At 39.3% G+C, this 71,324-nt stretch overlaps 4 protein-coding genes across 6 annotated transcripts; 2 read left to right on the top strand and 2 right to left on the bottom strand.

Annotated features, from left to right (window-relative positions):
• Positions 1-15,057: 15,057 nt before the first annotated feature.
• Positions 15,058-27,153, top strand: LOC122006749 (protein ACTIVITY OF BC1 COMPLEX KINASE 8, chloroplastic). Of its 3 annotated transcripts, none has more exons than XM_042562357.1 (21): positions 15,058-15,668; positions 16,417-16,552; positions 17,314-17,480; positions 17,906-18,026; positions 18,123-18,223; positions 19,175-19,273; positions 20,675-20,785; positions 20,880-20,959; positions 21,061-21,130; positions 21,860-21,933; positions 22,029-22,098; positions 22,729-22,817; positions 22,898-23,022; positions 23,378-23,458; positions 23,539-23,599; positions 23,710-23,764; positions 23,890-23,988; positions 24,083-24,172; positions 24,393-24,452; positions 24,567-24,725; positions 26,875-27,153. In XM_042562357.1, the coding sequence occupies exons 1-20, from the start codon at positions 15,234-15,236 to the stop codon at positions 24,681-24,683; spliced, it is 2,241 nt and encodes a 746-aa protein (XP_042418291.1). In that variant the 5' UTR covers positions 15,058-15,233; the 3' UTR covers positions 24,684-24,725; positions 26,875-27,153. The 3 variants fall into 3 exon arrangements, with proteins under 3 accessions (XP_042418291.1, XP_042418292.1, XP_042418293.1); XM_042562358.1 differs by lacking the exon at positions 26,875-27,153 and adding an exon at positions 26,011-26,028; XM_042562359.1 differs by lacking the exons at positions 15,058-15,668; positions 16,417-16,552 and adding an exon at positions 16,582-16,618.
• LOC122006750 (protein CHLORORESPIRATORY REDUCTION 6, chloroplastic-like) lies at positions 26,736-29,456 on the bottom strand. Its single transcript, XM_042562360.1, has 4 exons — positions 29,184-29,456; positions 27,660-27,788; positions 27,374-27,582; positions 26,736-27,300 (listed from the first exon to the last, which is right to left on the bottom strand). Exons 1-4 carry the CDS (start codon positions 29,392-29,394, stop codon positions 27,094-27,096), a joined length of 756 nt encoding a protein of 251 aa, XP_042418294.1. The 5' UTR covers positions 29,395-29,456; the 3' UTR covers positions 26,736-27,093.
• Positions 29,457-50,334: 20,878 nt separating this feature from the next.
• Positions 50,335-53,188, top strand: LOC122006747. The gene is made up of 9 exons (XM_042562354.1): positions 50,335-50,605; positions 50,735-50,910; positions 51,006-51,187; positions 51,263-51,547; positions 51,636-51,694; positions 51,774-51,810; positions 51,910-51,981; positions 52,248-52,572; positions 52,649-53,188. The coding sequence occupies exons 1-9, from the start codon at positions 50,515-50,517 to the stop codon at positions 53,033-53,035; spliced, it is 1,614 nt and encodes a 537-aa protein (XP_042418288.1). The 5' UTR covers positions 50,335-50,514; the 3' UTR covers positions 53,036-53,188.
• A 49-nt stretch (positions 53,189-53,237) lies between these two features.
• On the bottom strand, positions 53,238-56,580 carry LOC122006748 (probable monogalactosyldiacylglycerol synthase 3, chloroplastic). Its single transcript, XM_042562356.1, has 8 exons — positions 56,095-56,580; positions 55,682-55,854; positions 55,013-55,174; positions 54,762-54,903; positions 54,462-54,686; positions 54,303-54,365; positions 54,137-54,211; positions 53,238-53,777 (listed from the first exon to the last, which is right to left on the bottom strand). The coding sequence occupies exons 1-8, from the start codon at positions 56,419-56,421 to the stop codon at positions 53,517-53,519; spliced, it is 1,428 nt and encodes a 475-aa protein (XP_042418290.1). The 5' UTR covers positions 56,422-56,580; the 3' UTR covers positions 53,238-53,516.
• Between the last annotated feature and the right edge of the window lie 14,744 nt (positions 56,581-71,324).

Raw genomic sequence — 71,324 nt, 5'->3', positions numbered from 1 at the left:
GGAGAGCAAGGCAAAGGTAGATTTTTAATTAAAACTTTAATTAATTATTTCAATTAATTTATAATTTAAATGAGATATATATATTTATTTTAAAATTATAAAATTATATAAAAAAATATTTATTGATTATATATATTTTTATATTATTATCATTAATATTATTTATATTAATTTGATTTAATTTATTCTAAATTATATCTACGATGATTTATTCGTTGGATAATTTTATATTTTATATGTTTAACCTTCCTTCTTTACCTTTCCTTTTAAATAAAATAACATGTTAATTAATTTTCACTCCCTTCCAAATAAGGAAAAACTAAATACTTTATGTGTTTTTCTCTTCCCTTCCGTTTACCTTTCAAGTCTTTAAAGAACCTCCCCTCGTCCATCCAAATATAAGGTTAGTAGGAAATTTTTGTACATGGTTATTTCAAATAAACTCAACGAGTCAACGTTACTCAAAAGCTAAAAGTTAATAAGATTACTCCAATGTTAAAGTTGGTGTTAACAATAAAAAAACTTCGTAGATTATTCATGATGGGAACTCTGTGTCAAATTGAACGACTTAATTTTATAGTGATAGAGAGTTTCTTTTTCTGAGACTTGCTATACTAGAGTTATGGATTAATTTGTAGACTTGCTAAGTAGAGTAAGAGATTAATTTTTGACCGGGTAAATTCTAGGGGGAAATCTTTCTCATTCCTTAATTAACTTGACGATTGACTATTAGGTAATCTTATGATTTATTTTCTTTCACATAACCTGAAGATGGACCATCGAAAAAAACTCTTTCTACCCTCTAATCAACTTAGTGGTCCTACCTCTTGATTTATCTTTTTTCGTATAACTTGAAGATAGACTACAAGGGATACTTGAAATGAGCATAATCAAATTATGGAGAGAATAATAAATTTTTATGCCCATTGTTCCTATCCGTGATTGGTGAAAATGGGCAGCTAATGAAGTGACCTCGAGAGGGAGTTTGAAGCCATGAGTTAACCTGCCAATATTGGTGCAATATCTCCTGAGTTAGGTTGACCAGGTTGACTAAGCTTGAGTTGGTTCAAGCTTGAGTCTTGATGTTTGAGTTTTGATATTTGACAATACATAGAGATTGCAGATACAATTGTCCGATTGGGGAGATTGTAATTACAATTCCCCTCTGATCAAGAACTGACCAGTTAAATGTAAAGAAGAGTCAAGTAGGTAAAAGGATTAACCGAATACTTGACTGAAAAAGTCCTAGCTAGAAGTTAGGCAAGAAAAAATCCTGATGAATGAAGTCAGGTGAAAGACCTAGTGAGTGAAGCTAGGCAGTTGAAAAATCATGGTGAGTGAAGCCAGGTGAAAGACCTAATGAGTGAAGCTAGACAGGTGAAAGTCCCAGTGAGTGAAGCCGGGCAGTGAAAAAATTCTGATGAGTGAAGTCATGTGAAAACCCTAGTGAGTGAAGCTAGGTGAAAGTCCTGGTGAGTGAAGCTAGACAGATAGAAAGCCCAAGTGAGTGAAGCTAGGCAGAAAGAAAGATCTAGTGAGTGAAACTAAGTAAAAGTTCTGGTGAGTGAAGCCAGGCAGATGGAAAGCTCTAGTGAGTGAAGCTATGTAGAAGGAAAGACTTGCTGAGTGAAACCAAACACGTGGAGATCCAGGTGGGTCAAGGTTGACCGGACACCTAATGTTGGGAACCCGAAGTAGGTCAAAGGATTTATCGGATACTGGCATAAGGAAATCCAGATGGGTCAAGGTTGATCAGACATCTGGTGGAAGTCCAAGTGAGTCATGGAGGACCGGACACTTGGCACGGGATGGTAAGTTCAAGTGGGTCAAGGTTGACCGGACACTTGACATGAGGAGAAAAGTCCAAGTGGGTCAAAGGGTTGACCGGACACTTGGCACGAAGAGAAAAGTCCAAGTGGGTCAAAGGGTTGATCGGATACTTGGCGAAGAAGTCTCGACAGATCAAGGTTGACCGGATGCTAGGCATGAGGAGTTCCAACAAGTTACGGTTGACCGGATGTTGGAATTGGGGACCCTAGACTTGAGTTAAGCAAGTCAAAGGGAAGTCAATCGATCAACTGATCAATTGAACTATGGTTCAATCGACCAACCGATCGATTGAAGGTGTGTTGCGAAGAAGGCTTGCCCAATCGATCGATCGATCGATTGGGAAGTGAAATCGCGAGCACAGAATGCTCCCCAATCTATCGGCTGATAGATTAGGGCAAGTTTTCTCGCGCATACACGAGAGCACAGAAGAAGGCTGAATTGATCAGCCGATCGATTTAGCCTCCCCAATCGATTAGCTGATCGATTGGAATGTGACCATTACACAGGTAACGAGCAATGGACGGCTGGGATGGCACGGATCTGACGTGACAATTGATTGGGAGCATGCCCAATCGATTGGGAGCCTTAGAAGTGTGAAGTATATAGCCGTTGGCGAGCTTCTTCTCCGTAACTCTTCTTCCCGATCTTACTGCGATTCTCTCCGACACTCACTGTCGGACTTCGAGCTTGGAAGAGAAGTGTTGTTGCACTTTCCAAAGGGTCCAGAGGCGATCTACATCAACAAGATTAAGCAAGAGAAGGTTTTTATTTACACACTTGTGTATTTTCTTCTTGTTTGAGTGTATCTTGTTGTGTGAGTCTTGTATGAGGTTTCTCCACCTCCGGTAGTTACCAAGAAGTGTTTTCTTAGTGGAGAGTGCTCGTGTATGTGGATCCTTGGATTAGTCATCTCATCTTGAGGTGGATACCAAGTAAATCCTAGTGTTAGCATTGCTTCAATTACATTCCACTGCATATCATCATCAAAGAGCAAGCAATGAAGCGCGATGAGCTATCCACCCCCTCTAGCTACAAATCAACTCTAACAGTCACGTCAAAGAAGACCAAGGAAGGAAACGTTGTTGGATCGAGACGCGCTAAAGGGGGGGGTGAATAGCGCTCGTGGCTAAATCGTTCAATTTTCGGAATCGTAAAACTATCGGAGTAATTAAATCGTCGTTCAAAAATTAACGCAGCGGAAATAAAATAGAGAAACACACACAGAAGAACACGGAGGATTTACTTCGTTCGGAGCCTAAGGCGACTCCTACTCGAAGGCCCGCGATCCTTGATCGCTTCCGGTGGGCAACAACTATAAGATCGTAAATTTACAAAAGATGATTTACAAGAAATGCAATAAATAAATTATACCGACAATAGGAAATTCTAAATTGAAGGTTCGAGTCGTCGGCGTCAAGTTGTAGCATTTCGAGATGAGTTCGTTAGCAGCTGAATGCAGAAGGAAGACTTGGAATTTGTTAATACAAGCTACTGGTCAAACCCCCTTTATAAATAGTGTTCAAGGCGCCTTGAATGCTACCCAAGGTGCCTTGAATAGGCTGAGTCAGTCGCAGAGATAAGGAGCGAACTGGTCGAATCTTATCACAGATTCAAGGCGTCTTCCACTGTTCACAGGGTGCCTTCATCTGTTCAAGGCACCTTCCACTGTTCATCAAGGCGCCTTGAACAGCTTCTCGCAGCCAGCTCCAGCCTTGCACCCGTGGCGCCTCCAAGCTCCATGAAGGCGCCTCGGACACTGTTCATCCGAGGCTTTAGGTTGCTCCTTTGCACCTGCAAGATACGTTAGTCCCAAACACTATCCTGCAACACAAAGTTAGCACAATAAATATGATAAATGAAGTATAGACAGTCTCCGGACTGTCCGAGTCTGACTTCGGGTTTCCGACCGGAAACCCTAGGTTGACCCGACGCCTATTGTTCCCTCTACGGGGAACACGTCCTCACCTACTCCCCTCAGGAGAGATTACCTTATGCCAGTTCGATCCTCCAGATCGACTGGACTTTTGCTCGGCACTCGAGGCTCCCGAACTTTCTGCTGGACTTCCGCTTCTCGGCTGATCCAGTCTTTCACCAGGATCGCGACACCAGGACTTTCCACCTAGGGTTACCACCCCCTAGGATTTTTGCCTAAAGTCATCGACCTGCCAAGACTTTCCGCATAGGGTTACCACCCCCTATGACCTAGGGTTACAACCCCCTAGTGTTTTTCCTTTGCCTAACCACAGCTAGGACTTTCCTGAAATCCTCAAGCAGACTTGTTAGATTACAAAACACCTTAACTTTGAATCCTTTGCCATTATCAAAACACGAGTTCAATCGTCGGATGCTTCCCGCACCAACAATCTCCCCCCTTTTTGATTATGGCAACTCAAATTCAAAGTTAAGCAAACAAACGAATAGATGAAATAGATGAATACTTTTAACACAGACAAATTTGCTAAAAATAGATGAACACATTTAACAAAGCAAATTTGCTAAAGTAAACCCTATGAATTTAAAGTTTAGCGCCAACTATAACAAAACAATTTTGCTAAAGTAAACCCTACGAATTTAAAGTTTAGCGCCCACTATATGCTCCCCCTTAACTGTTGCTCCCCCTTTTTATTTTAATTTTGAATTTTATTGCTATTCTCCCCCTTTGCCATATATAAAAAAAATAAGTAAAAATAGTCATTTTGACTTAACAAGGTTTCGAAAGAAATTTTTTTTAACATTTTAGCTAAGTGAAAAAATATTTTAGAAACTTAGAAAAAGTTTCTAGAAAGTGGATCTTTTTGATAGTTAAAAAGCTAGTAAAACACTAATCTTTATTTAGTAATCTTTGAAGTAGCTTTGAAATCTTTGCTCTACTTAAGAAAACAGGAATTTATAAAGTTAGATTTCAAAGTAAGCTCAGTTTTTAAATTTTGAAAATAAAACTAAGTTCTTTGCAAGTATTGGATTTGAAGACTATGGCTTAAAAAAAACTTAGCTTAATTTTAAACAATACTTATTAAATTTTGGGGCTAGGAGGGAGCAGAGTAGCTAATAATTTGGTTTAGGTTATTCATTCAAAGGCAGTTGGTCCTTAAGTCCAAGCATGAATCATGTTCAATAGATTAACTTACTAGGTATCAGAACCCTAAAGATCAAAACATCCTTAACTAGAAAATTGAGTATCCCTTACCAACTATCTAACCTTTAGCTACTTGTTGATTGCCTATAGGGCAACAACTTTCACATGGTTAGTCAAGTTAAGTCAATTTGGTCCAGTTAGATTTGACTAGAGCTGGAAGACTTGACTTGATTAATGTATATTGTGTATTTAACGCCCAGACTCATATCGATGCACAGATATAAGCATTCTTGAGTCCAGGCTATACCCTATGCATCTCACGTCATTCTATGTTTTTCAATCACAATCAAGGTATACCTAGGTGTTTGTGAGATGCTCTGGTTTGAGTCTAGGGGAACAAGATTTCTAGGGGGTAAGCTTAGGCTAAGTCCAACTTTTTGAAAAGTCTAATAAAGTGGAATTTTGAAAACTATTTTTCCTAGATTTTGAAAGATGATAAGTAAACCCAGAGTTTGTGAAACTGACTAAGCATGCAAATAAGTATATATCACTTCAAGGAAGTCTAACAAAAATAGGTAGTGAAGTGAGGGTGTCTATCGACAACAATCCATAGTACAATGCATAAAATAGTCATATCAAATGGCAGGATCATCTACTCGAGGAGCATCAGCTGGAGGGTCATCAGCGGAAGGTGGTGCATAGGGCTGCTTGGGTGCTGGCTGACCTAGACGTCGTATCTCGTCACTAAGAGACGTAAATCCGACAGCCATCTCGGACCGAATAGAGAGAACTATCCGTCGTGTCTGGATGGACTCGACCTCGAGTCGAGCAAGTCTGTCCTTGACGGAAAGTGATGTAGAGGTCGAAGGTCCAGCTGAGGTGGATGGTCTGACAGACGGGGAAGGATCCGCGAAAAGATCCTCAGCTAAGAAATCAGCCCACTCCTCTCCCTCGCCTGGTATATCCTCGGCTGCTGGAGCGATAGGGGCAGCTGCTGGCTGTGGTCGTCCTGTCCAAGCTAGAACTCCATCAGCTGTGATATCAGCACCGGTTAGTCTACAACTACGGGATCCTAGCTCGTCATATATAGTAAGAGGAATGACTGTCCCCCTGGACACATCTATACCCTCTATGGTAGAAAAGAAGCGTGTCAAAATATGACAATAGGGCATGTGTACTATCTTGGAAGTGACTGTGCCAGATGCACAGATAATGTTCTGGAATATATGCAAGGCTATATCGATATCTAATCGATGACACAGGGCGTATAGGAAAAATGAGTGGGAAGTCCTCATCTTCGGGACATCCCGAGATGAGATCGGCAGAATACATGCTGTCAGGACCCTATACATCACGTAGTCTTGAACCCGAAGAAAGACTGACCTGAACTCGGTCAGGCCAGCAGGTCTCTCTTCCCAGAAGAAATACGTATAGATAGTATCTAACGTAATATGGGAGTAAGGATCGCCAAATGGTAGGTCCCTATTGGGGTAGCATAAGAAGGTAGACTCTGAAACCCTATGTCCTAGAGTGGTGCGTAACAAAGTGGGAGTAAGCTCAATGTCGACGCCAGCAACTCTGGTGGAGTACCTATTATCATCAACCCTCTCAAGGTTGTGATAAAACTGTGCACATAACTCCTGGTTTACTGTATCAGTGCAGTAAACCAGTTGGTCCAGTTTATAGTGCTCTATCATTTGGATAGATGGCTGATAAAATTGGGTATAAAAGGTCCTATTTACATATCTAGGTTTGATAGGTTCAAAAGTGTAATTAGCAAAGGTATCCCTAAGATGTATAGTAGGGAATCTGATATCTGCTGATGGAAGTCGAGCTGGATTAGGATCAACGTGTCGGCGTTTCCTATTTTCAACGATTTTACCAAAAATTGACAGAAATAAGCAGAAATTTTACGTAAAATTTGATCGGGAAGGATTGGGATTATACCTAGGAGGCATTGCCAAGTGTTGAGGGGAGATTAAACGGGTTGAAGGCGCCTTGGTTGCTAGAATCCACACGCGAAAGACGTGCTCGGCGTCGGCAGAAAAAATGAACAGAAGGAATCTGTTCGTTTTCTAAAGCTGGGAATTGAAGGCGCCTTAAAGTGATGTTAAGGCACCTTGAGTAGGTTTAGGAGGCGCCTCGGATCGATCTGAGGCGCCTTAAGGTGATGCGGCGGGAACTTTCCCGCCGCTCTTGGAGGCACCTTCTAGTGTGGGAGGCGCCTCCATGAGACGCCTTTTTTTTTTTTTTTTTTTTAATAATTTTGAATTTTAAGTTTTAAAATAATTTTGAAATTGAGTTTTAAAATAATTTTGAAATTTAAGTTTTTAAAATAATCTTGAAATTTAAGTTTTTTTTTAAAACAATTTTGAAATTTAAGTTTTTAAAACAATTTTGAAATTTAAGTTTTTTAAAACAATTTTTAAATTTACGTTTTTAAAACAATTTTGAAATTTATGTTTTTAAAACAATTTTGAAATTTAAGTTTTTAAAACAATTTTGAAATTTAAGTTTTTTTTTTAAACAATTTTGAAATTTAAGTTTTTTTTTTAAACAATTTTGAAATTTAAGTTTTTTAAAACAATTTTGAAATTTAAGTTTTTTAAAACAATTTTGAAATTTAAGTTTTTAAAACAATTTTGAAATTTAAGTTTTTTAAAACAATTTTGAAATTTAAGTTTTTTAAAACAATTTTGAAATTTAAGTTTTTAAAACAATTTTGAAATTTAAGTTTTTAAAAAAAATTTGAAATTAAAACAATTTTGAAATTTAAGTTTTTAAAACAATTTTGAAATTTAAGTTTTTTTTAAACAATTTTGAAATTTAAGTTTTTTAAAACAATTTTGAAATTTAAGTTTTTTTTAAACAATTTTGAAATTTAAGTTTTTTAAAACAATTTTGAAATTTAAGTTTTTTAAAACAATTTTGTTTCTTAGTCATCTCACCCGATTTAAATTGTCAATCAGGGAATCCTATAATTGCTGTGAGATGAATTATTGTTTAATTTAAGGGTCTGGTTTAACTTTGTGTTAGATTCAAGTTTAGCTTTGGGTTCAACAAGTAAGCATTCTTTGGATAAACTTCTGGGCTATGGTGAGTCACAAGGAGCTCATTAAAGTAACCATGCCTTCGAGGTTTTCCAAATAGTCTTACCCATTGAACTTAATACTAATTCTTGGTCTACTAGTTAGGATCCATTTAAGGGTAGCTTCAGTCAGTTTCACTTGGCCAAATGTACCAGGTCGAAGCCATATCTTCCTAGACATGCGATGCCCAAGCTTCCCTAACGTACTATCATCCAAAAACTTCACCAGTACTGTGGTTCAAGTTAAACTTAGCCCGTTTTAATCTAACATTAATTACCCTGCTGGGTTATCTACTCTTGTTTTACCCATTTCGGGTAAATTAGGTTCAGTTACCCTGTCGGGTAGTTTAGTTGGAGGTGCCAGCTAGTTTGGATCCTCCAGCTATTTTTTTTTTTGAATTTTGAATTCATAATTTAATTTCGAATTTTTTATTTTGAATTTTGAATTTATAATTTAATTTTTAATTTTTAATTTGATTTTGAGTTTTGAATTTATAAGTTAATTTTGAATTTTTAATTTGATTTTGAATTTTGAATTTATAAGTTAATTTCGAATTTTTAATTTGATTTTGAATTTTAAATTTATAAGTTAATTTCGAATTTTTTAATTTGATTTTGAATTTTGAATTTAGAATTTATAAGTTAATTTTATATTTTTAATTTGATTTTGAATTTAGAATTTAGAATTTATAAGTTAATTTCAAATTTTTAATTTGATTTTGAATTTTGAATTTTAAATTTATAAGTTAATTTCAAGTTTTTTAATTTGATTTTGAATTTTGAATTTAGAATTTATAAGTTAATTTTAAATTTTTAATTTGATTTTGAATTTAGAATTTAGAATTTAGAATTTATAAGTTAATTTCGAATTTTTAATTTGATTTTGAATTTTGAATTTTGAATTTTGAATTTTGAATTTATAAGTTAATTTTATATTTTTAAGATCGTTTTTCTTTTAGCTCTCCCTGGATCATAGCCTCGATATGGTCTATCGAGGTAGTGTATTTGATCTTTCGGAACCCAGTATTGGCCAAGTCCAACTTGATTGATCAATTTGGACTTTGGGACCCATGCTTGGACTGATTTACTACTTTGTTTGTTTATTAAGGATATATAAGATCTATATTTCTTTTTACTTTTATATCCTAGCCCAGTTCTGTTGTAGACGGCTCTTTGTGTCCCAAGAATTATGTCCAAATTCTTGGAGCCCAGAGAAAACCGTTCTAAGGTATTTTTTAGATCTTTTACCTGATTTTTCAAACTAGAATTTTCTTCCTCAAGTTTTTGAACTTGAGTTGAATTTCCAGTCTGAACTTGATCAGGTAAGAAATTAGTGTTAGTCACTTCTTTAAGGACAGCTACTTCCTTTAGAAGTGATTTAATCCTAATGTTTGACTTAGCTAACTTGCGTAATAAGTAATTAACTAAATTATTGAGCCTTGGAATACTTACAGTGGAATCTGGCCCTTCTGAAACGGATACGGATCCGTGGTTTTACTCGGACTCGGCCTCTGACTCGCTCTCGCTCTCGATGATCTGGTCCTGGGCCATCAGTGCGAGTAGACTAGTCTGATCGAGTTCGTCGTCGTCGTCCTCCGAGGAAGATTCGTCCCACGTTGCCTTTAGGGCCTTCTTTCTTCTTTGCTTCTTGGCTTCCTTTTGGTTGGGGCAGTTTGCTTTGATGTGCCCCTTCTGGTTACACCCGTAGCAGGTGACTTCAAACTTTACCTTCGAGTTCGGTTGGGCCTCCTTGGATTGAACTGCCTTCTTCAGATCTTTCTTGTTGAAGCCCTTCTTCTTCTTGTAGAGCTTCTTCACGAGATTCACTAATTCGCTGGTAAGTTCATCTTCTGAACCTTCTGAGTCGGGTTCGTTTTCTGATTCCGATTCAATTTTTCGCCGTACTCTTGATTCCCGTGTTCGACTCGTACCTGCAACCAAAGCAATACCCTTCTCGAATGGTTGTGCATTAGTTTATTCATAAAGTTCAAATTCACTAAACAATTCATCTAATTTTAAAGAAGACAAATCCTTGGAGACTTTGTAGGCATCTACCATCGATGCCCACAATGTACTCCTAGGAAACGAGTTAAGAGCATACCTTATAATGTCCCTATTTTCTACCTTCTGCCCGATTCCATGAAGAGAATTCAGAATATCTTGAATTCTAGCGTGTAACGAACTTGCCGTCTCGCCTTCCTGTATTTTTAAATTGTATAGTTTATTAAGTAACAAATCACGCTTACTTACCTTGGTTTCCGAGGTGCCTTAGTGAAGTTCGATCAGTTTCTCCCACAGCTCCTTTGTGGAAGAGAACGGACCGACTCTGTTGAGCTCTTCCTTGGTAAGACCGCACTGGATGGTGAAGGTAGCTTTGGCGTCGGCTTCCACCTTTTTGATAAAGGCTGGCTCCCAGTTCTCACAGGATGTAGGCTTACCGTCTGTATCAGTTTGTAGTTGCAGTCCTGTCTTGACTATCATCCAGGTGTCGAACTAGATCTTCAGATATATCTCCATTCGCCCCTTCCAATATCCGAAGTCTTCTCCGGAAAATAGTGGGGGACGAACAGTGCTATATCCTTCTTGTTGGGCCATTTAGATCTAAGAAAAACACAAACAAGAAGATCTATTCCAAGACTGAGTCTTGGATTAGTAGTGCGGGTAGAAGAAGAAAAAATAATGAGCCCAAGTGGTATTGACCAACCTTGAACAACACCGATTTGAAAAGAATTAGAATTTTAGCTACTTAGCTAATTTCTAATTGACTCCGAAAAAAAATAAACAAAATACCACGAAAAAAAACTGTTTTGAATGATGGTTGCACCAATTCAAAACAACTCCGCTCTGATACCAATTGTTGGATCGAGACGCGCTAGAGGGGGGGTGAATAGCGCTCGTGGCTAAATCGTTCGATTTTCGGAATCGTAAAACTATCAGAGTAATTAAATCGTCGTTCAGAAATTAACGCAGCGGAAATAAAATAGAGAAACACACACAGAAGAACACGGAGGATTTACTTCGTTCGGAGCCTAAGGCGACTCCTACTCGAAGGCCCGCGATCTTTGATCGCTTCCGGTGGGCAACAACTATAAGATCGTAAATTTACAAAAGATGATTTACAAGAAATGCAATAAATAAATTATACCGACAATAGGAAATTCTAAATTGAAGGTTCGGGTCGTCGGCGTCAAGTTGCAGCACTTCGAGATGAGTTCGTTAGCAGCTGAATGCAGAAGGAAGACTTGGAATTTGTTAGTACAAGCTGTTGGTCAAACCCCCTTTATAAATAGTGTTCAAGGCGCCTTGAATGCTGCCCAAGGCGCCTTGAATAGGCCGAGTCAGCCGCGGAGATAAGGAGCGAACTGGTCGAATCTTATCACAGATTCAAGGCGTCTTCCACTGTTCACAGGGCGCCTTCATCTGTTCAAGGCGCCTTCCACTGTTCATCAAGGCGCCTTGAACAGCTTCTCGCAGCCAACTCCAGCCTTGCACCCGAGGCGCCTCCAAGCTCCATGAAGGCGCCTCGGACACTGTTCATCCGAGGCTTTAGGTTGCTCCTTTGCACCTGCAAGATACGTTAGTCCCAAACACTATCCTGCAACACAAAGTTAGCACAATAAATATGATAAATGAAGTATAGACAGCCTCTGGACTGTCCGAGTCTGACTTCGGGTTTTCGACCGGAAACCCTAGGTCGACCCGACGCCTACTGTTCCCTCTACGGGGAACGCGTCCTCACCTACTCCCCTCAGGAGAGATTACCTGATGCCAGTTCGATCCTCCAGATCGACTGGACTTTTGCTCGGCACTCGAGGCTCCCGGACTTTCTGCTGGACTTCCGCTTCCCGGCTGATCCAGTCTTTCACCTGGTTCGCGACACCAGGACTTTCCACCTAGGGTTACCACCCCCTAGGATTTTGCCTGAAGCCATCGACCTGCCAAGACTTTCCGCATAGGGTTACCACCCCCTATGACCTAGGGTTACAACCCCCTAGGATTTTTCCTTTGCCTAACCGCAGCTAGGACTTTCCTGAAATCCTCAAGCAGACTTGTTAGATTACAAAACACCTTAACTTTGAATCCTTTGCCATTATCAAAACACGAGTTCGATCGTCGGATGCTTCCCGCACCAACAGACGTCAGTAAACGGGCTAGGCCGGGGTCCCTAACACAGTCACTCCGACACTTGAGTTAGTGAGAGAACTAAGTGGTACTAGTCAAAAGATAGTGACGAAAAGTAGTGGAGAGCGATCGGAACGCTTACCTGCATGAGAAGAAGGAACCCCTTATTTATAAGATTATTTTTCCTTGCACGAATAATGAGGTATGTTACTAAAATAAAACCCATACACACCACCACCTTTCCTAAATTGTACCATCACCTCTGCATATGGAGGATGGAAGCCTCTATTGTATAGGTTGCACAGAGCATCTTTTGATGATTCCCTTACAATGGTTACATGTGACATTAAAAGAGTCATTAGGCTGGGGTTGTTGATGATTATTCTATAATGATGGGCCTTTCATAAATTCCAGGCCCCGGTGGGCCTCAGTAATGTTTCTACAACAGCCTTGTTATTTAATGACGTTCGATTATGTTAGTATTAACCCTAGTATCAGTTATGAGATGATTGACAAGAGTACTTTTTGTATCATATTTTATTTATTAATAAAAGACAAAGTTGGTTATTATATTTACTTCAGTCAGTGTTGAATGAATAAGTATAATAATGCCCTCAAGTAGAAGGTTCTAGTCTACAACATATCAATTAGTTGAATTGATAGTGAGATATTGTTGATATATAGAACGCTACTCTTAACTATTCCTAGTCAAGAATTAATATACAAGGACAATATTAATGCGTTGAGACTAGTATGTAGGTCAACAGATGACTTAATCTCACAAGTCATGGATATGAGATATCTGATTTACACATGAGTATATATTAGAGAATATGTACTGAATGACCGGCCACGAGATATTTCATGGATCATTATATGAGTGTCATAAACATTCTTATAATAACTATTAGTATGAATAGTCCTTAGACCTGAAGTCACTACGATTCCCTACATAAGGAGTTATGTACTTTGGTATCGACAAACATCACCTGTAACAAGGTAGACTATAAAGTTGATCACTGGGTATGCAATAAGTTATGTAGAGGGATGTAAGTAATGTAGATGAAATCTATCCCTTCCATATGACGGAAGCGATGTCTATGGCCTCTTGATTAGTAGGACACAAGAATGTATGACCATGTTCAAATGAGTCAATATGTGATATTGAACTTATTTAATTAAGTGTGTCTACTTAGAGATCAATAAACACAAAAATTGATAAGATGATGACACGGTCATTGTCTCATTGATCGATCTAGATATCAAGGATAGAAGGATTGAGTCATACAAGATAATAGACATGGAAAGGTTAAGTCGGATCTCGATATTTTCACCACTTGGGTAGTAATGATGCCTTGCTAGATGTCATTCATTGTTTATGTATTTAAAATAGTTTTAGTGACATTGCCAATGTTATGAGAACCTATTGGGTTATACACAAAGAACAAGTTGATTTGGAGATGAGTTCATATGATGAATCATTGGATTAAGTCTAATTAAAATTAGACTAATTGAGTTAAACTTAATTAAATCTAACTATTGGATTGAGTCCAGTTTGAATTGGACTTATTGAGTCAATTCGGATTTATGATGATTAATGAGTTAGATACATTGAGTGACTTGAAGAATTTGAATTCATCAAAGAAGAGGAGTGTTCAATTTAGAATTGATCATGTATTGGATAAAGAGCAAAAGATCAATTTTGAATTGATCATGCATTGGATGAAAACAAATATTAATACCAATTAAGGCAATTGACATTAAGACAATTTCATGAATGAGTATAAAAGGGGTTTTGATTCATTTCATGAAGTGTAATGTGTTCATGCTCTTCTTCTTCTTCTTCCACTCTTGGCCGAAATCTTCCTGGTGGTTGCTAGCACAACCTTTGGTTGATTTCTTCTCCACTTCATGAGTTCATGAGACAAACGGAAGACTTGTTCATGTGAATACTGAAAGAGGTATGGACATGCGATCATGTTGAAATCCTAGCTGTCGGGAGTGTTTATGTACCAAAGTTATAACTCCCTTCATGAAACTTAGTATTTAATTTTCCTTCACATGGATCTTTTGAAAAGGAACTAATTTTTTCGTTGCGCTTTCTACGTGTTTAGTGCTCTACTTCCCACAGACCAAACCACCGAGTCAAGTAGGTTTGATTAGATGCTTATGGGAGGCGTTGAATATTGGTGTCGTTGAGTCGATCCTTGTCGATTCAACCCATCTTTATGGCCATGGCGCTCGGATGAACTTTGAGTGTATTGGACTCAAGGGTCGGCCGATAGAGCTAGTTTATCTAAACTCATCGTTGGGGGGAAGTGTCCACTCAAAGCCTCCTAGGGGAGCCAACCAGAGATATCCGATTCGATCAAGCCTATGAGGACCACATCAGGTTGCTCAAGTTGATCGCCCTGTGACTCCAACCACCACGTCCTCAGGAAATCTGACCATCATATTCTTCGAGACCTTGACCACAACATCTTTCGAGACTTTGATACCTACGTCAGGGGGTTGGGGGTTCCATACCATTCGCCGTATCACCTATGATGTGTTATATAGGAATTATAAACAAAGTTCATTTAGCCTTCTAACTATAGGATATCTCAAGTAAAACAAAATGGATGAAGTGAAATAGAGTTTCTCCCGACCTGATTTTGCCAACTCAGCGGTGAGGTGGTCCTCCGCATATACTTTAAACTTTTTATGCCACGTCACCTGCCAACACGATCATCCACATCGACGATTAAAGCTTAAGCAGGCTAACGCTATACCAGTCGCTAAATAATCCATACTGTGGCCCCAAATCTTAGTCTGATACCATCCATATGCTCGGCCAGTTAGTCTTTAGGACGGTATGGTATTGTGTAACGGAATCGAGTCCTTGTTATCCCGATACAATGTTGTGGCCGTCGGAAGAAACAGCGACGTCACGCTCCAGGAAACTTTTACCGTCACACGTTCTGCTACGTAGCCATCTGTCGACCACTTCTCTCTCCTCGCTCTATCTCCCCTCCCCCGCTGCTTCACTCCTCCAATCTTCCATCGCCGCCGGCGGATATCCACCGAAACCCTAGCAAACGACACATCGATCGATCTGACGATCTCCAAGCCCTAACCATGTCCTCCGTTTTCTTCTCATCTCTTCTTCAGACGGAAATCCTCTTCCCCCGGCCCGCTGCCGCCGGCTGCCTCAGGCACCACCGCCCATCGCATCGCCTCCGCTTCCGGAGGACTCGTCTTCACCTCGTTCCGAGTTCGGCTTATAAAGATAGAGTTTCGGTCACTGACGTCTCTGGTGAGTTGGATCGGTACGTGGGAAATGGGAACGGCCGCGGCGGTGGACTAGAGTGCGCGGAGGTCACGAATGGGAGCGTTGAGGTGATGTTGAATGTGAATGATGCGAAGAATGGGAATTTGGTGAGGTACAGTGGTGGTAACGGAGCGGTGGCGGTGGAAGTGGACGAGGGTTCTGCGGAGACGGAGAGGAAAAAGAGAGTCGAGGAGATAGGGAAGGAGGATGCTTGGTTCAAGAAGGGAGGGGAGAAGCCCCAGGTACGAATCACTTTGCTCTTCTAGATCAAGTCTCACCTTCCCGGTTCTTTGGTTGTTCTATAGAAACATTGCCTTTCAGCTCTATTTGTGTTTGAGTTTCATCCGTACCCACTACTTAAGTTCTTCCCTTAGCATTTCTGCAAATGTTCATTACCATTTCTCCAATTCTATACTTGTGTTTCCTTTCAGTCTGCAATATGTTATCATTGGGTTGCCAATGGCCCATTTGCAGGATGTCTTATAGAGAAAGTCTAATTACTACTCTATGAAAAATACACTAAACATGCTAACTCATTTGCCAAATATCTAGCAATGTATCAAATTTAGATCAGGGAAGTAATTTTGATGATCAATTGTTGTTAGTTAGCGAACTTCTTTTTACAAAAAATTTGCCTACAACTGAATTAATAAAAGTGAATATAGGATGACTTATCATAGAAATTCTTATAAAGAAATTGCTAGAGTTGAAATGATCATGACCTAGTGGCACTATAAATTAGGTTAACAAGCTGATGGTAATTGTTTTGTGTGTATATTCTTATCTCCATTGGAATAGTCACAAATCTCATGCATTGGCAGGGACCTTATAAAGTCTTAAATCAAGCTTGTAGCTTCTCGTATTTGGTACTATTTGGTTTTTAACTTCCAAGAAAAAAATGTGCTTAACTATATTCTACATTATCAATCTTTTAGTTTTCATTGTTTTAAAATTCTTGCTGCTCTGTTGATGAGTTTCTCATTCTTGTAGGTCTCTGTCACTCCTGGAGGCCGTTGGAACAGATTTAAAACTTATTCTACAGTACAAAGAACTTTGGAGATATGGAGTTTTGTTTTTGCATTTATCTTTAAATATTGGCTTAACAACCAGAAATTCTCTTATCGAGGTGTGCTTCTTCAGAACTTTTATAGAAAATTATTTAAAAGATGATTACCAGCTTCACTGAGCCATGGTAGTCCCAATTCCAAATATTTGAGGCTGATTTCATTTATCTTATTACTCTACTGATGCAACTTGCATGTAATATTTTGATCCCTAGTAGAATTGATACCTCTTATTCTATGATTATCTTATAAATTATGGCTTGAAGTTTTTGCTAAAAGTGGTACTACCTAGGGTGATATGGTCCTGTCTCACTTAATGCTTTTGTGTGCTTGGTTCTTTTTAAACCATGTTGACGTATTTGAAGTTTGGAGTGTTAGACTTTATTTTAGTTATATGTGGAACTGCTTAAAATTCAAGTCATGCACAAGACAGATAGATATGTGGGCTTGGTTTTTCCAAACAAGGTTGATGTGTATGCAGGTTGGAGTTTTAGGCTGTATTCCAGTTTTACTAAGTTTAAACTATTAAGAACTGCTTGTATGTGATCCATATGTGCAATATATATATATATATTTATTTAATCATGTTTATGAATCTTCTGGAATGGACTTTTGATATACAACATCAGTTTTCCTGATTAACTAAAGGCCTGTTAAGATAATATGCAAGTGGCTCTTCCATGTAGTTACGAAAAATAGGCAGAAAAACATGGAACATTATCCTAAAATTGTGAGAGCATATGATTTCAACAGCGTTTAGGACTTTAGGTTGTTTAGTTTGGCCATCAATTTTTGTGTTAAAATAGTTGTTGACGATATGCAGGGGGAATGACAGAGGCAAAAAAAGCTCTAAGGCAAAAAGCCCTTGCTAAGTGGCTGAAGGAAGGTCTTTTGAGATTAGGTCCCACATTCATCAAAATAGGGCAGCAATTTTCTACACGGGTAGATATTCTTCCACAAGAGTATGTTGATCAATTGTCTGAACTTCAGGTAATATTTCTGATTTTCTGTTCAATGAAATTTTTAATGCACGTTTTCTTTTGACATACCTAAAGCTTGTCTCTAATACAACAATCTAAGCAGGATGAATTGTGAATTTCTTAGCATAGAATTTTCCCCCCTCTATTTTTCTTACAATATTATGCAATATCTCAGTTGTCTAGAACAGCAACTGCTAGCCTTCTTACTTTTCATAGATTTGCTTTTGTTTTGTGGCCATTGTGTATCTTTTTGATACACCAGCCTAACACTTTTTAAAAGATGAACCTAGTTAAGGATTTCAGAAAAAATATCTAAACTGCTTTCTTTGTGACTTCAACTGAGGAATTTGGATATTTTTATTATTTAAACAGATACTAAACTATGTTAAAGTTAAAGAAATCTCAATTCTTAATACCATGTACGCATTTTAACAGGACCAAGTTCCTCCATTCCCTACAGACATTGCTGTCTCAATTATTGAAGAGGAACTTGGAGCTCCTCTGGATGATGTATTTGACCAATTTGAGTATGAGCCAATAGCCGCTGCAAGTCTTGGTATCAGTTTCCATTTAATATATATATATATATGCTATATGCTTATAGATAGTTTGAAAAAATATGGTCTGACTATTCTTCCATTTGCATTGGTAGGTCAAGTGCACCGAGCAAAATTGAAGGGCCAAGAAGTTGCGATTAAAGTACAAAGGCCAGGTCTCAAGGATCTATTTGATATTGATCTGAAGAATCTGAGGGTTAGTAATTTCTAAGTTTTCAAATTTGAAAGTGCTTTTTCCTACTTATGAACAATTTTTAAGTAACTATTTAGTTAATTTAGTTAGAAATGTGCTTTCAACCTCTTCCATGGTAGGATCCCTGAATTTTAAGTGGCCAGAAGTAGGTGGAGCTGCAAACAACTTTGCTTCTGATTCATAACTGTATGAATTATATTTTTTTCCCTTCGATGTGTAAAATATCCTAGATCCAAGCTACACATGTCAATATATTCACTACATTTCTGTATATTTTTCTAAGTGGCTTCTAATTGGTCTGGCTTCAGAACTACACAGATAAAAAATAGAATGTAGTTGCAATTTACAACAGTGCATCTGGTAGACCTACATTTATCATGGCGTACTGCTTTTCTTGGTTCTTTTAAGGCCATGTTCTGTTTGTGCATCCATGTGTGTGAACATACACACCTGTCACACCCCTTAGATCCAATGATCTCATGTTCCTACTTAGATAGTTCGATCCCTTGTTATTAACCATACTCTCTTAGCCTCATTTTGTTGACTTAGTTTATGGGGTTCTTATCAAAATCAAAAGTTTCAATGAGGCTCTGGCCTTGTTATCAATAACCTTCTTTTTTGTCCTCTCAAAGTGGTTCTTTGTTCAAGTTGGACAGCATGAATTTCAATTTAGAATCTTGATTCTGACATCCAATAGTGAAATGGGTTTTCTTGTATTTGTATATGCTCTTACATCTATCGATTATGCTATTCCATAAATTGCAAGTTTGCTAGTGGTGATTTAGCAAATATGATTTCATATTTCTTGTCCCCGCAAAGGTTTTTGTTGTTTTCTCTCCAATACCTCCTTGTTACATACAACTCTAGGTATCTGTTAGGCTTTTCTTCTAACATTGATTGTCAGTTATGGATGTCCCCTGTTTTTTCATGTTAACATGCAAATTCAATTGTTAGGTCATAGCTGAATATCTTCAGAAGTTGGACCCAGCATCAGATGGTGCCAAGAGAGACTGGGTTGCTATCTATGATGAATGTGCCAGTGTCCTTTACCAGGTTACTCTTGTGTTATTTTCTTTTAATGGTTGACCAATGCTAAATTTCTTTACCTGAACTTTCTCACTTTCAATTTTAGGATGTGTGAGCAGAATCTTTTAAATCAATATAAAATGTACTCTCTTCTACTCTGAACAGAAATGTAGTGTTCCATGGAGAGGTAGAATGCTGGAGTAGTTTCTATTTTGATTTAGCTTAAAGCCCTACAAATCATCACTCAACTAACATCATGTGATCACCATAAGATCTTTGAGGACACTATTAAATTTATCGGAAGCACACACGGAATTATACAAAAATGGTTAAAGTATTGGAGAGAACCTTAAAATTATAATTTATTATCAAACATAAGGTATAAATGTGAAATTTATATTATTGTCAGTTATTATAAGTGAAATTATACTAAAATGCTCTCATACTTTTAAACTGTTACCTTTTCAACATATTCTCCAAAAAATTCAGTTTGCCTACTATGTCTTGACTTCACCACCACTTGGCTTCTATGTGGGTTTGATAGTTGGTCAAATGGAGCCTAACATGGGAGAAAAACTGAAAAGATTTTAGAAATTTTGGGAGGAAAAAGTGATAATTCTGAATTTTCAGAGGCCATTTTACACACACACAAAAGTAATAAACTGTGGTATGAACTGCACTTAGCATTATTTTAGCTCTATTGCAGTTCTTTTCCTTCAATGTGCTTTGCTATGATCATTTTGTTCATATTTGTCACCTATTCCTTGCTGATATTTGGCTGTCAGTTAGCTTCCATTTTGTTTTGTTGTGAAGTGTGCATAGGTACACTTCAGTTTAAAGTGTGGTTGGCCTAAAGTTAGGGTTCGCCTGACATGACTCCATTCTGTGCAAGACCGATTAGATAATGATTTCTATCTACTATACGTTAACAAAGAACAAGAGCAGTCTCTTTCCTATAAATGGTCAGGCTATGTAAAGTGAAAGATCTATTTATACTTGTCATTCCATGTACAAATGACCAGGCTCATTCCAGTCCTTGGTTTGTGGTAGCCTTGTGTGCACTGAGATCACCATTATTTATTTTTGGAAGGATATGCTTGACACAAACTTATACCATTTGGTTCAACTGGATAAGAACCACAGGATCTAAGATGAACCAGCATGATATTAGTGTATCCTGCACTAACTCTCAACCAACCTTTGGCCCATATTCTTTTCAGCTAATACAAATAAAAAATTGCAAAAAGAAAGAAACTGGCACTTGGGTTTGGATGCATCTGATGAGTAGTTGATATGCAAATCATGATGAATCGTTTATAAAATAAGAGTTACTCTTTACTTTTAATTGTAATTGTGCATCTTGTGCTATATCATACTTTCTATAAAACTAGCAACTAGCTCATTAATATAGCCTTGTGTTTTTTGTAGGAAATAGATTACACTAAAGAAGCAGAGAATGCTGAACAGTTCTCTGAAAACTTCAAGGATATGGATTATATTAAAGTTCCCAAAATATACTGGGAGTACACCACGCCACAGGTTATTAGATACACTTGTTTGTTGTTGCCATTGGAAATGTCAGAAATATTTATACTTGGTTTTTGTCAATCAAATTACATAAAATTTGTTGCAGGTACTCACAATGGAATTTGTTCCTGGAATAAAGATAAATAGAATAAAGCAATTAGATCAGTTGGGTGTTGACCGGAAAAGGTATTGCAATTTGAAGTCTTGTTTCTAAAAAGAGGCATAGAACACCTACCCTTGTATTTTTGAGATGATTTTCAATTGCTTAAAATTGGTCACTTTTACAGGTTGGGCCGATATGCTGTTGAGTCTTATCTTGAACAGATTTTGTCCCATGGTTTTTTTCATGCTGATCCGGTAGGCTTTGCTGAAATCACCATTTTCCACATAAATTGTTTGTTACTTCAGATTATGGATAATATGTTTAGATGTCATCTACCAGGCAGGACACCAGTTTGATGTTTGAAACAGGTCAATACCTCTTCGTTGCAGTTAACAGGGTTCAAACAAAATTCTACACTATAAACAATTTTTTTTCTTCTTTATTCACTGCCTTATTCTCCCCTTTTTCTGAGCCAGCTGGTACTACTCAGTCCTTCGACACTACCTCAGTGTAACTAAATCAAGTCAACCTGACTTAGTCCAGATAGAGTAATTACATCAAGTCCTTTGTTTAATATCACATATTAGTGATTGACTAGTGAATTAGTTAGAAGTGTATGCAGTATGGTATGTTTAAGGGAAGGATGGGCAGATTAACCTAGGTGATTCTTTCTAGTAGAGCAGTTAATCCTAAATGTCTCCAATATCTCAGTGTTGCACTAATCTCGTATATCTCGTTATTGCACTAATCTGAGAAAGCCTTATGCAGGAAATCATGATAAATGGAATTGTTAGAAATATGAGATATTTGTCTTTTAGTACACCTGCTGTATTTTTTACTCTTGAAAATGAGAGTCCAGTTGACATGAGCAGGGGATAACCAAAGAGTCTAACGGCGACTAGAATCTGTTGAACTTTTGTATTATTTTAACAAATTTCCATTATGGTTGGCCTATGCAATTTTTTTTTTTTTTCAAATTACAGCATCCTGGGAATATCGCTGTGGATGATGTGAATGGTGGGAGGCTCATATTTTATGACTTCGGAATGATGGGAAGGTTGTGCCTAAGTCCTGTTTCCTTGTTTAAAACGCCACATGACTTTTTTTTTTTTGCATCTAATTAATAATATTCTTAATCTGAAAATATTGCAGCATTAGTCCTAATATTAGGGAAGGGCTACTTGAAACATTCTATGGAGTTTATGAGAAAGATCCAGACCGGGTTAGTATATTTATGAACTTCTATCTTATTTATGCATCTACTGCTAATCTATTTCTGAATCTTAAAACCCAAAAGTAATTTGTATTTATGCTTAAAATGACTTTGGCTTCTTCTAACTGAAGATCTCTTGAAGAAGAGCATTGCAAGTTTTCTTATGGATAATGTATCAATATTTATCCAGTTGGATTTGCTTCTATATTGAGTATTTTCACAACATTTCTTGAACTTAGAAGTGATGCTAAAGAGAAAGAAGAATTTTCCTTAGGATACAAGTTTCTTATAAATATATTGTACAAGTACATATGTATGATATCAATTCTCAGCTTGAATTCCAATGATTTTGAGAAATAAATCCTTGTTTGTGACATGGAAAATTTCTGTTTGCAGATCATTATTCGATGTTGTTTTGTTTTTCTTTTTTCCTTTCTTGGAACATATTGAAAAAAATGATTTCCATCTCTGCATAATGACTTCCTTTGTTTTTCATTTTGTAAGAAGTGGAAGTACCAGAGTGAATTAGCTTGTGTTATATGATAGTGTGAATTTTTAGTCCCATCTCCTCTCTTTCCAGTATTTATTGTCCAATTAAATAGTAGCTTTATCCTGACTATACAAACGTGGTGCAAGCAGGTGCTTCAAGCAATGATTCAAATGGGTGTTCTTGTTCCCACAGGTGACATGACAGCTGTCAGGAGAACAGCTCAGTTCTTTCTTAATAGGTAAGTCAAGAGAAAATATCATGCAAGTTAAACTTTCTAACCTAATGTAGCTCATCCTTTTTATATTTTCGGTGCTGTAGTTTTGAGGAGCGCCTTGCAGCACAAAGGAAAGAGCGGGAGATGGCCATCACTGAACTTGGGTTCAAAAAACAATTGACCAAAGAAGAAAGATTTGAGAAGAAGAAACAGAGGCTAGCAGCAATAGGTGACCCAATAGATCTTTCAATTTATGTAACATTAATGTTGGTTTTTTCTATTTTAATCTATATTCCATAAAATGTGAATCTTCATTTATGATTGACTTCTTAGAATTAATTTTAATTGAAGGTGTAAAGGATGGGTGGAGATCAAAGAAAATCTAGTCAACTTAATTAAAGATTTGAGAGATTTGAATATTACTAGTAATAGCGATATAGCCTTTTCGAGAATTCTATGGAGGGATAGCATCCATGTAACCAATAGTAGGGAGTACATTGTTCGATAATGAAAATTTGTTTGGGTTCTTACATACTTCCTTGTGCACAAACATTTTTAAGCATTAATTTACTTTAAATTATCAGGTGAGGATCTTTTAGCGATTGCTGCTGATCAACCTTTCCGTTTTCCAGCCACTTTCACTTTCGTTGTTAGAGCATTTTCAGGTGTTGTATTCATGGAATATGATTTTATATGGTGTTGCTTGCATGCGAAACTTTCATTTAACTGTGACTCATTTCTGCAGTACTTGATGGGATAGGAAAGGGCCTTGACCCCAGATTTGACATTACTGAGATTGCCAAACCGTGAGTGTGATTGTAGTGTTTTTTTCCCCAGACATCTTCGTCTTCCTTACTAGATGTGGTCCATTGAGTTTGGCATCATCTTGATCTGATTTTTCCATTTTTATTATTAGATATGCCATGGAATTACTTAGGTTCCAAGACGTTGGCTTTGAAGTAATTCTCAAGGCAAGTGTTTCCAGTGTATATGTACAATTCTATGTTGTATATTGGTTCTTCAGAAACATTGGAATGCACTTCACAGTTGAGCAAATTCCTTTTTTTATTTTATTTTATTTTATTTATTTTTATAGGACATCAAGAAAAGATGGGACAGACAATCAAAAGCATTCTACAACTTGTTTAGACAAGCTGATAGAGTAGAGAAATTGGCTCAAATAGTTCAAAGATTGGTAACAATAATGTTCAACCGTACAATGTTCTCTCTCTTGTTGCTTTAGGTTAATTCTCTATCTAAAAGTTTTATGTCATTCCAACATCTAACAGGAGCAAGGCGACCTCAAGCTTCGTGTGAGAACTCTTGAATCTGAGAGAGCATTTCAGAGAGTTGCTGTTGTGCAGAAAACTATTGGAAATGTAAGTTTTCTTGTTCAATTCAATTTCCTAAATTGGATCTGGTTTTGTGTAGTTGTCAGAATAATGCTATATACAAGGTTAAATAGTATGTTCATGGGACTAATGAGAGATTATGGTTCCTCTTAATTTTATTTTGATTAGTATTGTTCCATTTCCACTCTTTTCTGTTTTGTTGCGCTCCGGTTTTCAAAATAGCTGAATCCCATTGTACTATTGACAGGGTATCGCCATGGGAAGTCTAGTAAACCTTGCAACAATTTTGCATTTCAATTCCGTCCGGGTAACCACCTCAATCGATCATTTTTTTCTCCTAGAAAACAACCAGTCAGCTCTACAAGTTTTGCTTTGTTGTTTCTTTCATCCATCATTCTAAAGAGAGATGTTCTGAGTACAGGTGCCGGCTATGATAGCATACATGCTGTTCGCCTTCTTTGGATTGCAAGTCCTTTTAGGCATCTTCAAAATAAAAAAATTGGACCAACAAGAGCGATTGATAACCGGCACTGCTTGACATATGAGTTCGACCCACTGCAACAACTTCCCTCGCATTCTTGTAAGTCCTATTTTTTCCTCTCTCTTCATTTTTCATTCCCTTATCTGTTTTCGTTCTAAATGCCCCACTCTAACTGTGGATATAAACATAGATAGCGTAGTTTTAGTTCATATAGAGCTGCTGAGCATGCTTACCTGCCATGAGATGATGTAGGCTTCTTTGTGTCAAATAAACAAAATAGTATTCAATCATTAATGATTACTTGATCAGTAGAAAATTGTTTGTTCGATACATGTTATGCATCTAACTAAACGTATCTATTGGTTTGATATCATTAAACTCTCTGAGAGGATGAATCCTCCGGTCAACATATGCATTGTGCATGAAAACTTGGGAGTTATGTACAATGTTAGAAGTACTCAACACTCGAAACATTTGTAATAGTCAGGAAGAACATCCCCATTTGTTAGGCCATGAAACTTGATCATGTTTAGTAGGATGGAATAGAATGAGATTGATTCAATTTCCTTCTTCTATTTACAATATCTAAATGGACAGAAGGAAACAGCTAGAGAAAATTTCCTTAGTTTTGATTTTCTTATAGGAAAGGAAAGGAGAGTTTTCTCTATTTTTTTTTGGAAGGAAAAAAGAGAAATTTAAGGCAGCATTTGGTTTGGTTATTATTATTTTTTTAATTTTTTTTTTTAGAAAAGGGAAAATATTGTTTGATTGATAATTTTCATATTTATTTTTTTTATAAAAAGAGATATGGGAAAATAAAGAATATCTAAAAGTCATGTTCTAAGAAAAGAAAAAATATATGTTTTTCAAAACATTAAAATAACACCAAACACACTCTCTCTTAGTTTTAAATAACAAATGTAAAAACAATAAAAAAAAACATAAATAAAAAATAGATTATATATATATATATATAAGGAGAAATAGCAGATTGTTTAAGGTAATTTAAAATTAATTCTAAATGATCGAGGATTTGGTAATGTAAGATAAAAACTATTAGATTCGACTGGATGAGCACCAGGTTGGGTGCTAAGTACAGTGTTATAACATAAAAATTATCTAAATTACCTCATTATTTTATTGTTTGTTTATAATATTTAAATTATATTATGGTACTTTAAAATTTAGATTTCAGTTAATATTAAATAGGAAGTTACGCTTCTTACATAAAAACTAATCTGGTTTGAACTCTTAAATCTAGATCATTTATTATTTGTTTAACTAGGTGGTCTGAAGTAACTCTTATTGATTCAGATTTAATTTAGATTTGTTGATTTTTATCTGGGTAAGTTAGTTTATTTTTTTATTCTTCTATTTGATTTAGGGTTTCACTATCTCCCCCTATCAGAGATAGAGCTGACAAAATCAATTGATTCAAATTAGGTTTGACTTTGGTATATATATCTATAAAAGGAGAAGTGACAGTTTCTGGCGGATTGTTTAAGGTAATTTAAAATTAATTCTAAATGATCGAGGATTAGATAATGTAAGATAAAAACTATTAGGTTCGGCTGGATGAACACCAGATCGGGTGCTAAGTTCAGCGTTGTAACATTAAATTATCTAAATTACCTACATTATTTTATTATTTATTTATAATATTTAAATTATATTATGGTACTTTAAAATTTAGATTTCAGTTAATATTAAATAGGAAGTTACGCTTCTTACGTGCACTTACTTCAAACGAAGTCAAAGATTGTTCTTGATTTTTAATTTTTTATCGCCAACTTAAACAGGTCACACATAGACAAAGTTACTTGAATATTTTACAAACAAAAATCAGATTTATTTTAGCTCCTAATTTAAGTTGGTCGAGTTGGGTTGTCTTATACTTTAATTTGGCATAGCTTTTAATTTTAATCGCATATATTATTTACAAAACAGCTTATAATCGCACAAAATAATCCACAAGTTGATTTAATGTGCTGGCAAGATTTATGAGACACCATAAATTAAGATACTTAAAAATTTATTTTTTCTCTATAAGATTTAATGTGCTGGCAAGATTTGCACAAAATAATCTGTTTCTCTCACTCAGGCATCAGATTATTGTTCAAAAAGAGGGTCCTAATGTACCCTACATGTCAGTAAAATATAAATACAGAAATTTGTGCCACAGAATTAATACTTTCATATTTCTTTCTTCTTGCTGCTGATACAATCATATTGAATGTTGATATGCCAGAAGGATACATTGATATATGAAGGTGGTAGTTGGAGGACTTCTGCATGGATTACCCCCTCGTGGCCATTGTTTGAGAAAGGTTGCTCACGTCCAACAGAGTTTCCAACGTTTCATGAGAAAGAGACACAACCCTAACCACCATTGAAGCCCCTCTACTGAAAATCTCATTCCATTTGTATTTTGAATCACTTACAGTGTCTTGATAGTTATATACTTAGCTCATGAAGGATGAAGCGGGCATTGATCGATCAAGTCGAATAATGCCTCGTCTAGACCAAATCCAAGCATTCTTGCCATGTCTTGCGTCTTCAATCGGGGTTTCGGTAACTCTTGCTGTTTTAGCCAGGGATACACATGGAAAGCCTTGTTTAGAACAAACAGCTCAAGAGCCTCAGGGTTGAAGACGATGCCCAATCTAGTACTTATCTGCTCAAACAAGTGATATTTTTCTTTCTTTTAGATTCAAAAGCAAGAATGACTTGAAATATGCCCATAGTACCTGATGAGGAACTAGCATTGCTGCGTATCGCGCAAGCTCCCCAGCTCGCCAATCAAGAACCACAGGGAACCATGGATAAGATGCATCGAGCCTCACAAACCAAAGCCTTATATCGGGGAACTCTGATAACTCCCGTGGATCATGAGGGTCTTCCCTTTCATAATTGATTGTGAAACCAACAGTTTGGTCCAAAAGCTTTCTTGATTCAACTGGATATTTAGTGGAGGCATTGAATCAGCTTAAATCTATGATATGATAACGTTGTTAGTGAGATGAACTATCATACCATTTGTAGGAGAGCTTGATCCTGCAATTGCTTCAACAGGCGATAGGTCCAAGCGACGTATGAGGTCATTGTTGATAACTATGTCAAAGCGTCCTTTAGTTGGTGGTAAAGGAGGTGCGACTTGCTGGTCTGGCAATAAAACCATGGGATTAAAACAACTACTACATGAAAACAATCGCTTTCTTTACATGGAACAAACACTTAAATCTAAAGCTATTAAACATCTCCAGAGTTTGGCAAATCACTCAGTGCCTTTTAAATTATTCTGGTGCTGAAGTATCCAAGTTGGAGGAGTTGAATTGAAAACTACTACATCCTAAAAGTCATGAAAAGCAAAGCACAGTGCCACCATCTTATTGTGCCAATTTTTAGTGGATGCTTATCCTTAACAAAGTAGAGATGCTCTTATCACAAAGCCGAAACTACTAACTTAAGAGTCACTGGTAGAATAGAACTTTGGGAGATGAAATTAAGTAGAACCAATATGTCACTAAGCAACACCAAATTGGGTTTCATTAATTCTGTCTTTTTGTACCTTTGAAGTAACCTTGTAGCATAATCAACCTTTAAAATTTCTTCACAAACATGAATTGTAAGCACAAGGACTTAGATATATGAATGCAGTAGTACCATATCACTCTGCCTTGTTCCTTCACTCCAAGTAAATCCTAGAAGATTTTCTAAGACGCAGGGCAGGGGAGGAAGGGGCACCTATCTCCGACTCATTGTTGAGGAATGAGAACCTCTCGGCTTCACATGGATTTGGGAAAGGGAATAACTCTCCATCTCATTCACCGCAACCGGCTAGTTCCCCCTCGTGCAGTGTTAGGAAGGGTAACTAACCTATCTGCCTCGTCCCCTTCTTTTGATAGGTGAGAATGAACACTCCATGAGTCCTCTGCACCACATGGCACACTGAGAGCACAAAGAGGAAACTGAAATTAAAGGAGTTTTTGTTGATTGGCTTTTCACTGAAGATGATGTTGCATCTTAGTTCTTGAGCCAAAGCAGAGGCATTCTAAACACTATGCAAATTGAAACCCTAAAACCATAACCCTTTGCCTTCTCCAACACCATCTTTATCATAAAGTATCAAAATTCGTTCATCTTTTTTAACAAGAAAAGGCATCCCCTGCTTACAAATTAGCTGTTCCATTCATATGCCAACCCAAACGAAGAGTAATGGCCAGATACTTGATGCTTCAGCTAATTTTCGTTTCCTATCACTCATTACAAAGCCCTTTGTCCTATTTTCTCCTCTCCGGCTAAAGAAGCTAATGTTCAAGCAAGTGATATGCAACAGCATCTAACAGTCCCACTAAGCTCAAAGCACATTCATATCCATATGGATCTAAATTTCCGATTTTTCAACCATCGGAAGTGGTATCATGAAATCTAACCTACTTTGAGAATTGGGGCGCAATTTATTTGTTTGTTGTCAGTGCAGTGCTAAGATAATCGCATCACGCAAAGCCACAAATTAATCGGACGTATAAGGATAAGAATGATTGATTGAGGCTGAACCTTGGTCCTCGCCGGTGAGGGTGAGGTCGAAGTTGCCGGAAGGGTTGAAGGCGACGGAGAGCGAGACGTCGAGCTTGGATCGGGCGACGGGCGGCGGTTTGTGAGAAAAGGGCGCGAAGAGTTGTGACTGAAGCAGAGAGGGCTTGGAAGGGAGAATGAGATGAGGATGGTGGTGGTGATGGATGGAGATGGAGGTAGAGGCGAGCGCCATTGGAGCTGGAGCCTGTAGAGTGGAGAGGCCGATCAGTTCGTGGCCTCTCTCCTCGTGTGGATGGATAGGGAGAGTGAAATAGAAAGGGATTTGGGCCTTTTGACACGGCCCGTACGAATTAGAAAAAAAATAAATTGTTTTAGAAATTAGATATGCTTTTTTCAGACTCAAGAAAATAAGATATACACTTCTAAACTTCAGGAATAATTGTACAGAGCTGGATAATATATTCGTTTTTGTTAACTAATTCCACTTTTACCGTCTGTGTCCTTAGACATCAATCTCTCTTACAGTCCATGTAGGGGTAATCGAATAGAGTCGAGTCAAATTTGTTGATGTTATAATTGAACTGAGCTCGAGCTTTATTTAATGAATATATTCATGGCTCAGGAGCTTATTCGAACTTTTATCGAGCCTAAACGAGTTTAATAAATATAAATTATAAATTTAAATATTTATTAAAAATTAAACTATATATTTTTAAAAAATTATAATATTCTTGTTAAATTTTATAATTTTATTCTAATAAATAAATTTAATATATTTGTCTATGTTTTTCATAATTGTAAAATCTATAAATTCAATATCAAAACTATTATTTTTTTATTTAAAAATTTATTCATGACCTTAACGAACATGTTCATGAGCTAACGAGTCAAATATTGTGAAGCTTAAGGTTGGTTTATTTATCTTAACGAGCCTAATTAAACGAGCTCAAACGAGCTTTTATCGAATCGAGCTTCGAATAACTCACGAGCGGCTTGGCTCATTTACACCCCTAAGTCCATGTCATATTTCACTCAGACGGATAAACTATTCAATTAATTCTCCTGATTATATTTATATTTTTAATTTAATATATTAAATATAATATTTTTTAAAATATAAATTAGATTGTTTTAAATACATTCGTGTTCAAAAAATTATTATTTTTAATATATTGAGTCAAATTGATGTTTTAGAACATATATATAATTAAAAAAAATTAGACAAATATATAAAAATTAATTTTATGTCAATCCGAGATTATTTGGTCCATCAGTCAGTTTTGACAAATCTACTAATAAATCAAACATCCTCGGATTGATATTAAACTAGTTTCTATATGTTATTCTAGTTTTTCTGATTATATTTATACTCTCAAGCGTTAATTTGATTCAATATATTGAGAATGATGATTTTTTTAATACAATTTAAAATTTTCAAATACATTTATGTTTAAAAAATTAATGGATATTGAGTTGATAACATGGATATAATCAAGAGAACTAGACGAACATATAAAAATTAATTTTATGTAAATCCGAGAGTGTTTGATCTATCAATCAATTTTACCTAAAATCAGCTTTGATATAATAACATTGTTGATATAAAAGTAAATTAGTAGAATAATAAAAAAATCAATCAACTGTTTTACGCAAAATTTTAAAAATTCATGAGAAATCAATTCGACTTGTAAAAAAAATCAGTCAATTGATTTCCAAATAAAAATCGAGTCGACTAATTTTTAATATCAGTTGACTGATTAGGGATAAAATGAGAAATGAATATATTATTTGATCATTTTGAAATTACCTTATGCTATTTGATAATTTTAAAATTTATTTATACAATTAGATAAAAAGTTGTTAAAAAAAATATCTATTAATTCACCAAAATTTAAACCTACTAATCTATTATCGCCCATTGATATTCCACTCGAAGTGATTCCATTTTATTCTAGTCCATTGAACATTTACGGATAAATGTTTGATGTTCAAAAGTCGACTAAATGCTAGTTTAATTGATTGATAGTTATTAAATTTGATAATAATATTTAATGATCTTATAACGGATTTTAAATAAAAAAAATTATTGAGAAACTCAGAAACATTAATTTGAGATTTGTAGAGCTATTAAATATTTCTGGAAACCTACTATTTAGTTAAACTTAATTACAAAATTAAAATTATTTATTTAACTACTAATTACCTTAAATACTTAAATTTATATTATTTAACAAATTATCTACCGCACTAAGAAAGTAATTTAATGCTTCGATATTGAAGTCACTAGATTAATAAATTAGCTCCCTCAAGAATTTAATTAATTTATTTAAATAATTACTAATTGATTAATTGTTTCAAATAGCCAGATATATGTTAGGACCAAAAGTAGCTAGAGGGGGGGGGGGGGGGGGGGGGAATAGCTCGTTGCTCCCTCGTTGCTCGGCGTTGCTTGTTTCTTCAAGGATATGCAGCGGAAAATAACAGAAACAATCACACAACGCTAACAAGGTTGGTTTACTTGGTATCCACCTCACAAGAGGTGACTAATCCAAGGATCCACACCACGCACGCACCCTCCACTATGAAAACACTCCTTTTCGGTAACTACCGAGGGCGGAGAAGCCCTACAAGACTCTCAGTACAAGAAGAAAGGAAAGGGAAACAAAACACAAGCGCAAAGCTTACAATGAGTACAGAAAATCCTAACCCTAGCTTCTCTTCTTGCCTTTGATCCGCCTCTTGACTTGGAAAGTTTCCAAGATCCTTCAAGAACTGGCGATCTGATCTTTGAGAGCGCTGTGGAGAAGTTGGCGAGAGATCTGGAGTGAATCGGTGAAGAGATGTCGCAGCCATCGCACGCCTGCAGCTTAAATCGACGCCAACGGTCGGAACCCGATCGATTCAAATGTTCCCAATCGATCGGGGAGGCTTTGGATCGATCCACAGATCGATCCAGAGCGCCTCTGTGCTCTAGGAAAAATGCCTGGATCGATCCACGGATCGATCCAGCGCTTATCGCGCGAAGCAGCCGCGTCCCAATCGATCCACTGATCGATTGGGACATCTGGATCGATCCACGGATCGATCCAGAGGCTCTCTGTTCGCTAGGAAAGGCTTGGATCGATCCACTGATCGATCCAGCTCCTGGATCGATCCACTGATCGATCCAGCTCCTGGATCGATCCACTGATCGATCCAGTACTTGGATTTTGCCCAAAACCAAGTCCCAAGCCTACCAAACCAACACCCGGTCAACCTTGACCCGTTGGTACATCATGCCTAGCATCTGGTCACTCCTTTGACCTGCTAGGACTTCCCACCAAGTTTGACCCACTTGGACTTTTCTAGTCGTGCCAAGTATCCGGTCACTCCCTTGACCTACTTGGACTTCCACCAGATGTCTGGTCAACCTTGACCCATCTGGATTTCCTCATGCCAAGTATCCAGTCAATCCTTTGACCTACTTGGACTTCCCAACACCAGATGTCCGATCATCCTTGATCCATCTGAATTTTCCTTGCTGGCTTCACTCACCAGGACTTTCACCTAGTTTCACTCACTAGGGTTTTCCATCTGCCTAGCTTCACTCACTAGGACTTTCCATCTGCCTAGCTTCACTCACTAGGACTTTCCATCTGCCTAGCTTCACTCACTAGGACTTCCCAGTCAAGTATCCGGTCACTCCCTTGACCTACTTGACTCTTCTTCAATCAATATCTTATTGTCAAACATCTAAACTCAAACCAAGACTCAGCTTGGTCAACCAGGTCAACCTTGACCTGAGGGATGTTGCACCAACAATCTCCCCCTTTTTGATGTTTGACAATACCACAATAACACTTACAATACCACATGTAAGTTAAGCTAATCCCATAGCCTCATTCTTCATGCCACTAGGTAATGAACACATAAGTTAGACTCTTCATTCTCCCCCTAAGAGGGCAAACTCCCTCTAGGTAATGAAAGCCTAACTTACTCCCATTCACAAGTCCTTTCATTCTCCCCCTATTGGCACACATCAAACCCCTACTGATAAAACACATCAACCCATCTTTGGGCACACATCAACCCATGCCCCAATTTTGGGTATACATCAACAAATCCATTTGTTGACAACTCTCCCCCTGAAGAGTTGCTCATCGTTGTTCACAACATCACTCGTTGTGATCAACACGACAATGAAGGTCCCATACCCTTCATTTATCCTTAACTTCTCCCTCAATGTAGACAAATACCCAACCTTGAGCATTTTCTAACCACTTGAGTTTCCACTTGAAATAATGAGGATATCCACTCCCCATTTCAAGTTCAAAAGCTCGTCCATGAGCATTTTCTTTAAAGAAGGTTAACCACCTTCCAAGGTTCATGAAAAATAATTTTCATGCCTTTAAAGAGTCCCTCCCCCTAAAGACATGGTGGTAACTTCTGTCATTGCACCAACAATGACTTGGAATCCCTAAACCTTTAGGAAACCCAGATTTAGAAGTTTTGAGGTTCAAATGTTCAAAATTTGAAACAAACCTCAACCTAAACTTCAATGAAGTCTTCCTTAACCATTCCATCCTTGTTTTCAACACGAAAACACCCTTTTTATGTAAACAAATATATTTTAAGGGTTTGGAATGGTTACCTAGACTAACATAGGTTTAGAGTGCTGAAATCAGACATTCCCAGCCAAAATCAGCGTCCTGGATCGATTGGAGTTGGGTTCCAATCGATTCAACCTATTTGAATCGATCCACTGATCGATTCAGGATGTGTGGATCGATCGGCTGATCGATCCAGCGAGCTTCTGCTCACAAGAGTTGCCTTCTGAATCGATCCACGGATCGATTCAGGCACTCCAATCGATCCATGGATCGATCGGAGCCTCTGATAGTTGCTGAATTTTAAATTCAGCCAACTTCAGAAACCCCTAGAAAATTCTACAAAAATCCAAAAATCATGAAATTTCGTGTAGACATTATTTAGGGCATACTTAATCATGGAAAAATAGTTTTCTATGAAAATACTTCATATTTTCAAAGATTGACACAAACTTGAAAACTTGCAAAAACTTTAGCGTTTTCTTCAAGTTTGTGTCTAACTATTCAATGGTGATTACTATCAAAAGATAGTCTTCACCAAGGTTTTCCAAAAAAATTTTAAAAACATTTTCAAAACCAATATCCCATCATATTCCTTGGGCATAATGCACATGACTTGTATATTAGCTTTCCCAATGATGGGAAAAACACATAATTATGTGTTTTGATGAACCTAAAAACTCAAAAGAATGCACTAAATCAACATCTTAAGCTTTGTTCATCATCCTAACATCTCACTTGTATCTAATGTGCACTAAACCACATACAAGTCACCTTATAGTCTTTGTGAGATGTAGATTTTGGTTTTGCCCTGAACTAGGGATCATGCATATCTATCTAGGTATTTTAGAGATATTAGACATCCACCTAGGATGTCACTCGTTAATAAGTGTTGTTAAATGCCATTTGTCCTTAATTACAAGGAATTAAACTAATGCATGATAATGTTATGGCATACATCAAAATAAAATAACTTTCAAAAGAAAGATTCCTATAACTACATGATGTATGAATGTCATGACATGGTATTTTTGGATTTTGCATAATAAAACATGAATGCAAAAATAGACATGATGTCATGGCATATGATAGGCAAACAATCATGGCAAGATTTAGCCTAAATAAAATATACCTAGATTAACTATCTAAGTATCCTTGAAATCTTAGCTAAACTTACAACTTAAACCTAGATTGCCCTAAAGTGCTTCATGAAAATGCCAAAGCCTAAATTGGCATTTCTACTTCCCTTGATTAATTTATGCCAATTGAAATTAAGCATATTCCTCAAATGTTGGCATATTTCATTTTTCCACAAGAGTAGCACAGTTAAATTAAGGGCCGGATTGCCTTAAATTTCCTAAGAGCATACCAAAATCCCAACTTGGTAGTTCTTATGAATTTCCCAATATGTGCCATTTAAGATTAAAATCAATTCTTCCACCATTAGGCACATTTTACTCTTTCAAGGAGTAAATAATAATTTCATTTCATTTTCAAAGGTTAACAAAAACCTTGAAAATGCTCCTTGAGTGTCAATTTCTTCAAAGTTGGGTTAACTACCCTTCTAATCGGAGTTGACACTCTCTAACCCATCTATGGGGTAGAGAAGATGCTCCTAGGAACCCAACACCTATTGGTGCTCCTTGGATGCTCTAAGTATTCACTAGGGATAACTTCCCTAGATACCTTCCTAGTGACCTTGTTTGGCTTCTTGGAGGCCTTGGTCACACTTTCTAGGTCAACTCTAGGGATAGCCTCCCTTGTGACCTTGTTTGTGACTTTCTTAGACTTCTTAGAAGCCTTAGTCACATTTATTGCAAAAATACTCTTAGGAATGACTTCCCTAGTATTTTTGGCTTGACCACTAGACCTAGGGTTTGTTCCATAAGTATATGGAACTCTATGGTAAGAGGGCACATCCTTCTTAGCCTTTGGTTTGTATCACAAACCTCTATGGCCATTGGATGGCTTTTGTACCCCTAAACCTAGGTTATGCTCTTTTTGCCCTAATAGGATATTTTCCATCCTTTTTAGGGTCTTTTCCATTTTATCAAGTCTTGACCTCAAGACTTGATTTTCCATCACTAAGTCCTTAGTTTTTGTTTTTCCATTAAGTTCATGAGCATTTTTGTTTCTAGGCTTGTAGCTACAATCCTTAGAGTTCTTGCCTAGACTTTTACCTACATTCCTAGCCTTAGGTGTAGTAGTTTTGGCATGTAGGGCCACAGGCTTTTCCTTAAAGCCCTTATGCTTCCTATTCTTATGGTAAATTGCATTAAAATGATAAAAGTTAGAACTATCATGCTTTTTACCATAATGTAAAGGGGTAGGCTCAATAAATGTTACCTTCTTCTTTACCTTGGAGGCTCCCTCTTGACTAATGCCTCCTTGAGCCTTGACCATCTTCTTCCCCTTGGGGCATTGACTTCGGTAATGCCCTTTTTGGTTGCAAGAAAAACACACAATGTGCTCCTTGCTCCTTTTTGTTCCGGGGATGGTCTCCTTGGGCTTCTCCTTGCCCTTTTTTGCCACTTGGTCCTTCTTCTTGGCCAAGTTGGGACACTTGCTCTTGTAGTGCCCACTTTCCCTACACTCAAAACATATTATATGATTTTTATTTTTAATTGAAACATTTATACCTTCTTGTGTAGGGATGGCACTTCCTCCTCCATTTGCTATTTCTTGAATTTCGGAGGTGGCACCACCTTCTTCTTCTTCACTTGACCCGGATGTCGAAGCTTCTCCTTCTTCTTGATCCGGCGTCACCAAGGATTGCTCCCCCTCAATCCTAGAGGTGGAGGCTTCATCATCTTGAACATGAAACAAGGAGTATGCTCCCTCCTTATTCCCTTCGTTGCATTCCCTTGAGGATGAAGCTTCTTGGATTTCCTCTTCTTTGGAGGTTGAGCATCTCTCAACCTCGGAGTCCTCCTCTTGGTCTTGCTCCAAAGAGTCACCCTCTCTGGATTCTTCATGATCTTGTACAGTGGAGGGGATATCTTCATGAAGCTTGTTCAATTTGCTCCATAATTCCTTTGCATCTTCAAATTCTACAATTTTGCAAAGGATGGTGCTTGGCAATAAATTGACCAAAAGCTTGGTCACTTTGTCATTAGCCTCGCACCTTTGGACTTGCTCTTGGCTCCACTTGCTCCTCTTGAGAACTTTACCCTTTGAATTTCTTAGAGCCTTGAAGCCTTCCATTAGAGCAAACCATTGCTCTATCTCCATCATAAGAAAATTTTCGATTCTTGATTTCCAAGAATCGAAACTCGTAGAAGTGTATGGAGGAGCCACCCTTGTGTCAAATCCAAGTCCATCTTGGAATTGCATCTTGAAGTTGAGCTTGATAAAGTCTTGAGCTTGAAGAATTTGCTCCAACTTCTTCACCCTCTAGCTTTTCTTGTTATGTTTGACCCTTCCGGCGATGATTCCGGTGAAGAGCGGCCTCGCTCTGATACCACTTGTTAGGACCAAAAGTAGCTAGAGGGGGGGGGGGGGGGGGAATAGCTCGTTGCTCCCTCGTTGCTCGGCGTTGCTTGTTTCTTCAAGGATATGCAGCGGAAAATAACAGAAACAATCACACAACGCTAACAAGGTTGGTTTACTTGGTATCCACCTCACAAGAGGTGACTAATCTAAGGATCCACACCACGCACGCACCCTCCACTATGAAAACACTCCTTTTCGGTAACTACCGAGGGCGGAGAAGCCCTACAAGACTCTCAGTACAAGAAGAAAGGAAAGGGAAACAAAACACAAGCGCAAAGCTTACAATGAGTACAGAAAACCCTAACCCTAGCTTCTCTTCTTGCCTTTGATCCGCCTCTTGACTTGGAAAGCTTCCAAGATCCTTCAAGAACTGGCGATCTGATCTTTGAGAGCGCTGTGGAGAAGTTGGCGAAAGATCTGGTGAAGAGATGCCGCAGCCATCGCACGCCTGCAGCTTAAATCGACGCCAACGGTCGGAACCCGATCGATTCAAATGTTCCCAATCGATCGGAGGCTTTGGATCGATCCACGATCGATCCAGCGCTTTCGATCGGCGGATCGATCCACGGATCGATCCAATGCTTATCGCGCCGAGTCTCCCCAATCGATCCATCGATCGATTGGGACATCCGGATCGATCCACGGATCGATCCGCAGGCTCTGTCGCTAGAAGGCTTGGATCGATCCACCGACGATCAGCCTCGGATCGATCCATCGATCGATCCAAGATTTGGTTTTGTCCAAAACCAAGTCCCAAGCCTACCAAACCAACACCCGGTCAACCTTGACCCGTTGGTACATCATGCCTAGCATCTGGTCACTCCTTTGACCTGCTAGGACTTCCCACCAAGTGTCTGGTCAATCCCTTTGACCCACTTGGACTTTTCTAGTCGTGCCAAGTATCCGGTCACTCCCTTGACCTACTTGGACTTCCACCAGATGTCTGGTCAACCTTGACCCATCTGGATTTCCTCATGCCAAGTATCCAGTCAATCCTTTGACCTACTTGGACTTCCCTGTTGGTGCAACATCCCTCAGGTCAAGGTTGACCTGGTTAACCAAGCTGAGTCTTGGTTTGGGTTTAGATGTTTGACAATAAGATATTTATCGAAGAAGAGTCAAGTAGGTCAAGGTTGACCGGATACTTGACTAGGAAGTCCTAACTGGCAAGTTAGGCAGAAGGAAATCCTAGTGAGTGAAGCTAGGTGAAAGTCCTGGTGAGTGAAGCCAGGTGAAAGTCCTAGTGAGTGAAGCTAGGCAGATGGAAAGTCCTAGTGAGTGAAGCTAGGCAGATGGAAAACCCTAGTGAGTGAAGCTAGGTGAAAGTCCTGGTGAGTGAAGCCAGGTGAAAGTCCTAGTGAGTGAAGCTAGGCAGATGGAAAGTCATAGTGAGTGAAGCTAAGCAGATGGAAAACCCTAGTGAGTGAAGCTAGGTGAAAGTCCTGGTGAGTGAAGCCAGGCAAGGAAGGAAATCCAGATGGATCAAGGATGATCGGACATCTGGTGTTGGGAAGTCCAAGTAGGTCAAAGGATTGACTGGATACTTGGCAAGGAAGGAAATCCAGATGGATCAAGGATGATCGGACATCTGGTGTTGGGAAGTCCAAGTAGGTCAAAGGATTGACTGGATACTTGGCAAGGAAGGAAGTCCAGATGGTTCAAGGTTCACCAGACATCTGGTGGAAGTCCAAGTAGGTCAATGGAGTGACCGGATACTTGGCACGACGAGTAAAAGTCCAAGTGGGTCAAAGGGATTGACCGGACACTTGGTGGGGAGTCCTAGCAGTCAAGGGTGACCGGATGGTAGGCATGATGTACCAACAGTCAAGGTTGACCGGATGTTGGTTAGAGGTTTGGGACTTGGTTTTGGGCAAAATCAAGTCCGGATCGATCCGTGGATCGATCAGGTGCTGGATCGCGGATCGATCAGTTTGGTCAATCAGAAGCTCGGATCGATCCGTGGATCGATCAGGTCCCGATCGCGGATCACCGATCGGTCTCGTCGCGCGATAAGCGCTGGATCGATCCGTGGATCGATCCAGCGCGCTTCTGAGCAAGCGCCGGATCGATCCGTGGATCGATCCAAAGCCTCCCCGATCGATTCGGAACATTCGAATCGATCGGGATCCGACCGTTGCGTCGGGTTTAAAGCCGCAGGCGAGCGTGGTCTTCGGCATTGCTTTACGAGCTCTTCTCAGATTCATTCCAGCTCCTCCACAGCTCTCTAAGCTCCTCACCGCCAGTTCTTGAAGGTTCTTGGAGGTTCATCCAAGTCAAGAGGCGAGTTGCAACGAGAAGAAGAAGAAGCTAGGGTTTTTACTGCATTTCTTGTAAGCTTTTGCTTATTCTTTACTACTTTTTCTTCTTCTTGTACTGAGAGTCTTGTAGGGCTTCTCCGCCCTCGGTAGTTACCGAAAAGGAGTGTTTTCATAGTGGAGGGTGCGTGCGTGGTGTGGATCCTTGGATTAGTCATCTCCGTTGGAGGTGGATACCAAGTAAACTCCTAGTGTTAGCGTGTTTGTGTTTGTTTATGTATTTTCCGCTGCGCATTCTTGAAGAAACAAGCAACACCGAGCAACGAGCACGCGACGAGCTATTCACCCCCCCCCCTCTAGCTACTTTTGGTCCTATCAGAGCGAGGCCGCTCTTCACCGGAATCATCGCCGGAAGGGTCAAGCATAAATAAGAAAAGCTAGAGGGTGAAGAAGTTGGAGCAAATTTTTCAAGTTCAAGACTTTATCAAGCTCAACTTCAAGATGCAATTCCAAGATGGGCTTGGATTTGACACAAGGGTGGCTCCACCATACACTTCTACGAGTTTCGATTCTTGGAAATCAAGAATCGAAAATTTTCTTATGATGGAGATAGAGCAATGGTTTGCTCTAATGGAAGGCTTCAAGGCTCCAAGAAATTCAAAGGGCAAAGTTCTAAAGAAAAGCAAATGGAGCCCGGAGCAAGTCCAAAGGTGCGAGGCAAATGACAAAGTGACCAAGCTTTTGGTCAATTTATTGCCAAGCACCATCCTTTGCAAAATTGGAGAGTTTGAAGATGCAAAGGAATTATGGAGCAAATTGAACAAGCTTCATGAAGAGATCCCCTCCACTGTACAAGATTATGAAGAATCCAGAGAGGGTGACTCTTTGGAGCAAGACCAAGAGGAGGACTCCGAGGTTGAGAGATGCTCAACCTCCGAAGAAGAGGAAATCCAAGAAGCTTCATCCTCAAGGGAATGCAACGAAGGGAACAAGGAGGGAGCATACTCCTTGTTTCATGTTCAAGATGATGAAGCCTCCACCTCTAGGATTGAGGGGGAGCAATCCTTGGTGACGCCGGATCAAGAAGAAGGAGAAGCTTCTACATCCGGGCCAAGTGAAGAAGAAGAAGATGGTGCCACCTCCGAAATTCAAGAAATATCAAATGGAGGAGCAAGTGCCATCCCTACACAAGAAGGTATAAACATTTCAATTAATAATAAAAATCATATCATATGCTTTGAATGTAGGGAACATGGGCATTACAAAAGTAAATGCCCTAAATTGGCCAAGAAGAAGGGCCAAGTGGCACAAAAGGGCAAGGTTAAGCCAAACGAGACCACTCCCGGAACAAAGAAGAGCAAGGAGCATATCATATGCTTCTCTTGCAAACAAAAGGGGCATTACCGGAGTCAATGCCTCAAGGGGAAGAAGATGGTCAAGGCTCAAGGAGGCACTAGTCAAGGGGGAGCCTCCAAGGTAAAGAAGAAGGTAACATTTATTGAGCCTACTCCTTTACATTATGGTAAAAAGCATGATAGGTCTAACTTTTATCATTTTAATGCAATTTACCATAAGAATAGAAAGCATGAGGGCTTTAAGGAAAAGCATGTGGCCCTACATGCTAAGACTATCACTCCTAGGGTTAGGAATGTAGGTAAAAGTCTAGGCAATAACTCTAAGGATTTTAGATACAAGCCTAGAAACCAAAATGCTCATGGACTTAATGAAAAACCAAATTCTAAGGATTTAATGATAGAAAATCAAGTCTTGAGATCAAGACTTGATAAAATGGAAAAGACCCTAAAAAGGATGGAAAATATCCTAAAAGGGCAAAGTGAGCAAAACCTAGGGCTAGGAAAGTCAAAGCCATCCAATAGCCATCGAGGTTTCGGATACAACCCAAAGCCTAAGAAGGATCTGCCTAGTTATCATAGGGTTCCATATAGTTATGGAACAAACCCTAGGTCTAGTGGTCAAGTCAAGAATACTAGGGAAGTCATCCCTAAGAGTATTTTTGCAACCAAAGTGACTAAGACTTCTAAGAAGTCTAAGAAAGTCACTAACAAGGTCACAAGGGAGGCTATCCCTAGGGTTGACCTAGAAAATGTGACCAAGGCTTCTAAGAAGCCCAACAAGGTCACTAGGAAGGTATCTAGGGAAGTTATCCCTAGTGAGTACCTAGAGCATCCAAGGAGCACCAATAGGTGTTGGGTTCCTAGGAGCATCTTCTCTACCCCATAAATGGGTTAGAGAGTGTCAACTCCAATTAGAAGGGTAGTTAACCCAACTTTGAGGAAATTGACACTCAAGGAGCATTTTCAAGGTTTTTGTTAACCTTTGAAAATGAAATGGAACTATTATTTACTCCTTGAAAGAGTAAAATGTGCCTAGTGGTGAAAATTTGATTTTAATCTTAAAAGGCACATATTGGGAAATTCATAAGAGCTACCAAGTTGGGATTTTGGTATGTTCTTAGGAAATTTAAGGCAATCCGGGCCTTAACTTTAAAGTGCTACTCTTGTGGAAAAATGAAATATGCCAACATTTGAGGAATATGCTTAATTTCAATTGGCATAAATTAATCAAGGGAATTAGAAATGCCAATTTAGGTTTTGGCGTTTTCGTGACGCACTTAAGGGCAATCTAGGATTAAGTTGTAAGTTTAGCTAAGGTTTTAAGGATACTTAGATAGTTAATCTAGGTATATTTTATTTATGCTAAATCTTGCCATGATTGTTTGCCCATCATATGCCATGACATCATGTCTACTTTTGCATTCATGACTTATTATGAAAAATACAAAAATACCATGTCATGACATTCATACATCATGTAGTTATAGGATATTTTCTTTTGAAAATTATTTCTTTTGATGTATGTCATAACATTATCATGCATTAAGTTTAATTCCTTGTAATTAAGGACAAAAGGCATTTAACAACACTTATTAACAAGTGACATCCTAGGTGGGTGTCTAATATCTCCAAAATGCCTAGATAGATATGCATGATCCCTAGATTAGGGCAAAACCAAAATCTACATCTCACAAAGACCTATAAGATGACTTGTATGTGTTTTAGTGCACATTAGATACAAGTGAGATGTTAGGATGATGAACAAAACTCAAGATGTTGATTTAGTGCATTCTTTTGAGTTTTAGTTTCATCAAAACACATAGATATGTGTTTTCCCATCATTGGGAAAGCTAATGTACAAGTCATGTGCATTATGCCCAAGGAACATGGTGGGATATTGGTTTTAAAAAAAAAAATTTTCAAAATGATTTTGGAAAACCTTGGTGAAGGCTATCTTTTGATAGTAATCACCATTGAATAGTTAGACACAAACTTGAAGAAAACACTAAAGTTTTTGCAAGTTTTCAAATTTGTGTTAATCTTTGAAAAGATGATGTATTTTCATAGAAAACTATTTTCCTTGATAATATATGCCCTAAACAATGTCTACACGAAATTTCATAATTTTGGATTTTGTAGAATTTTCTAGGGGTTTCGTTGACCGAAATGGAATTTCAGCAACTATCGAGCTCCGATCGATCCATGGATCGATTGAGTGCTCAATCGATCCATGGATCGATTCGTGCACTCCAAGAGAGCTTCTGGATCGATCACCGATCGATTCAGTATTCGAATCGATCGCTGGATCGATTCAGAAGGTTCAATCGATCGAACCCAACTCCAATCGATCCAAGTTGCCGATTTTGGTGGGAAAGCTCGATTTCAGCACTTTGAACCTATTTTAGTCTAGGTAACCATTCCAAACCCTTAAAATACATTTGTATACATGAAAAGGGTGTTTCGTGTTGAAAACAAGGATGGAATGGTTAAGGAAGACTTCATTGAAGTTTAGGTTGAGGTTTGTTTCAAATTTTGAACATTTGAACCTCAAAACTTCTAAATCTGGGTTTCCTAAAGGTTTAGGGATTCCAAGTCATTGTTGGTGCAATGACAGAAGTTACCACCATGTCTTTAGGGGGAGGGACTCTTTAAAGACATGAAAATTATTTTTCATAAACTTTGGAAGGTGATTAACCTTCTGTTAAGAGAATGCTCATGGATGAGCAGTTGAACTTGAAATGGGGAGTGGATATCCTCATTATTTCAAGTGGGAACTCAAGGGGGAACTCAAGTGGTTAGAAAATGCTCAAGGTTGGGTATTTGTCTACATTGAGGGAGAAGTTAAGGATAAATGAAGGGTATGGGACCTTCATTATTGTGTTGATCACAATAAGTGAAGTTGTGATCACGATGAGCAACTCTTCAGGGGGAGAGTCTTCAACAGATGAAGTTGTTGAAGTGTGCCCAAATTTGGAGCATAGGTTGATGTGTGTCCAAAGACGGGTTAATGTGTTTTATTAGTAGGGGGTTGATGTGTGCCAATAGGGGGAGAATGAAAGGAAGTAAGTTAGGTTTTCATTACCTAGAGGGAGTTTGCCCTCTTAGGGGGAGAATGAAAAGCTTAACTTATGTGTTCATTACCTAGTGGCATGAAGAAGGAGGCTATAGGATTAGCCTAACTTACATGTGGGATTGTAAGTGTTATTGTGGTATTGTCAAACATCAAAAAGGGGGAGATTGATTCCTCAGTCAAGGTTGACCTGTTAACCAAGCTGAGTCTTGGTTTGGGTTTAGATGTTTGACAATAAGATATTGATCGAAGAAGAGTCAAGTAGGTCAAGGTTGACCGGATACTTGACTGGGAAGTCCTAACTGGCAAGTTAGGCAGAAGGAAATCCTAGTGAGTGAAGCTAGGTGAAAGTCCTGGTGAGTGAAGCCAGGTGAAAGTCCTAGTGAGTGAAGCTAGGCAGATGGAAATTCCTAGTGAGTGAAGCTAGGCAGATGGAAAACCCTAGTGAGTGAAGCTAGGTGAAAGTCCTGGTGAGTGAAGCCAGGTGAAAGTCCTAGTGAGTGAAGCTAGGCAGATGGAAAGTCCTAGTGAGTGAAGCTAGGCAGATGGAAAACCCTAGTGAGTGAAGCTAGGTGAAAGTCCTGGTGAGTGAAGCCAGGCAAGGAAGGAAATCCAGATAGATCAAGGATGATCGGACATCTGGTGTTGGGAAGTCCAAGTAGGTCAAAGGATTGACTGGATACTTGGCAAGGAAGGAAATCCAGATGGATCAAGGATGATCGGACATCTGGTGTTGGGAAGTCCAAGTAGGTCAAAGGATTGACTGGATACTTGGCAAGGAAGGAAGTCCAGATGGTTCAAGGTTCACCAGACATCTGGTGGAAGTCCAAGTAGGTCAATGGAGTGACCGGATACTGGGCCATCTAGTAAAAGTCCAAGTGGGTCAAAGGGATTGACCGACACTTGGTGGGGAGTCCTAGCAGTCAAGGGAGTGACCAGATGCGAGGCATGATGTACCAACAGTCAAGGTTGACCGGATGTTGGTTAGGAGGTTTGGGATTTGGTTTTGGGCAAAAACCAAGTCGGATCGATCCGTGGATCGATCCAGCCGTGATCGATCGGATCGATCCGATTCTTCCCAACAGAAAGCTTCGGATCGATCCGATCAGAGGTCCCGATCGATCGCCGATCGACGGACGATGCGTCGCGATAGCGCCGGATCGATCCGTGGATCGATCCAGCGCGCTTCTGAGCACCAGGCGCTCGGATCGATCCGTGGATCGATCCAGCCTCCCGATCGATTCGGAACATTCGATCGATCGGGATCCGAGCGTCGGGTTTAAAGCCGCAGCGAGCGTGGTCTTCGGCATTGCTTTACGAGCTCTTCTCGATTCATTCCTCCTCCACAGCCCTCTACAAGCACGTGATCGCCAGTTCTTGAAGGTTCTTGGAGGCTTTCCAAGTCAAGAGGCGGATCTATTGCAAGAGGAAGAAGTTAGGGTTAGGGTTTTTACTGCACATCTTGTAAGCTTTTGCTTAACTTGTATTTCCCTTTCTTCTTCTTGTACTGAGAGTCTTGTAGGGCTTCTCCGCCCTCGGTAGTTACCGAAAAGGAGTGTTTCATAGTGGAGGGTGCGTGCGTGGTGTGGATCCTTGGACTAGTCACCTCTTGTGAGGTGGATACCAAGTAAACCAACATTGTTAGCGTTATGTGATTTGTTTCTGTATTTTCCGCTGCATATCCTTGAAGAAACAAGCAACGCCAAGCGACGAGCACGCGACGAGCTATTCACCCCCCCTCTAGCTATTTTTGGTCCTAACATTCCCAACACCAGATGTCCGATCATCCTTGATCCATCTGAATTTTCTCTTGCCTGGCTTCACTCACCAGGACTTTCACCTAGTTTCACTCACTAGGGTTTTCCATCTGCCTAGCTTCACTCACTAGGACTTTCCATCTGCCTAGCTTCACTCACTAGGACTTTCCATCTGCCTAGCTTCACTCACTAAGACTTTCCATCTGCCTAGCTTCACTCACTAGGACTTCCCAGTCAAGTATCCGGTCACTCCCTTGACCTACTTGACTCTTCTTCAATCAATATCTTATTGTCAAACATCTAAACTCAAACCAAGACTCAGCTTGGTCAACCAGGTCAACCTTGACCTGAGGGATGTTGCACCAACAATATAATCACAATGTACATTCAAAATTAATTAAATCCCCACGGGTATCCAGTTGATTAGAAGAATAACTGTAATTACTAATTTTGATCCACGGCAACATAATAATTAGTGATTAAATTTATTTTTAAATAATTAATGATTTTGATTATTGATTATTAAATAATCACTAACTATTTATTTAATAATTAAATAATAAATTTATTTTTTAATTAGCAACAAAGTAGAATACCATTAAATTTAGTTGTTAAATACTTCAACATTTTATATTTTCAGAAGGGTTAGATTCGTGAATTGGTATTATTATTATACTTTTATTATTCCTTTAAAAAAAATTTCCTAATTATTTTTCTAGCTTTTGGGTCTTAGCAAATATTTCTAAACGGAGTACTCGATGACCCTATAGGCTTCAATTTTGTATCAAATAAGCATTATTATATATTTTTTAAATTTTATTTTAAGTTGTATAGGTTTATCAAACGTTTTAACAAAAAATCATTTGACGATAACTACTTAACTAAAATCATATTTAATTGATTGCTATTTGATGCAAATAATGGATTAAGTAGGATAGTGGGATGATAAGATGAATAAAATAGGGCCCTAGAAATTGAGGTTGAAGTTAAGAAGATTAATTGATGTGATTGTCAAAGTCAAAGAGAGGTCAACACTCAGCACTAGCATCACATAGTTGTATGGCCGGTCGGGCACTCGAGTCGATCAAATCTTTTGTCTGATCGAACTCCGAGTTCTCCTGGCTCAATTGAAACTGGAGTCCTCTTGGCTTAATGGGGAATAGAGTCTTCTCGGCCTAATCATGTACGATCGGACAACAAAGGGGATTCTGCCAGCTCACCATTAAAGTATGGCATGTCATCCCAAAAGCCCAATATTCCTCTTTGGCGTCTTGTGCAACCATCATAAGAGAATCACGAGAATATTCCATGTGTAGTCCGTACGGTGGAAGTTTCTACACTGCATGGTGGTCCCAATTTAGAAAAGACGGTACAATGTCAAAAATGGTTAGTCCTATTTTAATAATGTATTGATATTCGTGCAGAAAGGAAAATAGCATTATATAAGGGGTCTCCTCAAGGTAAGCAACGCTATTAAAATTCACTCTTCGTCGTCATTGTTCTTCACTCTTTTCTTCAACTCTGTCTAAACTTAAGCGTTGGAGTGTCCGTGTAGGACTATAAATGAACCAAATATTTGTGAACAAGCTTGGTGTTCGGCTTGGTAAGAGATTGTTTATGTTCATTCAATATATACAAGATCAATTAAATAAACAACGTTGAACAGCTCGTTAAACTAAACAAACAAGCTTAAAACACATATGTGTTCAGCTCGTTAATGTTAATGAACATTCATAAATAATATTTGTGAACAATGTTCGTGAACAACGTTTGTGAATAATGTTTATTAATAAAACTCTTATCAATATGTTAAATAAACAAAATAAAATAAAATAAACAAATAAGTTTTAATTATCAAGATCAATAACTAATCATATAAGTAAAAGTTTTAAATAATCAAATAAACTTGAATTGAGAGCTTGATAACATCTAAATGAACGAACCTTAAACCAAGCTCAAGCCAAGTTTGAATTGAAAGCTCGATAACATCTGAATGAACCAAGCTCAAGTCAAGTTTAAAAGAAGCTCAAATTCATAAAAAATAAATCAAGACAAGCTTGAACAATCATTTTAAAAGCTTGGTTCATTTTAAGCTCGGCTCGGCATGACATGGCTCGGTTACCTTATCAAATAAGTTTGAACACCTCAAAACTCGATTCAACTCGACATGTTTATAGTCTTACTTGTGCTAGGACCTCTCCTTGATCTGATCGTTGACGTTCTTTTTTCTAGTTCTTCTCTTAGACACACAAGCTCGATCGTTGAACCAGGTTCTTCTTCCTCCAAGTCTTTTCATAATCAACCTCAACGTCATCTACACCATCTTCTCCGATTTCACACGGGGTTGTGGGATATTTTTAAAAAGAAATATATCCTTTAATAAATTCCAAAATAAAGTTGTACTAACAAAATTAATAGCCAGAAAAAAATTTGAAACCAGATTAATTTTTTTTTCTAAAACAAAATTGGAAAAGTAAGAATATTTTATGCCCGACATAAAGCATCACTTGTAGACAATTATTTTTAAAAAAAATCTAATTCCTTATCTGGCAAATCCAAAACCACTAACAAAACAGAGTTAATTAATTATTTTTCTTCGCTTTCAAGTAATTAATTAACAGATACCAACCCAAACGATTTAATTTGAGGCGTAAGAAACGCGACATTCCATTGCTACCCCTGATGACTTGAACCTCACATTAACTAGCAATTTGGGGTGCGCAAAAATATCTATAAGTTTTGACGGATAAAATAGTAGCAAATTACCATAAAATTCCTGGATTCAGGCTTAATTTTTTCCTCGGTCCCTGTATCAGAAAAAAAATTATTTTTACTTCCTGCATGTATTTCAAATTTCTTTCAACTCCCTAATACACATTCATATACTTAATTACCCTTCTATTTCAAATTTCTTTCAACTCCCTAATACACATACATTACATGTTCTACTTTCTATTTAGGTAAGTCAAAAAAAAAAAAATATATATATATATATATATATATATATATATATATATATATATATATATATATATAATTCATTCTAAATTCAGTACTATTTAACATGAATATAATATATTTTCTATCAATTGGGAATCAATCGACAATATTTGTCGTAAGGGAACAGAAGCTATCATTATTTTTTTTATAGGTAACAAAAGTTCAAAATGAGATATAATTATTCTTAAATTTAGCACATTTAATTAACATTAGGTATATTTTCTATCCAATTGAGCATGACTCTTTTTCTGCCTGCTAATAGAGCGAGAGTCATATCAATCGATTGACTTAAGCTGAATTGATTGAGAGCCTAAGTCAATCGAATGATATAAGCTTCCAATCGATTGGTCAGATCGACAAAGAGTAATACTCAATTTGATAGAAAATATATTAAATTCTAATTTGAATATGTTAAATTTATCAAGAATTATATCTTATTTTAGATTTTTTTATTATAGGATTAAATCCACATGAATGAACTAAATATAATTAAGTCTTCATAAGGTGAACTTACATTTGATTAACACACATAATTACTTGTCATTAAAGAAACTAATCCTAATTAAGTGATGTAATTTTAATTACATATAAAGAATGTTTGGATTAAATGAATATAGATTTAATGTGTAGATTCAATAACCCGATTCATTAACATTGATGAACTGTTAATGAGGGATGTACTTTATGATGCATACATAATCCATATAGGTTGGGTCAGGTATATAAAAGAAGAGATTGGTTCAATTAGGGCATACTGAATTTTATTCTTTTCCTCTTGTTTCTTCTCCCCCGTTGAGAAAGACCTTGGGTTGTTGGATTAATCTTGTGGAAGACTTCCACTGCGCTAGTAAGAAATCCGATAATAAGTAAGAAGCAATAACCTTGCGATGGATTTAGGTCAGTTGTTCGCTAGCTATTGTTTCGATTTCAATATTCCTTTAGAGATTGATGATAGATAGATCCTGTTATAGATGCATCCTTTAGTTTATTATTCTTGTATCACAATCTTTACATTTATACCTAAAAAATGAGGATAATTCGATAAATCAGTATACATTAGGAAGTTGAAGTAAATAAAAGTTTACATGCACAGAATAGAATAAATTTTTTTGACACATGGACTGAGGAAGAAGTTGAATTTGTATACAGGGAATTTAGGGTCATTTACCCATAAAATTGACTAATTTAATTATCCAATATCAATTGAAAAAAATTATTAACCAGATTAGGTAACGTCAAATCTGAGGCGATCGGCTAGACCCTATGAAAATTTTCGATCGACCACTAAGATAAATTGAGAAGCACTTACAGAAGTTCAACACATTTGGTTACGAGTCTTATTTGAAAGAAAATTTTTTATAAATATATTATAACTAAAAATTCAATCATAAATATTTAAGTGATAATTGAATGTGCTCCCATTCTATCCTAGCCTCTGGGGCTAAATATCAGTTGGAGGTAATATCACCGGTTTACTAATTGATTAATTTTATAATTTTTTGAATTAATCTATTCGACCATATCTTCTTCGTGTGGCAAAAAGGTAATTTACCGAGCCGCCAATGGCCGACTGGTGAAAACATAAAATCAAAAGCACAAGAGTATTTCCGTAATTGAGGAGAACCTTCGCCCTGTCCCTCTCTATTTCTGCCTTCGCTTTTCAAAAAGCAGCGAAACAGAGGAAAGCAACAAAAGCCAAGCGATTAAGCGAAGGAACCCACGCGCTTCGCCCTCTCCGACTCCAACGCGCCCGTAGGATCGAGAGCAGCTCCTCTTCTGCCTCTGAGCTCAAAAAGGCGACGTCTTGGATCGCCCAGCGGAGCTGCATGTGTTAAGCATGGCGGCAGTTCTTCTTCTTCTTCTGTTCTTCCTTCCTTTCTCAGCTTGCTTCACTGCTCCTCACTTCGAGCAACAAACTTCCTTAACAGGTATCAATCTTTCTCTTTTCTGCGTCTTTGAGGCAGAAAAGGGCAAAAAAAGTATTTTTTGAGTGTTGTGTACTTGATTTCCATGGTCTGAAAGCTTTGTTTTGCTAAAACTATGGACGATTCGCATAGGTGGAGGGTTTCAAATACAGAGGAGGTCCGCCGCCGAGGCGCCGGCGGCGACCAATCTCACAGTGGACAATAGCTCCTTCGTCTTGGCCGCTCAGAGAACGCATAGGAAAGATCCTTTGGATGGGTTCAGCCGATACACTGGTGGTTGGAATATCAGCGAACTCCATTACTGGGCTGTGAGCTCTTTCACCCTCTTCTTGTTTCCTCCTGTTTTCTTTCTTTCGCCTCTTGATCGATTCCTGCACCGCATCTCCGTGTTTATGCTCGTAAGTCTGTCGGATACACGGCCGCCCCACTGTTCTCGATCGCTTTGGCGTGGTTCGTCGGCTTTGGGCTTGTCTTGCTTCTCATCTGTTGCTGGTTCTTCTGTTGCCGTCGCCGGAGTTACTCCTATTCTCGCACCGCGTACGCGCTGTCCCTTATCCTGCTCGTGTTCTTCACCTGTGCTGCAATGTAAGAACAATCAATCTCAGTTTAGATTCGTCTGATTTAGAACTTCACAAGCTGAGCTATGGTGTATCTGCACAGCATTGGATGTGTAGTTCTGTACAAAGGACAGGGGAGGTTCCACAGCAGCACTTATAGCACCATGGACTATGTAGTCGGTCAGGCGAACTTAACGGTAGAACACCTTCGTAACTTCTCCGATAGCTTGTCGGATGCGAAAAAGATCACAGTGGCTCAGGTGCTCCTTCCCTCCAACGTCCGGGGAGACATTGATGCCATTGAAGCAAGGGTTAACTCGTCTGCAACCCAACTTGCCAATCGAACACTTGACAACTCAAGGAAGATCCGGCGCGTGCTAGATAGAGTGTATGGTCATTTAAATGTCGTCTTCAAGTTCGATATGCTAAACTTTTCCTTCGAAGGAGCAACAATAAGCTCTACTCATGCCTTGCAGGAGATTGGATTTGATCATAATTGCTGCAGTGATGCTTCTCTTGGCATTTGTAGGATTCAGTTAGTATCTTATTTTGCAAGGGGGTCTATAGTTTTCCTGTTAGCTTGTTTATTGATTTCGAGCTACTTTACTGTGCAGTGCTCTCTGTACTTGGATTGCAGTACATTGTCTCCATGTATGTGATACAACTTCACCATCAACTACTTGCTGCCATTTTGAATCTTCTCATACTATTTCAGTGCTCATAAGTAGTAACTTTGTTGGTTTATTGCAGTTTAGTGGTCGTCGGGTGGATCCTAGTGACTGGCACATTCATTCTGTGTGGTGTCTTCCTTATACTACACAAGTAAGTTCATTACAATAATTGTTTGATACATATGCAAGCAACTTGTTTTCATCTTTTAGATACTGGATTATGACACTGCAACAGAATTGGAATTGCAACTATGTTTGAAACTACTTTTCTCGGTTTCTAGTAGGCGAAAATGTATGACAAGTATCGTTTAAAGATACTTAAATGGGAATTTAACTATAGAAAAGAAAGTATGAAGTGTTGTTAAAGTTCATGTTCTTAGTATAGAATTGAGTGATCTATTCCAATGTTTTTACTAGTGTGGTGGCTGATACATGTGTTGCTATGAATGAGTGGGTCGAGCATCCGCATGCTCATACAGCTCTCGACGATATCCTTCCTTGTGTTGATGTTGCCACTGCCAATGAATCCTTGTATCGAAGCAGGGAAGTCACATTCCAGATAGTTGATGTCGTCAATCAGGTGATTGCCAATGTTTCTAATAGGAACTTTCCTCCTCAAGCGACACCGCTATACTATAATCAGTCCGGTCCATTGATGCCTCTTCTCTGCAACCCAAACATGCCCGACTTAAGTGCCCGCTCATGCTTTCCCGGAGAAGTGGACTTTAACAATGCGACGCAGGTAAAGCGATTGAACACATGACTATTTTGTTTGGCTCAATCAAAATGATGCGAGAAGTGACTTCTTTGTGATGCAGGTGTGGAAAGGCTACATCTGCCAAACTACAATTGTATCTGGTTCTGAGGTTTGTACATCGGTTGGCCGCATCACTCTGAGTATATATCGCCAAATGGCTGCTGCCGTAAATGTCAGCGGTGGGTTATACTACAATGTGCCGTTCCTCACCGAGCTAGAAGACTGCACTTTTGTGCGGGAAACCTTCACGGTGATAAACCGAAACAATTGCCCTGATCTGGAGAGCAACAGCAAGCTGGTGTACATAGGCCTGGTGATGGTTTCGGGCGCGGTGATGCTGTCCTTGATTTTCTGGGTGATCTACGCGAGGGAGAGGCGCCATCGCAAGCACAACAAACAGTTAGCGGTGCGATCAGGGCTGCCACAACCGCTAGAAAAGGGACCTTAAGGTTTCTTTGAATTCTCTTCACAATCAATGTAAAGTTTGTTGGTGATGATCAAACTAGCAATGAGATTTCATGTATGTTAGGGAAGTGTAAGATCTACAGATTGCCTCAGTTTTCAGAGTGCTGATGCTAGTGAAGTGTGTTTGTTGTTAATACATCGTAATCCATTAACACCGGGGATTTGGTACACTTAACAGCATGTCATGAATGAAAATAATCAAATAAATAACATAAAACCCAATGATACATTTACACGAGCATCTTTGTTGATGCATTTAAGAAATAAATAGCATGCAAATTAGTCAGAAGAAGAGAGTCTGTCCTAAAACAACTCAAGGATAAACATTCAGGGAACTTAAAGCCGATTCAGCACAGGGCAAGTAAACCTGCTTTGAAGGCAAAAATTGAACAGTTGCTGTACAAGAGTCGAGCAGCAGCAATTTGGAGAACACGAGTTGGTCGGCATGTATCAATCAACGAACATCACAGTGGCTGTATGAAGGACGACGTCAGGGATTCCGAGATTTGGGACAAAGGCCCTTGCTGCTGAGCCAGTTCATGGATGTCCCTTATGATGTCGAAAACAGCATCAGGTTGAGCCAGTTTCAGGGCATTTTCTGACATTTTCTTCAGCTCCTCTGACTCAGAACTGAACCAGCGAGCAACAAGGGTAGCTGTTTGCTTTGAGTTTTTGGAGAATACCCCAGCTCCATTCTCGACAACGTAAGGGACATTGCCAACCTCCTACAAGATGAAGAATGGTTTCCTCAATAGTTATGACAAAGATACTCCTCTTAAAGATTGGCTGTGAGTTCTATTTAATATTTACTACCACAATCATACTGCCTAGCATCTGAATTTAATGAGGGAATTAGAACTCCAATTCATAAAAATTTATGGATGCAAAAATCTGTTCAAATGCATGTCTGATGAGAGTCAATATTTTGTGTTGTCGGGTTAAGCAAGGCCAAAACAATAAATCAATTTTGTGGCTTCAATTCAAAGAATTATGTTGTGATGAAAATGTAATGCTGTTGATTTGTTAAAGTTTGTCAATCTATACATAGGGAAATTGAGATTTGAACAACTTATTCGAAACAAACCTGTCCAGGAATAAAATCATTTAGGATAATAGGAAGACCCCTTATCAAAGCCTCAGCAATTGTACCAGGTCCAGCCTAACAATATGGAGAAACTGGAAAGATCAGCATGAAAACAGAGTGATTAAGAAGAAAAAAAGGTAGCTAATAGAGGATGACATGCTAATACTTTTGTTATAATGCAATCACAAGCTCCCATCCATTTCTCCATTTGTGTTACAAATCCATTTACCTGTCATCAGCAATCGAGCCCTAAGTTAGATCCAACAAATAGAAATTTAAATGAAGATTAATGTCGATCCCTCTCAGTAACCAATTATTTAAGTACCTTCACAGGTATCTTCCACTGCATATCTTGTAGTGCATCTCTTAAAGTTTGATTTCGGCCACAAATGACAACTAGTTGCCCGATCGGTTCACCATGCTCTTTGTTGAATAGTGATTCACCAAGGGCCTTTGCTGTCTTCTTAACTGGTCCCATTCCCTCACCCCCTCCCATGAGTAGGACTGCAGGAAGCTCAGGATTCATCTCAAGTTCTTGTCTCAATTCACTCTGTCGTTAAACAAAGACAACTAAATCTCCACAAGGAAGAGAAATAGGCAGGCGTAGAGAGATTTGATGACAAACCTTGAGTAGAACTGCACGACAGAAGGAAGGTCGAATTGGCAAACCAAATACCCGGATTTGCGAAGGTTCTAGGCCATCCAGAGAAGCCCTCTTTGCAACTTCCTCAGAAGGGCAATAGCATCTATTGACACCAACATGGAACCTGAAGAGGGCAATGATGCTCCAATTTGAATAAGGGTAATGATGAGAGGTTGTTTGACGTTCGAACTAAATGGAAAAATGAATCCTTGACATGGATACTTAAAACTCACCAGGTGGGGTGGCAAGTGTTGAGGTCTGTAATTACGGTAATAAAAACAACTTTCTTCTGAAGGTTCTGCCATTTCAGCACCCACAAAGGGATGTGCTGCATGAGGGGATGGACACTGATAATTATATCAGGCTTATACTTCTTCAAACCAGCTTCCACCTTCCTTCACTCAAAAGTGTAAAAGAATTAGTTTGATACACTTGTTTAATGAAATTATTCTGAACATATAGAGTCTTTTCCAGAAACTTAAAATTCGAAATTAATATCTGAGGTGAATAACAATCAAATGAAGTAAGACCCAGAAGAAGTGCAAAACCCTTAAACAGCAAATTGGATAACAAAGACATGAATTATATTAGTCTCAAAGTCTAGGAGAAGCATAAAAAATTTGGAATTCAATGAATACAACTTAAACCTTCAAAGAAGAGAACTAATGAAAAGGGGTACTTTGGTTTGTAAAAGAAGTTCCCAGACTCAAATCGTTGAATTAACTAGACCAAATTCCATTTTTTTTTCCAAAGAAAATGAATTAATTTGACCGAGTCGCTGACAATGAATATCCAGTGGTAGACGACTAGTCATGGGAGTTGCATTGCATTTAGGTGTGTAAACTGTAAAGTTGATTCAGGATCATTCAGAAGTCATAGGGAAAACGAAAACAGTGGCTTACTTAGCATAGAAGGATCCAATGGCGGCCAGATAGAGATTATGAACCCAACGAGGAGATGTACTGTGAAAGGCTACCTTCCAGAGCTGGGCGTGCTTAACCAAGAACTTATAGGACCTCTCCATGTCATTAAGAGGCCATCCGGCGTGCTCCATAAACAAATCCTTCACGAGGACCTGCACAAGGGAGAACAATTGCACACTCAAAGCAACATGTTTCTCGCTGACTCACGCATTGTTTGATTACGTTTTCTCGTCACAAAAAAATTGACTAAAGAAGTCATACAAATGAATCGGAACAGAGGTAGGTTAGATCTGACTACAAGGCGTTTGGGGAAACCAAACCGAGAAGCAGATCGAAGAAAGGGGGCAGCTTTCTTCGAATAGCGACATCAAGAAAAGAGGGAGAAACACTACCTTGTACTCATCTCCGTATTCAATCCGAAACGCGTCGCGGATGGCTTCGGCGGAAGCTCGGTGCCCTCCTCCGGTGTCGCTCATCAGGATGAGCACGTTCTTGGCCCGATCGGCCCCGATCTGGGCCATCTCCATGGTGCCTTCCTCCTCCTCCCAGAACCCGACGTCTCCGTCGTCGCCCCCGATACTGCTGCCACTTCCCTCGTTGCCGCCCCACGAGAGGCTCTTCTGCTTCCGCCTCTGCTGTTGCTGGGCCTGGTAAGCGAGCACGGACTGTATCACCACCTCCCCGATCGTCCGCCGTGGCGGCGCCACCGACGCCGCCATGGGTATACGCTGAGCAGCAAAGAGAGCAGCACCGTTGGGCACACGAGAAGTGGGATGGGCGGAGGGGATCGAAGGAGGAGGTTTGGTCGACAAATTATTGGCGTTAGTTGGAGGCGTGGAGCTCAACAGCGACCAAGCTGGAAAAGCGGATACACTGAAATTATTATCGTCTTTTTTTATTTAAGGAAATTTATTAGACCCTTTTAAATATGAAATGGGAGGGAATATTCTAGATACCTTCTCAACCGGTTCGGATCCTCTCTCTCAAACTGTATCTTCCCCGTGTCGCACTCAAAGATATGAACAGTTTGACATACAAAATACGTGCATATCTCTCCCAAATATCAACAGTTCTTAGTCTGTGCCTTAAAGCTACATAGCGTAATTAAATTTTAATATAATATAATTTTGATTATATTATTATGTTTGATAATGTAATATATATAATTTTTAATTATAAAGATGATTATATTATTATAAAATGATAAAAATATCTTAAAATTTTTATTGGAGATGAAGATCAACGGCGATGACCACCGGAGGCGACGATCGGCGTCGGTGGCCGGTGGCCGACGGTGCCTGGAGATGGCTGCGGCCGGCGGTCGTTCGACAATGAAGGCTCGCGACTGTGGAAGCGATGTCGATGACCGATTGATGCTGAAAATAGACTAGGGGTATATTTGGTATTTAAATTTTAGTAAAACTATGATCTCATAATGTAATCGGATTACATAGTGATCCTGTCAGAGCGTTGAGTCGATGGACACTGGGGACATGGCGCTCTCCGCTATCTTCGACTGGTGATGTGGATCTCCGGCGAACCTGCAAGAAGCCGAGTCGGGAGGGGTTTCCCGGCGACGACCCTCCGACGCTCAAGTCAGGCAGTGAAGAAGGAGAGGAGCAAAGCAACTCTACTGTGGCTACAGTGATGAGAATCGCATACCTCCGTTGAAGTCTGGGGGTCCTTATATAGGACCCCGGGGAGGCGTGGGCACGCTTCTCGATGCATGCACGCTTCTCGATGCATGCACGCTTCCCCAAACATGCCACAGTAGAGTTGTGTCAGAAAAGCATACCTGACGTCATTCCGCAATCGTCCGAGCATATCCCTGACATAACGGCAGAAACTTCCACCGTACGATACTCTGTCCGCTCCGGCCGCCGACCATGCTGTTTGTCGGCGGCAGGTGTCTCGAGGATGATGTTACCAGCTGTCCCTTTTGTCCCTTTACGCCTCTTGCCTGTTCCCGGGCCAAGCGGACCGATCGCTCGGCGCTCATGGCCTCCAAGAATGCGCTTACCTCGGGCCGGGCGGGGAAGCTCTGCTCATGTGCTCGGATGGGATTGCGCCTTGTTGTCCTGTGGCTCGGCCAAGCGGCCTGTCCACTCGGCCCAGAGACTCTTTTACCTTGAGCATCGGAAACCCGACCCCTGGTCAGACTATCTTTCGTCCGGCATAGGAGCCTCCCGGCCGGATGTTCGGTCGGCCGAATGCTCGGTCGGCTCGCCAGTCCGCTCGGCATGACATCTGTCCGCTCGGCACGACCTTGGGGTTGACCCTCTTGACCATTGACCTCCACGTGTCGTTGACCTCCCGCCAACGAGGATCACATAGTATTTACCTTGTAATCCATATTACAAAACTCTATTACCTTTTGTAATCCAGATTACATTACATTACAACTTTAAAACTGTACTGATACGGATATAGCGTGAGGGCAGAGAGGGAGTTAGAAGAAAGGGGAGGGGCAATATGGTCCTTTCACTGTTTAGGGCATAAGAGGAGGAGGAAGCACTGCGCCAGTGGGAGGTTTTTGTTTGGTGTTTCTTCTGCCGCTAGGAGGAGAGGGGCACGAACTGGGCTGTCTGCCCTGCCCTGGCGCCAACCAAGTCCGGCGCCGCCACCCTCTTGCCCTCCCGACACTGTCTCATGCATGTCGGAGCCACCTCACGCTTCGGCGTCGCCTTCTCCGCAGCACACACGTACCTGCCATTCTCCTCCTCCTCGCAACGCCGTCGGACGGGCTTGGCGTCTTCTTCCTCGTAACACACCCTCCAGCGCCTCCCACGCTCTCCCTTTTCTCTCGACGATAGCAACCGCCCACCACCACCTCACTTCTTCTTCCTCCGCTCGCTGCAGAGGACTCCTTCCCGTCGCCTCCTCGAGCCAGAGCTCGTCGACCCACCGCTGCTCCAACTGCGATCACCTGCACCAAACCCGCACCAAACCCAGGCACAGGTCCCCCAGGCGGACCTCCACCTCGGCCTCTTCATCGCCCCTAGCGCATCTTCGCCTACTCTCTCTGCTACCGTCGCCAGCGGCTAGCGGCCGCTGCTGAGTCCAGCGGCTATTGCTGTCATCCAATGTTACCTCCAACGAAAGCCACCGGCCAGCCCATGGCCTCTGTCGGGCGACAAGCCAGCTCTTGAGTCATCGCTGATCCGGCCTTTGAGCTATTACTGTGACACTATCTTTGTGGTTTAGGTCTTGCACTGTGTGTTGTGTTCCGGCCATCGAGCTGTTATATTTCGTCTCGTGCTATTATTATGATTGTGGTTATTGGTCTTAGTCGGCCTGCGTGCCGTGCACCGGCCTACGAGCCGCTATCATATCCGGCCTACATGCCGTCTTTCTGGATCCCTGCCGCACTGGATTCCAGGACGTCGCTCATAGATCCGGCTCCCCAGCTAGCTCACGCCCATCTACTCATCCGGGCCACGACGACTCGATCAACACCGCAATCAGCTCACTGACCCATCCGAGAGCGCCCCCGGAGCCAGGGTACGTTCTCGTACTCATTATTAGTGCTTGTCATTTCTCTACTATTATATGACTACTCATATGTTTGTGGGACCCACCTCGAGCATCGAGGTATCAGCGACCGGGGCAACCCGGTCGCTGGATACATGTACTGTTGACCAGCGGACTTCTGACGACTTGGTCAACACAAAAGACAGTTCACCATCCAGGTCATGGAGATGCGGTCAACATTCCAAACACGTCATTCCGGTAGGTTTGTCTTCTCAGCTTCCCGACAGGATCATGTACCAAACAAAATAATCGATATTGTAATATAATCTTGATTACATTACAAGGCATATTACATCATATCAAATGTAGCCTAAATCCTTTCCGAAACGAACCCTTTGACTCTCTCTGTCGACTGTCGTCGGTAGCTCTGGCTCCATTCCCTCACAAAATCGACGGAAGTCAGCAGCAAGAAAACTCCGTCCCCTCCCTCTGTCGACGATCGACGACAACTCTAGCTCCGTCCCCTCCAGAAGTCGACCACATCAGCTCCAACTCTATACCTTTCTTCCTCCCCCTCTCTCCCCTTCTCTAGGCACGGTCGGCCAAGGACCGCATCCTTGGCCAGCCGCGACCGGCTAGCTAGCTGTAGTCGGTTGGCTGGCCGTAGCCGGCTAGCTGGTCGTAGTCAGTTGACTGGCCGTAGCCGACTGGCTGGCCGTGTCATTTAATTTCCTTCATCTATATTCATTGATATATCATTGTTGTTCTCTATGTCTGTGTTAGAATTTTGTTGTTCTTGATTACACTACTACTACGCAAGTTCTACAATACCAAATCATGCATAGTTTCTTACTTGCTTTGGTAGCAATTCCAATGGTTTGAAACTTCAGTTCTGTCTTCGATAATCAGTCATTTAGCCAATGACACTTAAAACTTTTATTCCTAGGTTTTATTTGCACGAAGTTAAACTTGTGATAATTATCATTTTCTTTTGATTTGCGCTAATTTATTATTAATAACTTAGGCTTTCTTACTATTTCTCAACATGCTTGGAAAAATATATTTTCTTTTCTAACTAAACTAAAACCTGTGATAATTATCATAATTATATCATATATGTAAGTGTAATAGTTTTGTTATTTTTTTTTTTTAAAAAATGAAAGATATAACATCAATACACTAGCTCATTCCCTAATTTTTGAAATTTACAATATCTTTGTGATTAAGAAGTACATGAAGTTTACTAGCAGGTGAACAATATGATTTGTTCATGTTTATACAGTGCATATACAATTCTTCCTATAGTTAAATTCTAGTTGCACATTAAGTTAAAATCATTCCTTTGGAATGCTCTATATTTTGTCACTTCAATACCATCTATGTGATTCATTAAAGATATTTTAAATATTGTAATCTAATTTCTTGCAAATTTGATTAATTTTATTTCACTCCAAACTGTATTATCTAATTTGGGATTCTGATGGGTTCTCCTAATTAGCTTTAGTATAGGATATTGTTACACATTTTATGAATAGATGATAAATCAAGTTTTTACAATATGATACGGGTTACGTTAGATGGGTCGAGCAAATGAAGGAGGAATGTAAGTCTAGAAAGATAGGAGAGATATAATCATCGGTCGAGCAAAGGCTGAGTGATTGCCACTATGTATGCTCGACCGGGCAAAGACCGCCCGAGCATAAAAGCCTTTGACCTTATATAATATTCTCTCAGTATCGTATCGGTCGACCGCAGGTCAAGTGAGCGCCCCCGCGCTTGTACATGCTCGGTCGAGCAAAGCCCATTCGAGCATAAAGGCCTTTAGTTTTATATAATATTCTCTACCGGTCGACCGCAAGTCGAGTGAGCGCCCCCGCGCTTGTACATGCTCGGTCGAGCAAAGCCCGTCCGAGCATAAAGACCTTTTAGCCTTATATAATATTCTCTCAGTATCGTACCGGCCGACCGAAGGCCAAGTGAGTGCCCCCGCGCTCGTACATGCTCGACCGGGCAAAGTCCACCCGAGCATAAAGGCCTTTAGCCTTATATAATATTCTCTTAGTATCGTACCGATTGACAGCAGGCCGAATGAGCGCCCCCGTGCTCGTACATGCTCAGCCGGGCAAAGCCCGTCCAAGCATAAAGGCCTTTAGCCTTATATAATATTCTCTCAGTATCGTACCGGCCGACCACAGGCCAAGGGAGCGCCCCCCCGCTCGTACATGCTTTGCCGGGCAAAGCCCGTCCGAGAATAAAGGCCTTTAGCCTTATATAATATTCTCTCAGTATCCTACCGACCAACCGTAGGCCAAGTGAGCGCCCCCGCGCTCATACATGCTCGACCGGGCAAAGCCCGCGCCCGAGCATAAAGGCCTTTAGCCTTATATAATATTCTCTCAGTATCGAACCGGTCGACTGCAGGCCGAGTCAGCGACCACGCGCTCGTACATGCTCGGTCGGGCAAAGCCTGCCCGAGTATAAAGAAAGGATCAACAAAATGTATTCTTAACAACATATACGGTCGGCTTGAGTGATTGGCCGAGATATATTTAAACAGGAAGCATTCTTAACATTATATCCGACAGGCTTGAATGATCGATCGAGATATATTTAACAGAAAGCATTCTTAATAGCATATACGATCGGCTTGAACGACCGGCCGAGATATATTCAGCATGAAGTATTCTTAACAGCATGTACGACCGGCTTGAACGATCGGCCGAGATATATTCAGCAAGAAGCATTCTTAACAGCATATATGACCGGCTTGAACGACCGACCGAGATATATTCAACAGGAAGTATTCTTAACAACATGTATAGTCGGCTTGAACGACCAGCCGAGATATATTCAGTAAGAAGCGTTCTTAACAGTATATTCGACCATCTTGAACGACCAGCGGGATATATTTCGCATGAGTTATTCTTAACAGTATATATGACCGACTTGAATGGTCGGCCGAGACATATTTCACAAAAGGTATTCTGAACAGTAAATGCGGTCGACCCGAACGACCGGCCAAGACGTATTCAATAAGGGGTATTCCTAATAGTATACACGGCCGGCTCGAATGATCAGCCGAAATATGATTAACAGAATATTTGGCGGAAAATATTTTCTAGAAGCTTCTTTAATCATGATGATGTGTTATAAACGACAAAATGGGTACATCTGGGGTACAAAAAAGATTCCTTAAAGGATTATTGCACGAAGTATAGAGGATGACTTCATCTCCTAACAAACTGTAACGAACCAGAGACCACCTCACTACTACGGAGGTCACATGAGGTGATATAAAAAGGGGATCTTCTCCGTTGGTCAGGTACGCAAGTTCTAGTATCAGAACTCTGTTTTTCATTTCAATCACTACTCTTCTTCTTCCATCTTTAAGAGGAACTGACTTGAGCATCGGAGGGTCTAGCCAGGGATCTCCACCCCGGTCTTGGGTCACTAACGCTTTGTTGGGTCGTCTCATTGTGTGCAGGAGCAATGAGGAGTTCCTTCGGATCATCGGATTTCATCTTCATCGGAGCTCATCGCCATCCATCAGAACCGGCACTCATCTATGCAGATCTTAGACATGATCAAATTTGGCGTCGTCTGTAGGAACTATTCACCTGGATCTGGGACTACGAAGATGGAGGAAGCTGGTAAACCTAACACCATCACTATATCATAAGATGATCTGGAGTTGCTCATCAATGCCACGGTACAAAAAATACTGCAACAATAGCAGCAACAGGTGAATACTGGTGGCACACTACCTGTGGTGCCACCTCCGGCGATGCTAGTGACTTCCCACCACCGGGAAAGAGAAATCAAAGGAGGAAATCTGGCTCATCTGACCTCTATTCCTCTTTCTCCCACTCGTCTTCCTAAAGTTTACTTTCGAACACCCATTGAATAGGGAGGACGAAGAGCGGTTCTTCAAGAATCTTCTGGAGAAACCCCTGTGAAGGAAAAAAGGAAGGGGAAGATGATAACTAGTGACAGCTCACTTGAAAGGATTATCACTCTATTCTCTCAACGGGTGTTGGATAATCCACTGCCAAAACATTATCAAAACTTAAATGTTGGAGAATATTCGGGAACAACTAATCCCGAAGATCATCTTCTCAAGTTTGAGCATGCGGCGTTTCTCCAGCAATTCACTAATGGAGTTAAATGTCGGATGTTTCTTACTACTTTCGGAGGAGCCGCCCAAAGATGGTTTAAACGACTACCAGAAAATTCTATTCGTCGCTTCAAGAATTTTAGTAAGGTATTCTTGTTGTTGGATCGCAGCGGCCGGCTAGAAGGAGGGTTGAATAGCCTGCAAATAATAAAAAGAAACTCTTCTCGTCTTTTCTTAAACTAACACTTGCATAAAAATATAAAGGCAATAAATTAAAACAGGAAAGAAGAGGCACAAGATGTTTACTTGGTTACAACCAGGGAAGTTGTTAATCCAAGGAGTGGAATGCACTAGAATATCTCCTTCAGACGGAGAAGTCTCTTACAGCAGTAAAAGCGCAAAAAGAAAGAAGCTAAACTCTAAAAGAAGCGCACAAGTGTTGTGTATACAATTTCTGAGTTAAATTGAAGCTTCTGGACCAAGGCTGTATTTATAGCCTTGGTCGGGGGGCCTAGAAGGGTTCCAGGCACCTGGGAGGGGATAAAATTTTATCCCTTCGCAACGGATCGTGTTTGACGCGATCCTGGTCAAAAAGTCAACTCCGGGCGCCCGGAATGGTTCCGGGTGCCCCAGGCTGTTCCGAGCGCCCTGGGGGGGAAAGTCAACCTCGTTGACTTTTTCAACCCAGGTCTTCCGCTCGCTTGGGTGATTTCAGCCAACCGAAATAAGGGTCACCTGAACCCAATTTCGACCTTCTCGAGCAACCTTTCGCTCCGGCTTCTCGTCCCTCGGAAACGTCGCGCGTCTCCTTCTCGTCCACCTGCGTACTCTTCTGCAACGCCTCATACCTCAGACCCACCGAGCCCGTCGGCTCCCTCCTGTGCCGTCCTTCTCGCTAGCTGGGTCTTTTGCTTGACTTCCCGTGCTCCTGAGCTCCTGCACACTTAGACACAAGGTTAAAAACACGACAAGACCTAACTTAACTTGTTGATCACATCAAAACAACCTTGGGGTTCCAATAATCTCCCCCTTTTTGATATGAGCAACCTAAGTTAATTTAGAGTAAATAGACATAAAAAGAAATAACTACTATTGTAATAAAGTGCAAAAAGATAGAGAAATTTAGAAAAACCTTGGTTTACCTTCCCCTAGACTTATACTTTTTCTTCTCCCCCTTTGATCACATAAAAAATGGAGTTTCAAGACAAAATCTAAGGGTTAAGACTTAGAAAGTTTTGATAATTATTTCAAAGATTTTAAAAATTTGTAATAATTTTCAACAATGTCTCTAAGTTTCTTAAAAAAATTCTAAGTTAGATAATTTGCAAAAGAAATATTTTTGAAGAAATTTTCTAACTTAAATCTTTGAGAATTTTCTAAGTAAAAACTTTAGGTAAAAAAATTTAAGCAACAATTTCAAAAGAAATTTTAACTTAAGCAATAATTTTTGAGAATTTTTCTAAGTGAAAATTTTACGCAAATTTTTTTTTTCTAAGTAGAAAATTTTTTGGAAAGTTAAAAAAAATGTTTGAAAAACTTTTTAAGGCATTATTAAATTTCAATCTTAATGCTTTATTAGAAAGTTAATTAAACATTTTCTTTCAATATTTTGGCTTCCAAGCAGTGGCGAAACACTAGGCCTTCTTGGTTATTGGAGCAACAACTACTTTCTTAGACAAAGCCTCATAAAGAAATTTAATGTCTAATTTTCTAGCTGAAAGCTCTAAATCTAATTAATAGTTCAAGTTAAACAGGACTTTGGGACTCAATATAGGTTCCAGCCTACTGGATTAATTAAAAATTTCTTAGGGACATATATTTTTTAAATATTCCTAATTTGTCCCTTGTGATATCTAAAATACCAATTTAGATTATTAAATTTTCTAACATTTGTATTAGATGAGCATGCACAATTTTTCAAGTTATTTATTTGTATTTTAAATTATTATTTTCTAATTTCAATTTGTCTAACTCTTCTAAAGGGCAAATTTTAGCTAGTATTACTTTTAAATTTTTTATTTCTTTTTCTAACTTACAGCAATCCTTAGTTAACAATTTAATAAACTTAAATAGTTTTTCGGGAGGAAGATATCATACCTGACTTACCTTGTTGATCTCGTTGTTCGTGTCTCTCCCTGGACTGCTACATCTTTCGACGTAGCTCCCCCTTCATCGATGCTCTCGATGCTCATTTCGGAAGAGCTTGACTCGTAGTCGTCATCTTGATGACTTGCCATTAGTGCAAGTCCGGAGAAGACCTCGACTTCTGATTCGGACGACGTATCGTCTCACGTCGCCTTTAAGACCTTACGTTTTTTGACAGGCTTCTTTCCTTTCTCCTTATCCTTATTTCTCAGCGTGGGGCAGTTATCCTTGATGTGCCCTTCTTTGTTGCAGTGGTAGCAGTGGATCGTCTTTTTCTTTCTACCTTACGGATGATTAGTATTTTTAAAACGTCTCTCGATGCTTTGAAGGGGACGTTGTGTTTGAGCTCCTTCGTACCTGCACATCTTGATTCATGCACTTCAAATGTCGAGAATAATTCTTTTAAAGTAAATTTTTCTAAATCTTTAGAAATATAAAAGGCATCTACTAATGATGCCCATTTCATATTTCTAGGAAAAGAATTTAGCGCGTACCTGAGTGAATCTCGGTTACTTACCTTTTCTCCGAGATTTGAAAGTTCAGTGATAAGCTCTTTGATTCTCGAGTGTAGATACGTAGTTGTTTCGTCTTCTCCAAGTCGCAAGTTGGTGAACTAGTTGCGCAGTAGATCCTGTCTTGCGAGCTTGACTTCGGGCGTCCCTTCGTGCAGCTCAAGGAATTTTCTCCCAAAGTTCCTTCGCGGAGTCGTAGTTGCCGATTCGGTTGACTTCTTGTGGCGGAAGAACGCTCAACAGATGGTACTCCGCTTTGCCGTTTGCCATGTAGTCAGCCTGCTCCTTTTTCGTCCATTGATATTTTTCTTTGCCCTCCGGTGCTACAAAACCAAATTCTATTATAAGAAGTAATTCAAAGTCGGTTTTGAAAAATACCTGCATTCGCTTTTTCCAAGTAGCAAATTCTCTTTCGAATTTTGGCGGGTAAATGCTTGGTCCGGCCATTAGTTCGGTGCTTCATTTGGTGGTTAGTCTTCCTAAAACATCCTCGCTCTGATACCACTTGTTGGATCGCAGCGGCCGGCTAGAAAGGGGGTTGAATAGCGTGCAAATAATAAAAAGAAACCCTTCTCGTCTTTTCTTAAACTAACACTTGCATAAAAATATAAAAGTAATAAATTAAAATAGAAAAGAAGAGTCACAAGATGTTTACTTGGTTATAACCGGGGAGGTTGTTAATCCAAGGAGTGGAATGCACTAGAATATCTCCTTCAGGCGGAGAAACCTCTTACAACAGTGAAAGCGCGAAAAGAAAGAAGCTAAACTTTAAAAGGAAACACACAAGTGTTGTGTATACAATTTTTGAGTTAAATTGAAGCTTCTGGACTAAGGTTGTATTTATAGCCTTGGTTGGGACGCCTGGAAGGATTCTAGGAGCCTAGGAGGGGATAAAATTTTATCCCTTCATAACGAATAGCGTTTAACGCGATCCTGGTCAAAAAATTAACTCCGGGGGCCTGGAATGGTTCCGAGCACCCCGGGCTATTTCAAGCGCCCCGAACTGTTCCAGGCGCTCCGGGTGGGGAAAGTCAATCTCGTTGACTTTTTCAGCCCGGGTCTTCTGCTCCGGCTCCGTTCGCCTCAGTCCGGGTCTTCAACTCGCTTGGGTGATTTCAGCCAACCAAAATAAGGCCCATCTGAACCCAATTTCGGCCTTCTCGAACCAAAACTTGAAGTTTTGAGGTTCAAAATTCAATAATGAAACTAAACATCAACCTAAACTTCACCTAAGTTACCTTAACCAATTCATACTTGCTTTCATCATGAAAACTCCCCCTAAATATATACAAATATATTTCAAGGGGTTTAGAATGGTTATTGGGACTCGAAGTGACTTGAAGTGCAGAAATCAGGCTTTTCCAACCATAATCAGACTTCCCAATTGATTGAAGTTGGGACTCAATCGATTGAAATCACTTCAATCGATCCATGGATCGATTTCGTAAGCTTTTGCCCGTAAAAATTCCCTCTGAATCGATAGACTAATCGATATAATCTAGGTCAATCGATCGACTGATCGATTCACTAACCTTCTGTTCGCGGGAATGGACTTCCCAATCGATCGACTGATCGATCGAATTCATCCCAATCGATCAGATGATCGATTGGGTTTCTGATTTCCTGAAATTCAATTTCAGCGAAATTCAGAAACTCCCCAAAAATTCTACAAAATTTTAAAAATCATGAAAATTCATGTAGACATTATTTAGGGTATACTTTATCAAGGAAAAATAGTTTTCTACGAAAATACTTCCTATTTTCAAAGATGGATATAAACTTGAAAACATGTAAAAACTTTAGTGTTTTCTTCCAAGTTTGTGCCTAATTATTCAATGATGATTACTAGCAAAAGATAGTTTTTCACCAAGGTTTTCAAAAATCATTTTAAAATGAATTTCAAAACCAATATCTAACCATGTTCTTTAGGCTCAATGCACATGACTTGTACATTAGCTTTCCCAATGATTGGAAAACACATAACTATGTTTTCTGATGAACCTAAAACTCAACAAGATACACTAAATCAACATCTTGAGTTTTGTTCACCATCCTAATGTCTCACTTGTATCTAACGTGTACTAAAACACATACAAGTCACCTTATAGTTCTTTGTGATATGTATATTTAGTTTTGTTCTAACTAAGGGATCATGCATATCTATCTAGGCATTATGAGACTTATGATCATCCACCTAGGATGTCATTTGGTATAATCCCACTTGTTGGGATATTTACCATTCTTAATAAATGTCTTTTGTCCTTAATTACAAGGAAATTAACATAATACATGATGTTACATGACATACATCAAAATAAGTAATTTTCAAAAGAAAAACATGTTATAGCTACATGATGTATGTATGACATTATATGATATTTTTGTGTTTCTCAAAATAAAAATGAATGCAACACATGATGTCATGACATATAATAGGCAATCAATCATGGCATTTTAGCATAAATAAAATATACCTAGATAATCTATCTAAGTATCCTTAATTCTTAGCTAAACCTTAAAATTAATCTATCAATCATGCCTATTTCTTGAAGAAATGCCAAAACCTAACTTGACATGTCTTTTACCCTTTCTTATTTGTGCCAATTGAAATTAAAAAATAAATCCTCAAAAGTTTGTTTGGCACATGTTACTCTATCAAGGAGTAATCTTCTTAGATTTAAGACTTAGATTTGCTCTTAACTCTTAAAGAAGTTGTCTAAGTCCTAACTTGACATTTCTTTTGCTTTCCCAAGTGTGCCAATTTAACCTAATTTCAAATCCTCAACACTTGGCACCTTTTTGCTCTTCAAGGCTTAATCACATTTGATTAAAGCATGGGTTTTCTCTTAATTCCTTAAGAAAGTATCAAAATTCTAACTTAATTTTTCTTATACTTTTCTTAAGTATGTCAATTTAGATTAAGTTCAACTCTTCAAATTTTGGCACATATATTACTCTTTCAAAGGGTAACCCAATAATCCTTTTCATTTTCAAAAGTTAACAATAACTTTAAAAATGCTCTCAAATGTCAACTTTACCAAGGTTGGGTTAACTGTCTTTCCAATTGGAGTTGACACTCTCTAAACCCATCTAGGATGTAGAAAATATGCTCCTAGGAACCCAATACCTATTGATGCTCCTTGGATGTTCTAGGTACTCACAGGGATAAATTCCCTAGTTACCTTCCAAAGGACCTTTCTAGGCTTCTTAGAAGCCTTTGTCACGTTTACTAGGTCACTCCTAGAGATAACTTCCCTTGCAACATTCTTTGTGACTTTGTTTGGCCTTTTTGAAGCCTTAGTCACCTTTACTAGGTCAACTTTAGGGATGGTCTCCCTTGTGACCTTCTTTGTGACTTTGTTAGACTTCTTGGAAGTCATAGTCACATTAATCTTGTCAAAAGTACTCTTAGGGATTCCTTCCCTAGTATCTTTGACTTGACCTCTAAACTTAGACTTGGTCCCATAGCTATATGGAATCCTATGGTATTGAGTCTCACTCTTCTTGGCTTTGGGTCTGTATCACAATCCTCTATGACCATTGAATGACTCTTGCCTAGTTCTTCCTAGAGTTTGCTCATTTTGACCCTTAAAAATATTTTCCATTCTTGCTAGGGTCCTTTCTAGGTTATCAAGTCTTGACCTCAAGACTTGGTTCTCCGTCATTAAATCCATAGATTTGGATTTTTCTTGACCCCTATGAGCATTTCTATATTTTGGCATATATCTATAATCCTTAGAGTTATTGTCTAAGATATTATCTACCTTCCTAAACTTAGGTGCGATAGTTCTAGCATGAGGAGGAATGTATTTTCCCTTAACACTATCATGCTTCCTACTTTCATGATAATTTGCATTAAAATGTTAAGGGTTATTTCTAAGATGCATTTTATCATGACTAGGAGGAATTACACTATTAAAGGTTACCTTGGGTTTGCTCTTAGAAGCTCCCCCTTGACTTGTGCTTCCTCCTTTGACTTTAGTTGACTTCTTCCCTTTAGGACATTGACTTCTATAATGTCCTCTTTGATTGCATGAAAAATACACAATATGCTCCTTGCTCTTGTGTTCTGTGGGACCAACCACTTTAGGATTCTCCTTAGTCTTGGTTGCCACTTGTCCCTTCTTCTTGGTCAATTTTGGACACTTGCTCTTATAGTGTTCATGTTCCCTACACTCAAAGCAAATGATATGATTTTTATTATTTACAATTGAAATTTCTATACCTTTGCTTGTAGGGATGATGCTCGATTCTCCATTTGATGTAGCTTGAATTGTGGAGGTTGTATCATCATCTTCTTCTTCTCCTTTTGAGGATGTGGGTGCTTCCACCTCTTCAACCCTTGAGGATGTGGATGCTTCCACCTCTTCCTCTCTTGAAGATGTGGATGATCTCTCCTCATCTTCCTTCTCCTCCTCTTTCTTTTCTTCCTCGAATGTTACCCTCGTGTGAACATTGGATTGATCCTTCTCTTCTTGGACCAATGAGCCCTTCTCCTTGGGCTCCTCCACTCCTTGAAGTTGTGTAGGGGTCTCATGATGGGCAATAATCTTTTTCCAAAGATCACATGCACTTGTGTATTCACCTACACTCAAAAGGATATTAGAAGGTAATAAATTTAACAAGATTTTTTGTTACCTCCTTATCCGCCTCCGCTTGCTCCTTTTGTTCCTCAGTCCAATGTCGAGGTCGGAGGCGTTTACCCTTCTTATCCTTCAGAGTTTCAAATGGGTCTTCCAATGCAACCCATTGGTTTCAATCCATTTGAAACTATGTCTCTAACCACGTCCTCCAATAATTGAAGTCTTCTTTGTCATACGGAGGTGGAATTCGGATATTCCATCCAAGCGGTCCTTCGAACTCCATCTTCTTCTTCCTCTAGCTTCTTGCTCTCTTGGCGGTTAGTCCGTAGAAGAGTGACCTCGCTTTGATACCAATTGTTGGGACTGATGTGTCCGCTAGAGGGGGGTGAATAGCGGCTCGTCGCGTGCTCGTCGGTTGCGTCTTGATGATGATATACAACGGAAATAAAACTACAAGACTCACACAATGCTAATAAGTAGATTTACTTAGTATCCACTTCAAGAAGAGGTGACTAATCCAAGGATCTACACACGACACGCTATCTCCACTATGAACAACTCCTTCTCGATCGCAGCCGGAGGCGGAGAAGCCTCATACAAGCTCACACAACAATACAAACAAAAATACAAGAAGAGAGTACAAGATACAAATGAAAACACTACTTCTTCTTGCTTACTTGTTGCTTGTTGTTGCCTCTTGAACCTTGAGAGAACACTCTCAAAAGCCTTCAAGAACTGGAGGTGAAGATCGGAGAAAGTCGCTCAAGATCGCTATAAGCTCACAGGAAAGAAATCGT

Source organism: Zingiber officinale, chromosome 7B (genome assembly GCF_018446385.1).
Source record: "Zingiber officinale cultivar Zhangliang chromosome 7B, Zo_v1.1, whole genome shotgun sequence".
Lineage (NCBI taxonomy): Eukaryota > Viridiplantae > Streptophyta > Magnoliopsida > Zingiberales > Zingiberaceae > Zingiber > Zingiber officinale.
This window is presented reverse-complemented; position numbering and strand designations above follow the sequence as displayed.

Excerpts from the sequence above, each read along its gene's own strand:
- LOC122006748 (XM_042562356.1), bottom strand. The coding sequence starts at position 56,421 with ATGGCGGCGTCGGTGGCGCCGCCACGGCGGACGATCGGGGAGGTGGTG. Across the intron at positions 54,366-54,461 it reads AGTGGAAGATACCTGTGAAG|GTAAATGGATTTGTAACACA; the intron begins GTACTTAAATAA and ends TGCTGATGACAG. Across the intron at positions 54,212-54,302 it reads GTGATTGCATTATAACAAAA|GCTGGACCTGGTACAATTGC; the intron begins GTATTAGCATGT and ends CCATATTGTTAG.
- LOC122006747 (XM_042562354.1), top strand. The coding sequence starts at position 50,515 with ATGGCGGCAGTTCTTCTTCTTCTTCTGTTCTTCCTTCCTTTCTCAGCT. Across the intron at positions 50,606-50,734 it reads GCAACAAACTTCCTTAACAG|GTGGAGGGTTTCAAATACAG; the intron begins GTATCAATCTTT and ends CGATTCGCATAG. Across the intron at positions 50,911-51,005 it reads GCGAACTCCATTACTGGGCT|TCTGTCGGATACACGGCCGC; the intron begins GTGAGCTCTTTC and ends TATGCTCGTAAG.
- LOC122006749 (XM_042562357.1), top strand. The coding sequence starts at position 15,234 with ATGTCCTCCGTTTTCTTCTCATCTCTTCTTCAGACGGAAATCCTCTTC. Across the intron at positions 17,481-17,905 it reads ATCAATTGTCTGAACTTCAG|GACCAAGTTCCTCCATTCCC; the intron begins GTAATATTTCTG and ends GCATTTTAACAG. Across the intron at positions 23,600-23,709 it reads ATTACTGAGATTGCCAAACC|ATATGCCATGGAATTACTTA; the intron begins GTGAGTGTGATT and ends TTTTATTATTAG.
- LOC122006750 (XM_042562360.1), bottom strand. The coding sequence starts at position 29,394 with ATGGCGCTCGCCTCTACCTCCATCTCCATCCATCACCACCACCATCCT. Across the intron at positions 27,789-29,183 it reads CCTCACCGGCGAGGACCAAG|ACCAGCAAGTCGCACCTCCT; the intron begins GTTCAGCCTCAA and ends TTTTATTGCCAG. Across the intron at positions 27,583-27,659 it reads ATCAAGCTCTCCTACAAATG|TTGAATCAAGAAAGCTTTTG; the intron begins GTATGATAGTTC and ends CTAAATATCCAG.